Source organism: Leiobunum rupestre, chromosome 6 (assembly GCF_980474605.1).
Source record: "Leiobunum rupestre chromosome 6, qqLeiRupe1.1.hap1, whole genome shotgun sequence".
Lineage (NCBI taxonomy): Eukaryota > Metazoa > Arthropoda > Arachnida > Opiliones > Sclerosomatidae > Leiobunum > Leiobunum rupestre.
Window position 1 is genome coordinate 28456139 of NC_143389.1, and position 72089 is coordinate 28528227.

At 34.2% G+C, this 72089-nt stretch overlaps 3 protein-coding genes across 4 annotated transcripts in view; all 3 read right to left on the minus strand.

Moving 5' to 3' along the window:
• The window catches only part of LOC149940582 (fatty acyl-CoA reductase 1-like), a 3065-nt gene extending 693 nt beyond the window's left edge, over positions 1-2372 (minus strand). The window contains exons 1-3 of the mRNA XM_090179329.1: positions 2257-2372; positions 2060-2182; positions 747-869 (exon numbers count right to left, since the gene is read on the minus strand). Of these exons, the coding sequence (XP_090035455.1) occupies positions 747-869; positions 2060-2131 (195 nt within the window). The 5' untranslated portion in view covers positions 2132-2182; positions 2257-2372. The remainder of the gene's footprint in view (positions 1-746; positions 870-2059; positions 2183-2256) is intronic.
• A 6976-nt stretch (positions 2373-9348) lies between these two features.
• LOC149940583 (putative fatty acyl-CoA reductase CG5065) lies at positions 9349-27123 on the minus strand. 2 transcript variants are annotated; one of them, XM_090179002.1, is made up of 12 exons: positions 26881-27123; positions 26687-26787; positions 16367-16489; positions 15351-15526; positions 15108-15287; positions 14817-14994; positions 12234-12278; positions 11542-11663; positions 11177-11416; positions 10967-11096; positions 10195-10322; positions 9349-9761 (listed from the first exon to the last, which is right to left on the minus strand). In XM_090179002.1, the coding sequence occupies exons 1-12, from the start codon at positions 26975-26977 to the stop codon at positions 9662-9664; spliced, it is 1620 nt and encodes a 539-aa protein (XP_090035128.1). In that variant the 5' UTR covers positions 26978-27123; the 3' UTR covers positions 9349-9661. The 2 variants fall into 2 exon arrangements, with proteins under 2 accessions (XP_090035128.1, XP_090035129.1); XM_090179003.1 differs by having other exon boundaries at positions 9350-9761; positions 26687-26807; positions 26881-27118.
• A 2554-nt stretch (positions 27124-29677) lies between these two features.
• Positions 29678-46798, minus strand: LOC149940584 (cytochrome P450 4V2-like). The gene is made up of 10 exons (XM_090179330.1): positions 46702-46798; positions 46090-46280; positions 45852-45921; positions 40276-40402; positions 34438-34611; positions 34191-34364; positions 32758-32824; positions 32467-32646; positions 31516-31629; positions 29678-29811 (listed from the first exon to the last, which is right to left on the minus strand). The coding sequence occupies exons 1-10, from the start codon at positions 46752-46754 to the stop codon at positions 29678-29680; spliced, it is 1284 nt and encodes a 427-aa protein (XP_090035456.1). The 5' UTR covers positions 46755-46798.
• Positions 46799-72089: the final 25291 nt, after the last annotated feature.

Below are 72089 nucleotides of genomic sequence, written 5' to 3' on the forward strand. Positions count from 1 at the left end.
CACACTCTTCGTTCCAATTACATTAATAAGTAGAGCGGTTCTGAAATAAAACGAATTAGAATAACTTTTTCAAATTTTATTTCCTTGATCTTTTACTTGAAGGTTTCGTTGAATTTTACCGTTGCCGCTGAGTGGATAACTATCGATGTCGTTTCTATCAACGTCTGCGCGTCTTTCGAAGATATCCCCAATCCGGGCTTCGTGATGTCGCCGCACACTAGGACGACTTTGGACAAAGAGTCTGCGTTGCTTATTCTTAGTCGATTAAATGCCCGAAATGTAAAAGAATATGGGTCGCTTTATAGCTATACGAAGCAGGAACGTTACTGTTTCTATCTCATTGGTGTTCAGAAATATTCCAATGTTAATTATATTTACGTATGGCATAACGCTTCCCATTCGAAAATAAAACAGACCATTCCTCCAATTTTAACTTAACGACACTCATAATCGTTCTGAATATAAGATATAATTCTGAAAACAGCCCATTATTGTTTCTAATTTCCATTAATTGTAATTTAAATCAGAAAAACTCTTGGCTATAATTTAATTACATCGAAAAAATATCTTTGAATGGCACCAATTTTTTGGTTTTTTGATCCGCGACAGAAATCGACGTTAAATATAAGTAAAGCAGATCGCATGTGGTAGACAATTGTCGTCAACATTAATTACGCCAATGATTGGTATTATATTTGAAGAGTCGATCACATTCAATGCCAATTATAGTATTATTTGATACATACCTTCGATTGCAATAGCTTTTCAAATATAATGTTGCTTCCACTGTCTCCTTGTTCTTTGTTCCTGATGAGGACGTATATGTTCTTAATACCGTGGCAAGAAAACAGGAGTTTCTCTAGCACCACCTTAAAAGGACCAAAGAATGCATTATGTATTCACAAGTTAGCAGCGTACCTAACCGAGTGCCAACATAGACAGACTGGCCAGGTGTGGAGGTGTACCAAATCCCACAGAAAGGGGATACCCCCAAATTTTGCAAGTCCGGTCGTTCTTTTAATGGGTTGAGTAATGGTTTAGAAGCCAGTTGCGAATTCCTGGGGTGAGTAGGCAAAAACGAACTTTGAACAAGCTTTTTGGAGTCCCCTTGAGTTACTTCGAAAAGATCCCGAGCAACCCTCTTCGGCGTCATTTTACTTGGGGGCCCACAAATCGATTTTAATGGGCCCCAGAATCACTTCCTCAATTTAAGCTGTAAGGCCCTAAGCAGGGCTATTTACTTTCTGTACAATTTGTAAAAGTCGAATCGTGGGCCCACATTTGAGAACAATAATAGCCTACACCTATTAAAATACGGCACTGTTAGTACGCTACTGCTTGCCACCCTAGCTCCTAGTGAAATAAACTTTTCTAACAATAACGTCTACTTAAATTTTGTGCTACAGAGGGAGTAATTCATGACGTGTTATGGCGCTTAAGTAGTAACGATTCGGCTTAAGGGGGAAGAATATAGTAAAAGCCTCTTTTTCGTTCAAGCTGAACGTTTCTGTTTTAACAATTACATAATTGAATTATATTTTTCTTATTAGGCTGAACCTTCCTCTAATGCTTAAAATAATTTTTATATTTCTAATATTAATAGTTAACGAGATATAAGGTCCTAGCTAAAGGGTAGTTTGGGCGCTTGCCCAACTTGTTTAGCTCCGGGGGTCCGAATTAAAACGTAATAACATAATTACTTTTAAATTTAAAATTGTAAAAATTATTACAAGAGGCTGTTCTACACTTAAATATTAATTTTATAAGTTAAAATACAAAATTAAAAGAGTTCAGCTTGAAATAGCGCAAAACTAGACAATGATCACTGTAGTCTTCCCCCTTAAGGTAAGAATATACCTGTTTTCATTCCATAAAAACATAAACTTTGCTAGGCTATTTATACCAGATTTTTTACTTTAATTAGACATCTTTAAATTTGCTTATTTTTATTTTATACTTCTATATGGTGTATCACATGTGTAAAAAATTATTTTTTCCTGAATATTTAATTAATTTTACATCACTTGTAAAAATTGTATTTAAAAAATATGTGCCTTACCTTTCCAACAAATCCGGTGGCTCCGGTGATAAAAACACTACGGCCCTCAAAAAACGTCGGAATATCTGACATAGTTTTCTTTGTTTAACTACAAATTATGGCAGTGTTTTCGCGAGCGTCAAACTGTTAAAAGATAGATGAAAGCAGGTTTAACAATTTTATTTCGATTATATATTCAAAGTTCAAAAAGCGCGTACTTTAAATCATTTGAATGGAATTAAAAATTCACTAAATTGATTTTTCTGTAAAGCGTTTTCTTCTTCCACGTTCCTTTATGAGATGATACAAAGGGCAACAGTTATATCACAGTTATATTAATTGAGGGATGAATCGGCGGTTATTCGAGGGATTAAGCCATATAAAATAAAACGTGTAGAGAAAACGTATGTGGCAGGTACTCCCTCTATTAGCGTAAGCCTACAATTAAGATGGGTTTCCGGAAGTGGAGTAAGTGGAATTGCTCCTGCAGATGCGTAAATACACCAAATAAGACGGAATAAAATTAGGGGTTAGGACGATAACTGGAAAACATACCAACTCTAAACCAGTTTATAAATATTGGATTTACCTAAATACCAATTCAAGTAACTCAAAAAAAATAATATTTGATAATGGTGAACCTTTTTCATTGGGTTACAAAATTTTTAAGTTCGAAACCCCCTCCATAATATCTTGGGACACGGCCTTACTGTGAAGCCAATGTCTATCCTGACCCCCAAATAAAAGTTAAACATTTCTCAAAAAGCCGGTTCAAAACTTCTGCTGGATTGTAATTTTGGTCGAAATATAATAAAATTTACTAATTTCATTATTACAAATCTGCGCTCATCACGTCTTGTAAGTATTTGGTTAAATTTATTTAAAAATGTTCTTTCAGGGCGTTTAGGTATGTTGCCAATCATCGTTTACATAAAACGTTATACCAACTATCTCGATTTTCTTGTTACTCTATTTTAATCCAAAGGGTTTATCTCTTCTACTTTTCCAGGCTCCAAGCCAGAGACCCTGATGTTTATTAATTTTAGCGTTGCTTACTGTACTAACACGTTTTACATTCCCTGTCCAAAATGACTAAGCCCTCGTCAGAAGTAATAAAATTTGTTACGTCATCAGCGAATATGCTATTTGCAAGAAGTGACTGAAAAAAAGCGTCACCTACTACAATGTTTTTATAGTTAAGATCTTAAATAACAGATAAGTTGAAAAGAAAATTTGAAATCTGATCACCTATTTGGGTTTATTTGGGCGCCATTTCACTTAAATTGAAAAGCAAAGCTCGTTGAAATGTGACGATGATTCCAGTAAAAGTGAACGTAAATTTTCTTAAATGTGAACGCAAACTCGTTGAAATATGAAAGCAGTTTAGCTTAAATGTGAACGATTATTCGCGTAAATTCGGATCTGATTAAAATAAATGGTATTGCCACCTGAAAAGTACGTGTCCCATGCATAGTCCAATCTTAAATTTCCTAAATCTGATGTATTTGGCGTACGCTTTTAGTATATCGGAAATTAAATCACATATCGTTCAGTATCTTGAGATGTGACGTGAGCACTTTATACATGTAGTTTGCAAAGAAGTAGCTCTTTCTACAGGGAGTCTGATTTTGTTTTCTAAATTTCTAAGTAGAATTTTGAAATTTTCAGGGTATACGTATGACGTAGGGAACATTATAATTTCTAATTATATGCATATTCGAAAATGATTTTAACGTAAACTTCTCAAAAATGATTTTGTTTTCTAAATTTCTAAGTAGAATTTTGAAATTTTCAGGGTATACGTATGACGTAGGGAACATTATAATTTCTAATTATATGCATATTCGAAAATGATTTTAACGTAAACTTCTCAAAAATGTATTTATTGATCGGTAGGTGATAGACGAAAACTTTCAATGCGAAACTTGTAGCGCATACGTGTAAACGTACAAATAGTGTTGACCGATATTTCATAAAGATATGAAGTCATGAAGAAGAACAAGTTCGTCATAGGGCAATAGCATTTATCGGACACTGTATGAAAACACATTTTAAGCATAACACCAAAGATTGATCTTTTTATTTAATCAAAACCAAAAAATAAATAAACCAACAAATTACAGGTGTTTTAGACCTACTAGGAGATTCTAGCACGGATTGTCGTATTTTGGTCAACGTTCAGTTTATTAAGTATTTAAAGCGACAACTTCCTAATGTAAAATTATTATCCCTAGTTACAGGAGTCAATGAAAAGTTGGCCAAATGAGGAGTCGGCCAAATGAGGAGTCAGCCAAATGCACCCCACCCCATTGGAGTACATGTAGGTCGTCAAAACATCGACATGTGATGAGCCGTTTGAAGTATAATAAACCTTGGTTTGGGAGAGCTTAATTTGTATGTTAACAAAACCGCCTGAATAATCTTGAAAACATAACGGTTTATTTAATACTGAAATTACAACTAACTTAAAATTGTACCGCTTATGACGGCGACCGATTTAACTAAATTGTTACTTCCTCTGGTGATTTTGTTCAAACGATACGCTTCTGCTTCTAGAACTTTTGTTGTAACGGACTTTCCCACGCCTGGGAAATGTAGAGATTTATCTTTGGGTAGAGTTAATTTTATATAAACCAATAGGGGTGTTCTTTCCCTAATTTTACCACACTAATTATACAGTTGATTTTTTATACACTTACAATTGTTAGATTTGCGTTTATAGTACGAATAAAATGTTGGTAAGTTTATATTATGCTATTTTTTATAACTTTATTTATCTTTTGATTTTTAAATTAAACTTTAAGCTATAATCTCCTAGTGGCGTAGCTAGCACGAGTGGCACCCGGTGCGGATAACATGGTGTTAACACAAGAATGAAAACAGTTAAAATTAATAAAAATCTGATAAACGTAAAGAATTATTTTATTTTATTAATATCAATGAGTGTCATTAATAATCAAGTTACAAAATTATGATACTAATAGTACTGTTGGGTAAGTCAAAAGAAGAATGAGAGTAGAATTAATATACTCTCATATACATATTATCATAAGTAACATATTAACAATAAGTATGACACTTCCTATTGCTTTAATGCTAATTTTCCAACCGAACCTTTTTTCGGCACTGATACTCTTTTCAAGCTGTGACTTGGACTCGCGACTTACCGTTTTGGATGACTACTGTTTGATAAAAATTTAGGCTTAATATCGGAGTGCACGTTCTGGAGTCGCGAGGGGCTTTGGCATTTGCTTAGAAACCCGTGTGCGAATCACGCGCGATAAAAAAAACATGAGCTCGTGGCACCGAGAAATTTATTTTTAATTTTTATCATTTTAGCCTTATATTCCGCCTATCTATCGGAAACTAGATATTTCGGCTTAGCGGGAGTCTCGCATATTTTAGATACTAGAGGGCTCTGTGCTGAGAAACATGTTGATTACGCAATAACTATGAAAATCAGTTTGTTTGTAAATCTCGTTAATTGTCATACTTATTGTTATTATGTTACTTATGATATTATGTACAACCACTTAAAATCTCTTCTTTCTAGCTTTAACAGCTGCAAACTCGGAAATCACACCTTAAAAATTTATATTTTGTGTTGCCTCGTGTTCTATTGTAAGATTGTTAAGTCTCGTTTGGGTCATTGTTGCCCGCAAGTAATTTTTAATTAATTTTAATTTGCTGAAACTCCTCTCACACGAAGAAACTGATACGCAAATTGTCATAAATCCCATTCCACGATGAATTTCAAAAGGTCTAGAGACACCCAATTAGAAACTGTAACATTGGCCGCTTTTAAATGTGTCTGATACCTCATCATAAAAACCACAAAATTTTGATATATATAATTTTAACTCTTCAATGTTCACCAAAAGCAAAGAATTTGTCTGCACAACTGAACAATGAAGCTACATCTTGAACTGACTTCGATCTAGTTCAGAGTTTAATACTGAATCGGTCAAGACATTCCAACATATCCTTTTGAAGTGCAGCTCTCAGTGCATCGGTGGCCAACTCACTGGTCATTCGTTTTTTTACGAGGAATTCGTCTTTCTATTGGAATGTCGTAGTTCTCCGATTTTTTCACAGCCTATTCTACAATATAACTACGTTTTTCTTCAATATAAAGATGAAGTGCCCTCTATTTTTACAGCTAACTGATCAACACTCAAGCTTTTACTTTGCAATACAATCTGAGCACAATTTATTTCCCTTATTACATCATTCCAAAAGAAAAGATAGCAAAGGAATGTGAAATCACACACAGCAGGCATAAGGTTCTGTGCTGCACCTCTGGTGTCGATCACATAATTTCTCAATTGCAGCCACAATCCCATCACAATATTCAGCCAATACTTTTACTGCAGCATAATGATCACTCCAACGCGTTGTTGAGTCTTTAAACAGATGCGTTGCTGTGTGTTTAAGAAGCACTTCCGAGCGGTTAGTGGAAGCAGAAACAAATGTAAAAATTGCCTCTACTGTTCGGGAAAATGTTACACAAGATACATTTTGTGCAAATAAGTGTTGGCCACATAAATTAATTGAATGATCTATACATCCAACAAAAATGTATTTGTTCTTTTTTGCTTTAATTAATAATAGTTTTCACTCCTCCATGTATGCCGCTCATAACAGCTGCATTATCATAACCTTAGGAATGACACATCATAACATCTAAACCGTAATTTTCAAGCTTCTTAAGTATTTCATAACTTAAATCATAGACTTTTTTTCGTTGTAAAGGAAAAAATCCCAGGAATACATCTTTGACTTCCACTTTTCTATCATCAATTTTCACACAACGAATCACTTCAGACATTTGATCAATATGTGAAATGTCAGGTGTGCTATCAAACAAAATTCCAAAATATTTAGACGATTTAATTTCGTTGACAAGCTAAATTTTACGTGGTTTGCTAAAACATTTTTGAAATAATTTTTTATATCTGGCGACAAATATGATACTTTTGGTGATTTGCCATGCTCCAAATTCAAGATGCGTTCTTTCTACACTACATCATACTTTGACAGTAGTTTGACTAGTTCTAAGAAATTGAATTTATTTGAAGAGCCTTGCCCTTCATCATGTCCACGAAATGCTAGGTTTTGTTTAACCAGAAACAAAGTTATATCCAATTATCTATTTAAAAAATTCTTCCGATTCTGTTTTCCAGTATCCATTAATTGTAACGATGCGTCATCTATTGTTCTTTGCAATTTGAACCTCATTTCCAAAGTTTTCCACTTTTCAAAATTTTCCAGATGTTCACTTAAAGTTTCATGGTCAGCCACTTTGGGAGTTAGTTTCCACCACTTCTTAAATCCAGTCGTAAATGTTGCTTTCGTATTAGTACTATTGGTGACAGCCAATAAACAGGTTATTAGTTATAGCAGAATAAACCATCCATGACCGCAGAATTTTTTCACCATTAGGCATCACTTTATAAAACCATTATTTTGAAAGATCGCCTTTTATTTTTAACCCGTTTCTAGATACAGTGGTAAACGGCCCTTCTCGGTTTTGAAAATGTTAACTTTCTTTTTTTTTATCTCAATGCGAATATTATCAGGAACGGGTATACTCCAATGTGAGACCAGGGGACACTTAACTTAAGTGTTCTCTGGTGAGACATCTCCTAAGTCCTGAAGTAATTCATCCATGCAAATACTGTCTTCGATAGTAGAAGCATTATCAGTAATATCATTCCTAGCATCAACGTGAGAATCAGTTGTTTTGATGAACTTTGGCTGTTATCAGTTTTTGTAACATATTTAAAGATGGATCCAGACATGCTCTGAACTACATCCATTTTAGCCTGTTTGGCTTTTCTCTGCTGAAACCCACTTTTTCTTTCAGATGTATGAACTCCCCGAGGCATATTTCTCTTTTTGGGTATTTGATACACGTACTCTAAATAATATGGCACCCGGTTAAAAAGTTTCAAAATGGTGCCAAAAACTTTAAAATAGCTTTGTATTTTTTTTAATAACTGAAGCCGGTCTCGCCCCTGAGAACAGACCGTGATTTTCTTTCACCGTTAGTTTAGTATCGTCGTTGGTACGGTCTTACTTAAAATTATATATAACATACCGATTAATTTACCAACCACAGCTATAGTCCGTCCTTAGTAAGTTCATTTTTGTTATGTATACGAGATATTGTGATAATTTTGAAAAACCAGAAATTGTTTTAGATAGAAACATGAACAACTGCAAAATTCAAATTCTATTGAACGAAGAATCAGAATTATAGCTGTTTGAAGGAACAATTGGATATTAAAGATAGGAGTTTTCTGGCCCCCTACATGTTAGCCAGCTTAGCGCCCGGTTAAATATGAACCGCCTTAACCCGGTTCGGTACGCCTTAGGATTTGACCTTTTGTAAAGATTGTAGATTATAGATTTTATCTCTTTATTATTCAAGATTGTCTCAGTGGATTTAAAATCTTATGTTCAATAATCTATTTAACAAACTTACTTCTGCACTATTACCAACCTCGAAGAACTGAGCCCGATAATTATTGGTGCCTATATGATACAGCGTTCATTTCGAGACATACTTCATCGTGCAGAAACATGTAATTGTTTTGTGTTTCTTTTCTTATTTAGTTTTGATTGAGTAAAAAGTTCAATCTTTGGTACATTTGTGTTATACTTCAAATGTGTTTTCTTACAGTGCCCGAAAAAGCTACTGTCTCCTGTGGCCACCTTGTTATTTTCATAACCTCATATCTTTATGACAAATCGATCTTTTTCGACCGAACCAACTTTATTTGTACGTTTTCATGTAAGATCTACAACGTTTTCATTGAAAGTGTTCGTCTATCACCTACTGGTAAAAAAAAATTGGAATAAACTTGAAAATATATTTTTTGAATTTTCTGACAATTAAAACTTAGAATGTTTCCTAAGTCAAACGTCTACCCTAAAAGGCGATGTCCAAGAAAAATCAGACATGTTTAATGTAATACATAAAATATATGCAAATGGGAACATTAAATACGTTAATGGTAAAAGCGGAATTTGATTTTGTACTTTTGCATAGGAATAGACTAGCTCTTTACATTTTTCTTAGCCATATCTATTACCACTACTACGAGTTATAATACCCTAGTACTCCACTGCTCTCAGTATTAGGTAACGTGCTCTTTTAGTAGCCAATCTATTACCTCAAATATCTCAAGTCACAGATACAATTGTAAATTTCAGCCTTTTCATTAAATATTTCAACATTTAAGATAAGGAAGTTTCTTATATTTTCAGTAACAATTCATTATTCACAAATTCAAACAGTCAAATCGAGCTTGCGCATTTTCCAATCTCGTGTATATGGAATTTTAAATCTGAAACGAATTTTTATTTTTGTCTACTGCAGTTTCCTGACGGCTACTAAAAGTGGAAATTATTAAATAAAGCCCAATATAAAAGTGCTTATTACCAGTTTTTTAAGACAAAAATGGAAATTCATTGCAATTAAATAGAATCATTAAAATTATCGTTAATTATGACGAGAAACTTATGTAATTAATGAATTATAATATAGGTCTAAATAATATTTACAATTGAGCTACATATTTAATGACTTTAAAGTAAGTGAATACATTAATAACGAAATTAGCAAATAAAATTAACTGTTCTGTAAATCATAATGCCAATTGGCAGCAATGCCGCTACTCCCAACAACGAATTGACGAATGTTCTTCGCCAGTACAACCTGAAAACATAAAACAAAATATCAGCAACATTTCTTAGAATTTTTAATGGATAGGATATAAAGATTAGAGTTCATAAAGCCCTCCAGCCCAAAAGTATCCACTGCTCAGTTGCGATGAATAGTATTTTTATTTCTTAATGTATGTTATTGAAGTTCGGCCTACCACATCTAGGTGGCAACAGGCATCAGTAAGACTCTACACTACGAGTGGGGCAGTTGAAAGATGGCGTCCGTTATTAACGCACATTCTGATATTTCTCGTATTTACTAGACTGGGTCTAGTTAGTAATAAATTAGTTATTAGATTAAGAAATATGTCGATGATAAAAAGGGGGTTAAATATTGCCTTTATCCCCGTTTACGCTCGAAGATAATGACTGATATTATCATTGTGGAAATCAACGAAAGATGTCAATGTCAAAACTATACTCACATTTGAATTTTCCTCAGTGCTTCCTCTTTAGTGTTCTTTTCATTGGGATAAAGGAACCGCCTCATTCCCATGAACCACCGATTTGCATACTCAGGCCATGGAAAATTTTTCGTTTCGAAATTGAATATCTGTGACAATTTTAATGAAAAAATAATTGAAATCTGATCACCTTTTTGGGTTTATTTGAGTGGCATTTCATTTAAATTTGAAAGTAAAGCTCGTTGAAATGTGACGATATTTCGCGTAAATGTGAACGTACATTTTCTTAAATGTAAAAGCAATTTCGTTGAAATATGAAAGCATTTTTGCTTAAATATGGAAGTAGTTTTGCTTAAATATGAACGGTAAATTCGGATCTGAATAAAATAAATGTTATTACCACCTGAAAAGTGCGTGTCCCATTGTGTTTGGAATAGACCACAAATCAAGAAATTCCCGTAAAATTTCCTACAATCTATTATTTCAAAAATATTGCTCGTCAGCTAGGGGCGCTTTCGGTGTAGTAGGAAAAGGTTTACTTATCAGTTATCACTTCCTTTTCACAATTTATCAAGACCGAAAACAATTGTTTTTATAAGGGAGCCAATAATCAATTATCGTTTTTTTTTAACAGAGATGAATTTAAATGGCTATTAACTACAACGTCAGATTTGTTGAATTATTTTTCATATATTTATTCAATTGTGGAGGTTAGTAGCGTGTACGTTTTGAAATAGGGGGAAAAATACATATACATAAACTACCAGCAAAAGGAGTTTAAACTCTTTCATACCTCTTTATCCTTTGGAGATAGCTTGTCGAACAGGGATTTTACATTTTCAGTTTGAAATTTGAAATCGCTTTGCATGAAAAATGTTTTCAATGGCAAAAGTGAAAAAAATTTCCTATACAAATTTAGGTATCTAAATTTCAGAAAGAAACCAATGAGTGGGGAGTAAAACAAGAGATTTCATATAATAAAATTTAATGATCTTTGACTGACTTGGGTCCTTTTCCTTTGGCCATCCTCAGAATGTCGAGGGCGATGGCAGGCAAATAGTGATTGAAATACATGCCGAATTTCAAGAGGAATGGATTATTCGTGAAACTGACGTGCGGATAACTGAGCGTTAAAGTACTTGGATTATCAAAGTAGTATTTTAAACCTATGGTTGTGAACTGATTGAAGTTAAGTATGTTTTCTGGTATGCAGTTGTAAACTTTCAATTTCTTTGATTGATATCTGAAAAAATATTTTAACGTTTCTGTCAACAATTAAAATTATACAAGAAAATCTTCTTATTATGGAATTTCCATATTCTTTTAATTTCGTTTAGAAGAAATAACAAAATCTTAATTCGGCCTTACTGTTTGTTCATTGCAGTAAACCAAGTCACTGCGATGATAATTCGTGAAACGATGTCGACTGGCAGTAAATTAAACCTCGCAGCGCCATTTACGGGAAGATTGTGAATTAGTCCCAAAGCAACCTGTTAATCGAAAATATTACATAACGTTACTATTATCTTTAAAGTAGGAGTGTAGAGAATGAAATTTTAAAAAAATAATTTTTAGTCGATTATTGAACGATTAAACAAGAGTCGAATAAAATATTCAACATGGGAATCATGTCCATTTGCTTTTAGACCAAATTTGGAATACATTCAGGGTTGGAATTTTCATAAAGCATATTCGGCATATGCCTAGAGTATAATTTATACTACAAACTGGATTTAAAACTTATAATTATAAATTATACCTAAAAAATTTAATCAGATTCAGATCTTAAAATAAAGCAACATAAAGGCCAAACGAAATAACTGTAAGGACCCAGTACCGAGCAGCAGATTCATGGTATCTCGATGATCATTTTTACCAAATTTGCTTATTGTTTCCTAGTTTTAATTAAATTGAACGGTGCAGCTTATAAGAATTTGGCCAGATCTACGAATCGTATTCGCTCTAGATGGAAATTTTTTATGATCGACCATAAAAGCTTTTCTCAATTAGCCCAAATTTGGAAAATCTACCCCGGAATTGATTATTTAATGAAAACTTACCGTGTGTAAAGTATTGGAAAGCAAACTTGTTGTGTCTCCCCATCCCTATAGACAAATAATAAATGATATTATTTTATAAAAGTTTAATGGATTTTTCGGTTAAAATTGTAGCTTTAAAGGCGCCAATAAAAATAGAATCCCGAGGGGCTAGTCACTCCACGTAATCGGTGTACAAGCCCGTACCTTTGATTGTACTAATGAGATTACGCGTAATCTTTATAGTCTGTATCTTTATCAGTGTTGAGTACGCGTTATCCCCTCGTAAAATCCATAGTGTTTCCCTCCAGTAAATAGGCTTTTGATAATTAGTTGTTAACGAAATTTGACTCAATGATGTCAACAAACGTGTTATACGGTGGACTGCTCTGTCTTAAGTCGCTTTAACTACTGGTAAAGAAGGACACGCATTAACTACTGGTAAAGAAGGACACGCATTAACTACTGGTAAAGAAGGACACGCATTAACTACTGGTAAAGAAGGACACGCATTAACTACTGGTAAAGAAGGACACGCATTAACTACTGGTAAAGAAGGACACGCATTAACTACTGGTAAAGAAGGACACGCATTAACTACTGGTAAAGAAGGACACGCATTAACTACTGGTAAAGAAGGACACGCATTAACTACTGGTAAAGAAGGACACGCATTAACTACTGGTAAAGAAGGACACGCATTAACTACTGGTAAAGAAGGACACGCATTAACTACTGGTAAAGAAGGACACGCATTAACTACTGGTAAAGAAGGACACGCATTAACTACTGGTAAAGAAGGACACGCATTAACTACTGGTAAATAAGGACACGCATTAACTACTGGTAAAGAAGGACACGCATTAACTACTGGTAAAGAAGGACACGCATTAACTACTGGTAAAGAAGGACACGCATTAACTACTGGTAAAGAAGGACACGCATTAACTACTGGTAAAGAAGGACACGCATTAACTACTGGTAAAGAAGGACACGCATTAACTACTGGTAAAGAAGGACACGCATTAACTACTGGTAAAGAAGGACACGCATTAACTACTGGTAAAGAAGGACACGCATTAACTACTGGTAAAGAAGGACACGCATTAACTACTGGTAAAGAAGGACACGCATTAACTACTGGTAAAGAAGGACACGCATTAACTACTGGTAAAGAAGGACACGCATTAACTACTGGTAAAGAAGGACACGCATTAACTACTGGTAAAGAAGGACACGCATTAACTACTGGTAAAGAAGGACACGCATTAACTACTGGTAAAGAAGGACACGCATTAACTACTGGTAAAGAAGGACACGCATTAACTACTGGTAAAGAAGGACACGCATTAACTACTGGTAAAGATGGACACGCATTAACTACTGGTAAAGAAGGACACGCATTAACTACTGGTAAAGAAGGACACGCATTAACTACTGGTAAAGAAGGACACGCATTAACTACTGGTAAAGAAGGACACGCATTAACTACTGGTAAAGAAGGACACGCATTAACTACTGGTAAAAAAGGACACGCATTAACTACTGGTAAAAAAGGACACGCATTAACTACTGGTAAATAAGGACACGCATTAACTACTGGTAAATAAGGACACGCATTAACTACTGGTAAATAAGGACACGCATTAACTACTGGTAAATAAGGACACGCATTAACTACTGGTAAATAAGGACACGCATTAACTACTGGTAAATAAGGACACGCATTAACTACTGGTAAATAAGGACACGCATTAACTACTGGTAAATAAGGACACGCATTAATTACTGGTAAATAAGGACACGCATTAATTACTGGTAAATAAGGACACGCATTAATTACTGGTAAATAAGGACACGCATTAATTACTGGTAAATAAGGACACGCATTAATTACTGGTAAATAAGGACACGCATTAATTACTGGTAAATAAGGACACGCATTAATTACTGGTAAATAAGGACACGCATTAATTACTGGTAAATAAGGACACGCATTAATTACTGGTAAATAAGGACACGCATTAATTACTGGTAAATAAGGACACGCATTAATTACTGGTAAATAGGGACACGCATTAATTACTGGTAAATAAGGACACGCATTAATTACTGGTAAATAAGGACACGCATTAATTACTGGTAAATAAGGACACGCATTAATTACTGGTAAATAGGGACACGCATTAATTACTGGTAAATAAGGACACGCATTAATTACTGGTAAATAAGGACACGCATTAATTACTGGTAAATAAGGACACGCATTAATTACTGGTAAATAAGGACACGCATTAATTACTGGTAAATAAGGACACGCATTAATTACTGGTAAAGAAGGACACGCATTAATTACTGGTAAAGAAGGACACGCATTAATTACTGGTAAAGAAGGACACGCATTAATTACTGGTAAAGAAGGACACGCATTAATTACTGGTAAAGATGGACACGCATTAATTACTGGTAAAGATGGACACGCATTAATTACTGGTAAAGATGGACACGCATTAATTACTGGTAAAGAAGGACACGCATTCCTCGAGCCTTGTAGGATTCTAACTCTTCGGAAAAAGTTACTATTATAGGAAACCAAGTCCAGCTTACCAAATCTGGCTCCTCCAATGCATTTCCTACAATGGGTGGGCGAACGATGGCTACGGGGAGGCTCTCCGCGTTTTGATCCAGGTATGATTCGGCGATTGCTTTCGTCAGCGTGTAAGTGTTTGGGCGTCCTTCTGACAGCGTCTCAAAGAGCTTATCAAATGATTCTGTATCCATTTTTCTACAATAACAAATATATCAAATTAGGCGCCAATATTTCTAAAAACTGAAACGCCCTTACCCGAGTGGGTGAAATGGTGCCCTAAGGCACGCCTAGTAGGAAAAAAATCTTACTCGTGAGCTTCGATGAGGGAGTCTGAACTAACCGAATGTGGATATATTCTTTCGTCAATATTCGTTACGTGACAGTTTGAAAACGCTGTAGAAACGTGAATGAAAGCATCTTTCTTGTGAAATTTTTTGAACAGCTCAAACACACTCTTTGTTCCAATTACGTTAATAAGTAACGCTTTTCTGAAAACCAAATAAATTAAAATCACTGATAAAAATTCTATTTTGGCTTTTATAAACTTTTACTTGAATGGTTCGTTGAATTTGACCGTGGCCGCTGAGTGGATGACTATCGATGTCGTTTCTATCAACGTCCGCGCGTCTTCCGATGAGATCCCCAATCCAGGCTTCGTGATGTCCCCGCACACTGGCACGACTTTAGACAGAGAGGCGGGGTTTGTTACCCTTAAACGATCGAACGCCTAAAATGAAATATGCTCTAATTGGAACTAAAATTAAAGTTATCAAGGGCAACAAAGGTCTACCATCCTAGCGTTCCGGAAAAAGTGGACAAAGTTGAAAAATCAATTACATCTACTGCCTGCTTATTTAAACAAGATTTCCAAAAAAATTCAGTTTTTAACGAAAGGGGAAACCGAAAACTCGGGGTAAAAATCCCTTAAACCATTGGGGAGAGAACTTTCAAACTCAATGTGAAAGGAGATGTTCCGAGTTTTCGCCCATTGTTGCAAGCTGGGCTTGAACCCTGCTGTGATAACCACTCCGCCACCCCAGTAGGCCCAAAGGTTGAAATAGAAATGTGTGTAAAATTGTAAATTTCACAATTCCTGAGTCACCGATTTCTATTTTTATCAATGAGATATCAAGAATTTAAAATTTAAATTAATTGCTGTATTTCTAAACATTATACTCGTAACGGTTCATGAGTTGATAAACGCTAGCTGACGTAATCGTTCTGTCGCCTCATTAACAAAACGCAAGCGACACTAATTTCAATTTACATTTAAAAACGTACCGGGAAATTGAAAATAAATGATAGTTAATTTAAAATTAAAATGTTAAAGAAATATTTGAAATTGAAAATATCAGATTTCAAGTAGAAAAATAAATTTATAATAACAAAATGGGGACCCAGGCTCGCGGATTAAACTTACAAAAAGACATTATCATTGAATAACTTAAAAATATAATTTTCAATGATATCCAGCTTTATATTAAAAAAAGGAAGTAAACAAAAACTTCATAAATCACACGTTCGATTGCCAAAATTTATATTGCGGCAGCGTTGATTTGAAACATACCTTTGATTGCAATAGCTTTTTAAATCTAATGTTGCTTCCACTGTGTCCTGGTTCTTGGTTCCTGATGAGGACGTACACGTTCTGAATACCGTGGCAAGAAAACAGGAGCTTTTCTAACACCACCTAGAAAGGATCGAACGATCGGTTTATGTTTCTCATTTTTTAAATAAGTTTAAGCCAAATTAAGTAATCGTTCAGAGTCTGTTATTATTTATGTTTATGTATGAGGCGTGACTATCCGATTGCCACTATTTGTGTGAAAAAATTAGTGTTACGCTTAAACAATTTCAGATTAATTTCAAATGAGGAGTATCTCAAATTATTTTCAGAAAATATCATTTAAAGTGCGGAAAAGGTTGTACTATTCTCAGCAGTATTTTACTCATATCCCTCCTAGGTGGAACCAACACGTAGATACTATGTGTTTTGTCGATGTTCTTAGTAAGTGTGAAAACACGTTCACCAAACGTTGATCATGTCACCACTCACAACGTCTTTTACCACATGTTTTTATAGGTTAATATACTTTTTTTTCGATTATGTGAGGCACTTTTAAAGTTACAGTAGCATCGATTTTACTAACGAATGCGGTGGTAATTTATTTAAAATATACCGTATTAATAAGCGATTTTGCGTGTATTAAGGAGTAATTTTTTGTGTATTTAGCGGGTAAATTTCGTGAATTCAGATATTATTTCGGGTACATTAATTTTATATTTTTCGTGGGTCAATCGCTTATTTGGCATGCATTAATTGGTTATTTTGTGTATTAATTGTTGGTTTTGGGTACATTAATTGGTTATTTTGCGTGCATTAATTGGTTATTTTGCGTGCATTAATTGGTTATTTTGCGTGCATTAATTGGTTATTTTGCGTGCATTAATTGGTTATTTTGCGTGCATTAATTGGTTATTTTGCGTGCATTAATTGGTTATTTTGCGTGCATTAATTGGTTATTTTGCGTGCATTAATTGGTTAGTTTGCGTGCATTAATTGGTTAGTTTGCGTGCATTAATTGGTTAGTTTGCGTGCATTAATTGGTTAGTTTGCGTGCATTAATTGGTTAGTTTGCGTGCATTAATTGGTTAGTTTGCGTGCATTAATTGGTTATTTTGCGTGCATTAATTGGTTATTTTGCGTGCATTAATTGGTTATTTTGCGTGCATTAATTGGTTATTTTGCGTGCATTAATTGGTTATTTTGCGTGCATTAATTGGTTATTTTGCGTGCATTAATTGGTTATTTTGCGTGCATTAATTGGTTATTTTGCGTGCATTAATTGGTTATTTTGCGTGCATTAATTGGTTATTTTGCGTGCATTAATTGGTTATTTTGCGTGCATTAATTGGTTATTTTGCGTGCATTAATTGGTTATTTTGCGTGCATTAATTGGTTATTTTGCGTGCATTAATTGGCTATTTTGGGTGCATTAGTTGGCTATTTTGGGTGCATTAGTTGGCTATTTTGGGTGCATTAGTTGGCTATTTTGGGTGCATTAGTTGGCTATTTTGGGTGCATTAGTTGGCTATTTTGGGTGCATTAGTTGGCTATTTTGGGTGCATTAGTTGGCTATTTTGGGTGCATTAGTTGGCTATTTTGGGTGCATTAGTTGGCTATTTTGGGTGCATTAGTTGGCTATTTTGGGTGCATTAGTTGGCTATTTTGGGTGCATTAGTTGGCTATTTTGGGTGCATTAGTTGGCTATTTTGGGTGCATTAGTTGGCTATTTTGGGTGCATTAGTTGGCTATTTTGGGTGCATTAGTTGGCTATTTTGGGTGCATTAGTTGGCTATTTTGGGTGCATTAATTGGCTATTTTGGGTGCATTAATTGGCTATTTTGGGTGCATTAATTGGCTATTTTGGGTGCATTAATTGGCTATTTTGGGTGCATTAATTGGCTATTTTGGGTGCATTAATTGGCTATTTTGGGTGCATTAATTGGCTATTTTGGGTGCATTAATTGGCTATTTTGGGTGCATTAATTGGCTATTTTGGGTGCATTAATTGGCTATTTTGGGTGCATTAGTTGGCTATTTTGGGTGCATTAGTTGGCTATTTTGGGTGCATTAGTTGGCTATTTTGGGTGCATTAGTTGGCTATTTTGGGTGCATTAGTTGGCTATTTTGGGTGCATTAGTTGGCTATTTTGGGTGCATTAGTTGGCTATTTTGGGTGCATTAGTTGGCTATTTTGGGTGCATTAGTTGGCTATTTTGGGTGCATTAGTTGGCTATTTTGGGTGCATTAGTTGGCTATTTTGGGTGCGTTAGTTGGCTATTTTGGGTGCGTTAATTGGCTATTTTGGGTGCGTTAATTGGCTATTTTGGGTGCGTTAATTGGCTATTTTGGGTGCGTTAATTGGCTATTTTGGGTGCGTTAATTGGCTATTTTGGGTGCGTTAATTGGCTATTTTGGGTGCGTTAATTGGCTATTTTGGGTGCGTTAATTGGCTATTTTGGGTGCGTTAGTTGGCTATTTTGGGTGCGTTAGTTGGCTATTTTGGGTGCGTTAGTTGGCTATTTTGGGTGCGTTAGTTGGCTATTTTGGGTGCGTTAGTTGGCTATTTTGGGTGCGTTAGTTGGCTATTTTGGGTGCGTTAGTTGGCTATTTTGGGTGCGTTAGTTGGCTATTTTGGGTGCGTTAGTTGGCTATTTTGGGTGCGTTAGTTGGCTATTTTGGGTGCGTTAGTTGGCTATTTTGGGTGCGTTAGTTGGCTATTTTGGGTGCGTTAGTTGGCTATTTTGGGTGCGTTAGTTGGCTATTTTGGGTGCGTTAGTTGGCTATTTTGGGTGCGTTAGTTGGCTATTTTGGGTGCGTTAGTTGGCTATTTTGGGTGCGTTAGTTGGCTATTTTGGGTGCGTTAGTTGGCTATTTTGGGTGCGTTAGTTGGCTATTTTGGGTGCGTTAGTTGGCTATTTTGGGTGCGTTAGTTGGCTATTTTGGGTGCGTTAGTTGGCTATTTTGGGTGCGTTAGTTGGCTATTTTGGGTGCGTTAGTTGGCTATTTTGGGTGCGTTAGTGGCTATTTTGGGTGCGTTAGTGGCTATTTTGGGTGCGTTAGTTGGCTATTTTGGGTGCGTTAGTTGGCTATTTTGGGTGCGTTAGTTGGCTATTTTGGGTGCGTTAGTTGGCTATTTTGGGTGCGTTAGTTGGCTATTTTGGGTGCGTTAGTTGGCTATTTTGGGTGCGTTAGTTGGCTATTTTGGGTGCGTTAGTTGGCTATTTTGGGTGCGTTAGTTGGCTATTTTGGGTGCGTTAGTTGGCTATTTTGGGTGCGTTAGTTGGCTATTTTGGGTGCGTTAGTTGGCTATTTTGGGTGCGTTAGTTGGCTATTTTGGGTGCGTTAGTTGGCTATTTTGGGTGCGTTAGTTGGCTATTTTGGGTACGTTAGTTGGCTATTTTGGGTGCGTTAGTTGGCTATTTTGGGTGCGTTAGTTGGCTATTTTGGGTGCGTTAGTTGGCTATTTTGGGTGCGTTAGTTGGCTATTTTGGGTGCATTAGTTGGCTATTTTGGGTGCATTTATCGTTTATTTTGGGTACATTTATTGGTTATTTTATGAATGATGCAATGAAGAGCTACACATTGCACGATGCGTTTTTGTCTAATACTAGATAGAATAAAGTTTTTGGGATAAATTTCGTTCATTGATTGTGTTTTACATCGATAAATAATTTGTTCAATAGATTTTAAAAGGAACCATTCCCTTGTCTACGCCACTGGTTATTTATCTCTTACAAATATATCCGGTAGCAGGAGCACGTGTAAATTAGGCATAAATCTACGTGAGCACAACGTAAAGCTTCACACTTTTCAAACCTAGTTATTTATCTACTATTTTATTCATTCTGAGATAAGATGTTGTAATTATATACGAAAAAACTACCTATCTGGCAATCTAATGATATATACGAAAAAACTACCTATCTGGAAATCTAATGATATATATGAAAAAACTACCTATCTGCCAATCTAATGATATATATACCATATCTATACGTAGGAAACACGTGTAGTGAAACAAATGACTGAATAAGTGTCTTATATACTAACATTACACGTTGAAACGACATATATATTTTACTAAACACGGAATATAAACGATGAATACTAAATATCAACTTAATATGCACGTGCTCGTGCTACCTGGGATTAAGCTAATATTCATCCAATATGAAATTATTACTCTTAAAAAAATATTTTTATGACTACACATAATTAAAACGTTCCATTGCTATTTTTAGCATGGATATGTATGGTGTAATACTGCAAATGGTGCAATTGAACCGGGTTACCCTTTTTGTGGCAACTGGTTCAGCTTCAGCATTTTGCTGTTGTGTATCATATGGTTCATGATAAATTGTAAGCTTCCATGTCACTACACGTCTCTTGGTGCAATAAGCACGCGCGAAATAGTTAATCCGCTCAGATATACGACCCAAAAAATAACGATTAGCACACCAACCAAATACACCACGATGTAGTTAAAATATCTGGAATTTAATCTTTTAAAAATAACAATAAAAAAACCAAGGCTAACAGCATATATATAAATTTATAAACAAACAATTATTCAAAAAACTAATTAGATCTCTAGTTAAAAAAATAATTTTAACGAAATAAAAACTAAGGTAAACATTTGATAAACAAATTGTCTTTGATCGGCAACAAAACTACTTAATTTTGAATTCTGAAAGTTCAGCGTTTGTTTATTAAAAAGGTAAGAAGGTGACATAAATACCGCGACCTCCAAAAATGCGCTAGGCGTAAAGAAAGTGAAAACGAAAAATTATTAAAAAATTACGTGGCTGGTTTAACTAAGTATAATTTTCAAATTACAAGGAAAACTGGAGGGCAGATATCATTAATGTTTTCACGTTTATAAATTAGAGATACCAGTATATAGCAGCTAAGAAAAGTATTGTCCTTCTGAAAAAATAAATTACCTGGCGAAAGCAACAAATTATCGTAAGTTTAGTTTCGCCGCCTTAAGCTGAAGGTCATACTATAACATTAAAAACTTACATATAATGAAAAATATAATTAGGTTTTCTGGCAAACAAATTAATTGAGTTGGTCCTTCAGCCCGTTAAAAAAACTTTAATGGTGCTTTTTGAAAGAGCTCAATATCACGAATAAAACTTATGGCAGAATTCGATTAATCGTTATTTTTCAGATGTACTTAATAATTTGCCCACTTATACACTGTTTTCAAAATATAAGATAGAATATTTATTTATTAATTGGTTTTTTATTAAATACATTTATTTTTTTTATTATTGCACAATTTATTGTTTTAATTTATTTATTGCGATATTTATTATTATTATTTTTGGAGTTATTATTTAATTTAATTTTTTTATTTTATTTTATTGAGAATCCATAAAGAGTTTAAAACAGATTTATTCATCATATATTTTTGAAAATCAGAACCTTTTGGAAGGGATACCGAATTTCTTATAATTAATTCCGTTTTAATTTTTCCTTTAGATATATTGAAAATGATATCTAGCACTAAAATAAAAAGTCAGAGAAATTTAAAAGATTCAAAAACAACAGATTTAAAATTAAAAAGTAAATTGTTAGCATTTTTGGTATAGAACTAAAAAAACTCCTATAATTGATATAAATTAAAGAGTAATGATAAAATAAAACGGGTGACAATTAAAATTATTTGAATTGAAATGACGTTAAGCATATTAATGAAGTATTGAAAACACTCCACAAGTTTATGGTCTATTTTCACATAAAGGACGAATAAATATTCAGAATATATGGTAAAACGTTAGAAGCTTTTTAAGTCTTAAGGGGGTGAGGCATGAAATATTGAACAACACCCGAAATAATATCCTGGAAACGCATTTGTTTTTTATATTCTAAGTTGCGGTAGATGTTGGACAATTAAAGTTGTAGTAAAATCTAGTAATGGTTAGTAATGGTTATTAGCCTTAATAAGTAAAAGTAATTAACATCTTTTATTTTATGTTAATCAAGAAATTAATTATAGTTCTATTCAATTATAGATTGTGAACTCTTTTATACTTTGCAAGAGTTCAAGAAATTTTGGCTTAAAGCGCACATTTATTTATAAAAACTACATACAAAAATGTGACCTAAAATTGACTACAAGAAGAATTTTGGTATGCACACTTATTTATACGTTATAACGAGAAGCTATATATTTATGCCTCAGGAGAATGACAACCAAATGAAATTTTCGTCAATAACGTTGATTTTATGACTATACCACCAAATATTAAAATAATGTTTGTAAAATTTCAACTAACGCAATTTGGTTCGTATAAGTAATCGTGTTCGAGCAAACTCAATATGAATGTATATATAGGGACAGGCGATTTCCGATTCAGTTCCTTTCAGAAAAACTCGCAGTCATGAATTTTTGTTTAAAAAAATATAACTTTCTGTTAGATGTTAATTTAATTTAATTATAATTAATGAATATCAGATCTTCCTAATGCTTTGCAATAGGCCTTTACATAAATTCCGCTACAACTGCATTACTTGTTCTAGAAATAGTGCGGTCAAGCCTATAGATGAATTAATTAGCTTTCTTTAGTGGGAGAACTGTGGAAGCGTTGTAGAAGTTAGGAAAAAAGAGTAAATAAGAAGGCCACGCTATTTTATGGAAAGACCTATTATAAGCGACCTTTATTTTACAAAGTAGTCATTTCATTTATATTTAAATAAAAATAAACGGAAAATAATATTAATAAAATAAAAAAAATTACTAAATATTCTTTTGGAAAAAAATGGTTTATCACAATCTACAACACTTCTAGTAGACGACCATATACTAAATTAGTTTCCATTATACAGTATAATACAGTAAATTACCTTTCCGCTATCGTAGTTTCAATTAACTTGTAAACTTATCATACAACTTATAACTAGCTTTGGTCTAGCGGTTAAAAAGTAAAAATATCGTATTAGGTATTTCTTTAGAAACAAAATCCTGATTTGACGAGAAAGTATTTTTCAAACATTAAACGATATTTATCGACTTTTCCTTAGACAGGGTTTTTTTTTCGGATGAAGACGATGCGACTTAACTTCATTGATCGTTCTTGAACTTAGATTTTATCAATGAAATTCTTTTACCGTTTCCATATAAAAATATCCAATTCGTCTTCAGCAAATGGGACTATCTCAGCGCGTAAGTTATAAAAGAATATCTACGGTAAAACCCGTGAATTTGCCCCATTAAATACAAATGGAGTCGCAAATAGGGTATATACCATATGCAACAAGCCGCTATCCAAGTTAACCCTATGATTTGGTCGACCTAACTTTTCCCTCTACTCTTACACAAACTACGATGGTTTTCTAATGCTACTGTCAATACTAATTCTTCTCAACAATCATTATACAGGGTGTTTCAAAAGGTGATGCAAAATTTTAAGGAGTTGTAGGGGATGGGTTGAGAAGTATGCCTATTTTTTCTCAATTTTCTTACGATGGATAAAAGAGCGCCAGAGAGCTTCAAAGTACGGCCTACTAGCCCCTGGAAGTAGGCTGCAACAATCGGAAACCAAGCAGCAGGGAAATACGAACATAAACGTTTAGGTTCGTGTGATAGATAAAGAAGGACTTCAAAAAAAAAATCGAGGTAACCAGCGTAAAAAAGTTAACTTAAACAGTATTTTAAGTCCCTGCTGCTTCGTCTTGCGCTTGTAGCAGCCTACTTCCAGGGGCTAGTAGGCCACAGTTTGAAGCTCTTTGACGCTCTTTTAACTCATCGTAGGATAATGCGAAAAAAACAGGTATACTTCTTAACTCACCCCATACAACTCCTTAATATTTTTGCACAAACCATTGAAATACCCTGTATAGTGAGTACTTCGTTGGTTTTTTTTTGCAGAGAGTTGGGGTAATTCCTTTGGTTTAACGTCAATAGATGTTTACATAAAACATAGATGTGTATATTATAGCGTAAGAGAACCTTCTATCTTAACCGAAGTTTTAAAGCTTTTAAACTATCTCTAAATAAAATTGAATAATTCTTCATTATTCAAGGCCAGAATACCGGTTGAAAATCCCTCCAAGAAAAAATATTATTGATATTACGAATCTAGCTCGTAAAACGAGAGTGAAACAGTTGAGACTTAACAGAGAGCCTGTCGGTAAATGTAAAAGACATTGAACTAGTTGGGTAGGGCTGCTATGCCTTTCTTAAGCTCAGAACGGGTTTAAATCATTTATACATTTGTAGGTAAAGAACATTATACAAACATTAATTATACAAACATTTATTATACAGCGATGTCTCAAATTAGTGGCTAAAAACGCCATCCCACAGTTAGGTAATTCCCTCTTGCGTAATAGGAATTTTCGTTCTGGGAAGCGTAATTAAAATAATCTCCGGAAATAATTTTAATGGATTGAATCATTAAAAAAATATTTTTTTTCCTACACTCGTTATTTAATTTCCCTTGATAACCTTACTACAAAAAATAATGAATCAAATAACGTATATTTATCCTAAAGGTTTACAGTGAACGCGTATAAGGCCCCTAATGTACGCGAAATTGCTTCCATCATGTTATAAAAATCGAAATAACTAAAATAGAGTTATTCGTGACGTGAATTTTATCCTAATTTTGTCGGTTTTCTGTGGAATTATAAAATTTCTTTTTTCCCCAGAAATTTAAAAACATATAACAGGAACCGTGATTTAGTAATACATTGAGTCATCGTATTATACCATATTTATCCAATTTTTCTTCTAAATTTTCAATTAAAACTGCTAAATTATCCCGAAAAAGTGGTTAGGAGACCGCTTTTAGCCAGCTTTTTAAATCGCTCCAATTTAAACTGGGCGAACTATATTTAGGAAATTACCAGTTAGGCTAATTGTTGTCGGTGGACGGTGGTGGTCGGGGGGGGGGGGAATCCTCTACTTACGTCTTACTCGCCTTTGAAATCATTGCGGGGTTTTACTTGTACCATATTGTTACAAAAGTGTAACACTACCTATTCTTCACATACAAACGTTTTACTGGGAGCTATTCACGAGAATGGCCGGGTTACAATGCGTAGGAGGGTGGTGGGTAGCCCTGCAAGCCACGCGAGCCAACAGCTCCCTACACTAACTATTGCCGTTAACCTCAACAAGTTTTTATGGAAGGGGAAACCGAAGAGCTCGGGGGAACACCCCTTAAACCAGTGGGGAGAGAACTTGCAAACTCAACGAAGAAGGAGTTGTTCCGAGTTTTCACCCAGTGCCACAAGCTGGGATCGAACCCGGCTCCTCTTGCTGCGAGGCGAAAGTGCTAACCACTCCACCACTCTCCCCCTATTCGTCTTTCCGTTGCTATGCAACTCGTTTTGAAATTTTTAATATTTAGGCTTAGCTTCTCTATTCGGTGTTATAGTCGCGAGCCAGATTTCCCGCACGGTACTGACGAATCCCAACTAGAGTGCTAGCAGTTGATGAGTTTTTAAAAGTTAGTGACGTCACAGCCGTAGCTTTCGTAATGGTTGTCATGAAAACTCGCGTTTTTTCTCAATAGACGTTGAACATTGGTGACGTCGCTGGGTTTCAAGCTGCTGGCACTCTAAAGGACGAAACCGGTGTACCGTTGGAATTTCTGGCTATTTAATTTAATTTAGTTTTTCACTCGAAGATCTCTTTTGTCCGAGTTTCGCGTCTTTTTGTTTGCTCGAAGACCTATCGGTACGAGTTATTAGTAAGTTTTTAAATTGCTTCAAATTTGTTTAGGGTTTAGCTTTATTATCCCTTTTTAATAATGGACTAATCTACTTATTCGCTTATTTTATCATCCTTTCTAATACCAAAGGCACCACCTTAGGCCCAAGTCATCTAGCGACTTACAATTCCTTTAAACAGGTGGCTTAGGAGGGTAGTGGCAAGCCCTTCATGGCACGCGAGCCAACCGCTCCCTACACTAACTATTTCCGTTAACCTCTACAAGCTTTTATGGAAAGGGGAACCTCTTTAACCAGTAGGGAGAAAACTTGTAAACTCTACGCGGAAGGAGTAGTTCCGAATTACGCACCCAATACCACAAGCTGGGTTCGAACCCGGCTCCTCTCGCTGCGAGGTGAAAGTGCTAACCACTCCGCCACCCCACCTTCAATGTTGTAGAATAAGATGATGTTAAGTATATACTCATATATTTTGTGGTTAAGGCTTGTTCTCACCATCCCAAATATTAATACAATGTTGCTAATTGGTGACAAAACGTTTCGTCTACATTATTTTTAAACTTTAAGGAAATGATATAAAATATTTGAATAATATTCATTTATTACAAAAATAAAAGATTCAAAATTGGTGTCCTACCTTCCCAACGAAACCTGTGGCTCCGGTGATGAAAACACTACGGCCCTCGAAGAACGCCGAAATATCCGTCATCGTCAGCCCACTACCAGAGAAATGTATTCCTAGTTCGAAGGGAGGATTTCTAATATATATCAGCACGCTATTAATCTAACCAAAGATCGAGTTTCTTTTAAGGTTGATTAAAACGTGCTTACCATGCGTGATTATAGAGTCAATTAAGGGTTCGGCAAAGTTCTTTGGGTTTAAATTAACGCCGCGTTTCTGCCTTGGATACTTTTCATAATGGCACATGAAGCGAAGGTCTGCGCTATCTCGCGGCTGTTTAGAAAATTGACTTACGTCTCTAGGATTTTCCGACCCTTGCCTTCCTAATTAAAGAAAACGCTTCTCTAGATATTTGTTTAAAAAAAATTTCATCGGAAGAATATTATGTCAAATTCCAATTATAATAGGTGTTTTATTTGTAAAACTGGGCATTTTTTCTTTCAGGTTGCGTGTGCGAAATTGATTCTATATTGAAATATTTTTTAGAAATTTGACCTTGACCTTAATTTGTGTACCCCGTTGTATCTCTCGAAGAAATGGACTTAGGTTACACGCCAGCCTAAGCCCACTAATTCAATAGTTTTAATCGATTTCTCTGATTGGAATAATTCGCGGTCGCTGGTTCGCTGAACAGCCTGAAAAAGGTTCGGCGGTAATTACGACGGATTAATTACAAGTCTGCTAGATTTCGCTTTAAATACCAGGATACACGAAGAATAAAAGTAACTTAGACGATATTATAGCGTAAGAAAAAAACTGCTCTTCGTGCCGATTGTGTAGACACAGGTTGCTTACGTCGTTGGGTAGCTATCTCATTACGCGGTAAATTATTTCAAATCGGTTAAACTTCGGAGATTATAGTTTGAATATTATGATTTGAGAACGTGATAAAATATGAGACTAAATGAAGCCTATTATTATTTATAGAAACTAGATTTAGAGAACCATCGCGTGATTTTTGTTAAACAGGTTTAATTTTTCTTTACTACTTTTCACAGTTTTTTTCCTTGATCGACTGTTTGAGTAATTTCATTCATTCCAGCATCTAGTTAGAGAGGAGCTGACCACTAACTGTAATCAGTGTACACCAGCCAATAACTTTGACTGCACTTAAATGATTTCGTAAGTGTTTACGCATTTAGCATGATCAAAGTCTATATTCAATTTAATAGTTTTCTAACCGGAATGAAATTCTTGTTCGAGCACTTTAGGAGCAGTGGCGCTGAGCCTTCTCGAATTTTGATTTCAATTTTCGAGTAGGTAATTTGTTTATAAGAAAAATTATCCGTAGGTAATTTGTTTATAAGAAAAATTATCCGTAGGTAATTTGTTTATAAGAAAAATTATCCGTAGGTAATTTGTTTATAAGAAAAATTATCCGTAGGTAATTTGTTTATAAGAAAAATTATCCGTAGGTAATTTGTTTATAAGAAAAATTATCCGTAGGTAATTTGTTTATAAGAAAAATTATCCGTAGGTAATTTGTTTATAAGAAAAATTATCCGTAGGTAATTTGTTTATAAGAAAAATTATCCGTAGGTAATTTGTTTATAAGAAAAATTATCCGTAGGTAATTTGTTTATAAGAAAAATTATCCGTAGGTAATTTGTTTATAAGAAAAATTATCCGTAGGTAATTTGTTTATAAGAAAAATTATCCGTAGGTAATTTGTTTATAAGAAAAATTATCCGTAGGTAATTTGTTTATAAGAAAAAAATGCAGTTACAATTTTCAATAGTCATTACATAGAAAACTGAAATTTAATAAACCTCAGGTATGTTTTGAGCCCCGCTGTTTATAAGTAAATTAACGATAAATTCAAAAATAAGATACCCATGATTTATTGAAATTTACTTCGTGTATTTCAAAAATTGCCCGTTACGCCACAATTTATTATCCTAATTCGAAACCACTTTCACTCATGAGTAAAATAGAAGTATAAAATAATAATTGATAATTAAAACACCTACAATTTTCTGCGCAGCGTTGTGCCATTGTCAAGGCTTAAAGAAAAGCGCCAACAATATTTACTATAGTATAAAAATCAATAGTTTAAACAGTAAATTGCTTGCCAAGTACGTTTTCATATTTAAAAGGCGATAACGTTGGTCCAAAATATTTTTAAAATTGTATTCTTGTTCCTAAATTCATATCCATTAATTTATTAAATTTATGGTTCTTCAATTATTTTTGCGTACACAAAATTTATATTTATATTTTTATTTAGTCTTAATATACTTTAATTAAATAAGTCTAATATTCAACAAGTGAAACGTTTTGTTGTCAAAACCACTAGTCTGATTTCAAAGATTTTCGACAATTCGGTTTCTACGATATTGATAACCCTATTCACCAAATTTGAACCAAATGAGCCGAGGTGGGGTTGAAAAGCTGTGCCCATTTGTCAGAGAACAGATGTCGCCAGGCAAAAATGACCATGAATCGAACGGCAGAACTTCATTCGCCTGGCCATCACTGATGACACCGAAATCTCCACATGTTTCTTACGTAAAGTGTAGCCGATGCCACAGAATTTATCATAACTCCCTATACGGTCTATGGTAAAAGGGTCTATGGTATGGCAATTGATAATCATGCTCTCCGTAGCCTATTAAGAATTTCGATGATCGGGAGCGCGAAATAATTTTTTTTAAATTTGGAAAGTAAGTGACTCGCTCTATTTATGTCCAATCACGCTTATGTAAATAGTACAGCATTGTGTCGAACTTGATCAGTGTTTTACATGATGCACAATTAATGAAAGTGCGATTGTGACCGTTAATATATTTAAACTAATTATTTGCAAATTAAATTTTATGGTAAGTAACAAGTACGTTATTTAGCATGAAAAAAAACTTTTATACTAATGGGAAATTTAGTGTTGTAATTTCAATAATTTAACATTATCTTACCAAAGTAAACGTTTTTTGTACCGTTGAAAGTGTTTTAATTTTCTAGATTCTTTGGCGATCCTTCAAATATTTCGACGGCGGCGATCGCTCTGGCGCCGTTACCTGACATTGCCAAAGTCCATTCACATTTTGCAGAGTTCTCAGTTAAATAGACAATCATTAAAAATACTGTTGGGAAAATAAGAAAAGGGATACTTATATGCTTACGTATGGATAATTAATAAAGCCATTAGAGTCCATTAGACGTTGTATTTTTTATAAGGTTACTTTATTCTTTAAATGGTTTCGGTACTTGCTCATTTGAAGAATTTCAGTACTCAATGCTACTTATATTTCTCTGAAATTTTGGCGCCCTTGAATAAGCTATTTTGGATTTGAAATTTGGTAGTAAAAATGATTTTATCCATATTAATCGAAAGAAGTACGAAAAAGTAGATTCATTTATACAATCCCAAATACATTTTCGTCCAGAGTTAGAGGTGATTTTGCTTTGGATATAGAACCAACCACTTAGTCAATGTCAGGTGAAACAATTATACATTTTCGGAGAGTGGCACTGAAAATTTAATTACAGACTGCGTTTCAAAAACGTCACGTCCAATATCAAAATAATTCACCTTGTGACCGTGTCACCCAAAGCTTAATTACTAACAGCAAATTGAATGTCTGTAATATTGATTAGACGCCAATTAAAAAATACTTTGACCTCTTCGCGAGGCATTTTTTTCATAAAAGGTATTGAAAGGCGGTAAAATGTAAACAAACAAATCAAAAAGTAGGAGTAATAACACCCCACAAACAAATAATCTTATGTGGGGATATCTAAATCAATGTATTATAGTGTGACATAATGAAACTAATAACTATAACTATTTAAGGTTCATGAATATTATTTAGTCAACAAGCTAAGTGATCTTTGGATAGTATAAATTACTATAATCAGTTTAGTTTTAAGCGTTTATTATCACTATCATTTGTATCACTACATATCTTTTACAAACGCAGTTACTCAAACAATCATTTTATATCATCGGATAAATATTTTCAATTCACATTGCGTAAATGAATCGCTCAAAATGGGTTTGTTCCATGTTAAATCTTTAAATCTTTAAACATCTTTTTAATTTATCTGTGAAATTTTTGCTCGCAAGTAGCTGAAATTATGTTTTGAAAATATCGGTCATAATTAGGTCATAAAGCGGCAAGAGCAAGTTTAAGAAAATATATTATTTCTTAATATTTTAATCACATATACCAAATAATACAAAATATATTGAAAATCATTGTACGTTATACAACTAAAGAAAAAATATTTATATAACATTAGACACTGCAAGTAAACTATCTATATTGGAAATGAGCACAACGCTATCAGTTCTAGCATAACTTGGAATAATTACGCGAACGTACATTTCAAGGTTACATCTTGGAAAAAATGGCTTTTTCTCGCTGCTTCCCGCCTCTTGCCTTAATGAGAAAGTAAGTGGAGAGAATATATTTTCATTGGCAGACCATCAACCATAACGAAAGAAACCAAACCCTTTAATTTATTTAAGGCTGGTTTTCACTTGGGCCAAAATATTAATTTAGTCCCACGAAGTTTCAAAGGTCGACCACCGCCGTCGTTGCATTTTGCCTTGGCAGAATCACGCGGTTAAAGCCCGAAAACAATTACCCCAAACCTTTTACCACTAATTTTTTGAGAAACCAGCCTCATCGTTTCATTAGATTGGTTCTGAAAATATATTACTCATTCCTAGTAGTAGATATGAGTTTCCGCTTCGAGTTTTTTCTGTGATAGAGTTTATTGATATTACGCAGCGGCTGATACGCGCGGTTGTAATTTAAAAAGGATATTGGTGTCAGGTTTACCAGTGATACCCCACTTCATGTGTATCTGATCCCTGTGTTGCACGGACACCACATTGAATTTTCTGAGGATGGAACTCAACATTATTAAGGCAGACTTCACAGCGAAAGAGTAACCTGAAATTTACAAATAATAAAGCGAAATATTCACAAATATAAATTAATTATTTAATTTTTTAAATTTTCATACTCAAAAGCTACCACTATAAATACACATAAACAAATAATTTAAAAGGTACATTTTAATTGCAAAAAATTTTGGGCAATAGCCGTCTGGTTTTAACTATACGTTTGTGCTTTTTATAACGTCATCTAACAGCGTAACCTAACAATGTAAGTTCCAATAAGTTGAAGCTAATTTATTTATTATTTGAAGTAATATTTAGCTAAATATTAAATACTTTGTGTTTCATTTCTATTTATTAATTGGGATATTATTGTAAACGTTGTTTTCGAAAGATTGTATAGGTACAGTGGAAATAAGGATCAAATTTCAAATACGTATATTGAATAATAATGACGGGAATCCCCGATAAAATATTTGCAAACCACTTTTATATTACGGGAAAAGACGTCGTTTGTCTGAGACAATTGAATTTCGCGAATCATTATGATAAGAACTCATAGTTGGGCGATAATTAGCTCCGCGCCGTATCACTAAAAACTACTTAGAGCCCGGAAAACCTGTGTGGTCACTTTGGATGAAAATGTTTAAAGTAGTAGTTTTCCTAAAGGTCGAGATCAATATTCTCAACGTCTTAATCCCCATGTTTATAGTAGTTATTTTTTGCTATAAGAATTTAGTATATTTTTGAGATAAACATTTTGAAGGTCGAGATCACCACTTACCAAAGAACACCCATTTGGGTACCCCTGAATTAACAAATACCCACAATCCCGCAGAGAGGGATGGAACACTGCCCATTGGCTTAATTGTTTCTTTAAAATACTTACCGATGCAATTTCTAATTCCACTTGAAAATGGAACGTAAGCGTATTGCGGAAGCTCTTTGATGTTCTCAGGAAAGAATCGTTCTGGTCGGAATTCCTCGGGATTGTCGAAGTACCTGGGATCTTGGTGCACTTCCTTGATGAAGCCGACCACTTCCGTTCCTTTCGGAATCACTCGTCCGGCTACAGAAATTAAATGACGGCACATTGAGATTAAAACCGAAATAATTCAGAAAATAAACTTAAAGCGGGACTAAATATTTAAGACCCTGTATTTAAAAAAATTGTAATGACCTATTTCAGCATCTTTATCCAGTTTTCTTCCAACCATTGGTACAGGGGGGCAAAGACGCAATGTTTCCTGCGATCGGAAAAATAATGACATTATAGATACAACTGAGCTGAATATTTTAGTAAACTACGTTTAAAATGCCGAAAATTTCATTTCACTCAACCACTCCACTTGGAATCAAGCTATATTGTTCATATTTAGTGATGAAACTACTCCTGTACGGATATGTGGATGGCATTACGTTATGCGCGAGGATGAGGAGAACCAAACTTTCTTCCACAAAATAGAGAGACCGTACCGGCTTTCACGTATTGTATGTGTGAGCTCCTAGTAAAATAGACTATAAACAATCTAATTTTGCACGCTTCTGAACGAAACTGCCAGGCTCACAAGATGACACGAGACTATATGCACGCTTCTTGACTTAAGTTAAATGGATCATGAAAAGAGCTGCCATAATACAATGTGGAGACATAACCTATGAGTTTATTTAATGTTCTAAGCTATTTCAACTTTTTACTTTTATGTGAACAAATATAACAAAAAAATATGGCAGCTATATTGAATATGAAAAAAAAAATATTTTAAAACCTAGCGCTAGGGACTATTTCATATAAGATAAAATAAATACCAAAAACTTCCCGGCCTCGGAAGATTATTTGAAGTTGGGGTACGATAAAAGGGGAACATTTCGTGACAACATGGCTACCACCCTCACCCCTTCGCGACTTCAATAGCCAATGAGTGTTTTATTTAGTCACTAAGCTAACTTCTACCATTTTCCATGTCTATGATGATTCATTCAATTAATAATTTGAATTTGAATTTAATGAGTAAAAAATTGTAGCTAAATTTATAGTTAATCGAGCATTTTGTCAAGGCTCTATATCCGAAATATAACAGTTGTTATAGTTAGATGGCACCGTGGGCTCCATGAAGCATTCTGACGTGAGTTACGTCTATACCATAGATATTTGTAAGCAATAAACGGTCCCCACGTATGATCAAATATCAACCGAGCCCATGATCAAATGTCAACCAAGCACATGCTCAAATATCAACCAATATGGTGTTTCTGCCCTAGCTAGCGCATTACCGATTAACTGTTTAAATATATTCTAGTCTTTAGGGACAATTCCATCACGAATTATTTTTTTAGGCATAGTCGTTTATATTTATAAATATACCCGCTTTATTGGTAAATAGGATACTTTCCGTTGAAATTTGTTAGCATTTATGATCAAAGTTGGTCGGTTATACATTCATAATTGCCGTGTTTAATGTTAAAATTTGGACATTAAAATTGATGAGCATGGAAGACATTTTACAGAACAAGTTGATAATTAAACTGCTCAGATTTTTTATATGTACATGGTATCCGTGAAGGTTAACATTATAAGGGAAAGTACGATCTGTTAAATAAAATCAATTGTACCTTAAACGCGTACGTCAGGTATTTCATTTGTGCCATATCTTGGGAAGTAATTTCCCTTTCAACCTCGTTTCCAAATATAGCGTCCAATTCCTCTTGCACCTTTTTTTGAACCTCCTTGTAGTATCCAATAAAATAGATGGCCCAGACTAAAGTCGTTGCTGATGTATCATACGACTTTTACGAGAAATTAACGTGCGTTAGTACGTTTAAAGTTAGAAATAATTATTTTGGGGCAAACCAGACTTACCGCTGCCACCAAAGTGGTCAATTCGTCAATTATTTCTACGTCCCTAAAACTCTTGTTCTTCAATTGTTCGTAAATGAACGAATCCATGATGGACATATCTTCAACTAATTCGACCTCGGAACCATCCTTCCTACTTAGTAAGTCCGTGATCACCGTTCGTCTTTCCTTCATTAGCTAAATAGCAAGAACAACAGAGGTCAGTAAGAACATTTCTAAGCGTCCATTTTAACGTAATGTTACAAAATCGATTTTGGAGTTTTCATATCGTTTAAAAATATCTGATTTTTCCCTTAAAAACTCATTTACATTTTTAGACAAATTAAATATAGCATCTGGAGGTTGACCTGAAAAAATTATATTAAACACATTGTTTCATAGTCGTATCGTAAAGGTTAACTTTCTTGACTTTGGTTAAATATAATAATTTAAATGAGTTTTAGTTAAATTGGTTAAAATAATTTAATTAAAAATTAACCACTTAATTTTTTCGCAAACTTTCGGGTTAGAGATCCCTTTTTTTAAGTCGTTTGAAATATGTAACGGATTCGTTCCGTTTTAAAAGGGGTCTCGAACCCGAAAGCTCGCGAAAAGGAAATTAATGGATTAAGTTTTTAATAAAATATTTTATTAAGTCTCATTTAATTTATAGTTCCATAGGATTAGCTCTTCGGTCTACACGACTTTTCACTAACGGCTTTGTCTTTAAGCCATTTATGCATTAAAAAAAGACAAAGGAAAATTAAAAAAGAGCCATCAAAATGGTTTGAAATTAACTATTTTTCGTCTCATATTAATTTTGTTTTATTTTCAAATGTGCTTTTCACTTGTTATTTAAAAAAGATAACAAAATATTACATTCAAAAGTGTCTTTACTTTAGTGTTATTTAACATTTAATTATCACGTCGAAGGTTGTAGCGTGGTAATGGCTACGGGTCAGCAGCAACGGCATTTCGCGCTTTAACTGCTTGGGGGGAATAAAAAACTTGTTGAGGTTAACGGTAATAGTTAGTGTAGGGAGCTGTTGGCACGCGTGGCATGCAGGGCTTGCCACCACCCTCCTACGCATTGTAACCCGGCCACCTGAATTAATGGCTTCAAAAGTCGCTTGACGACTTAGGCCTAAGGTGGTACCTTGGGTATTAGCCTAGCCGGGCTGACTTTTAATCCTTTCCATGGTACCGTTTGACGTAGGAAACATTTCGTGTTACGCGCTGAACTTTATTTTGGGCAGTGATCATTGTTCCTTTTAATTGGGTGACTTTCATCTGATTGTGACCAGACAGTTAATATCGTTATTGTTGTTTCATGAAGATTGCATCTCCAACCTTCAACAGTGATTGTTGAACCTGTCCCTTTTTATCGATATATAGCTAAGCTTTCATCTTTTTTATCTTGTACTTTTTTTAGACAGTTTCGCGATGTTGAACCGTGCATGTGTCAGGTAATTTGGAAAAGGACTGCTGGGCCAAAGAGTAATTCTGCCGACAAAATGTCTGTGGACAAAAAAAGGGTTGAACGATAGTGAAAAATGTCAATGTGAAGGTCGTTTTTAATATCGGTGCTACCCCACGTTGATCGTGAAACTTTCTACTATTCAATTGGCTTGGGTTTATCCTGGCGTTATTTTCCTAATCAGAAAACCTTGCTCTTTTACAAAGATTCAGAATTCAGGGTCATTGTGGGGTGGTCCGTTGTTAATCTTACGTAAAATCTGATATGGCAAAGGTCGTGAGGGTTTATAGCAGTGGGTAACGAGTAGTTGCGGAATATGTCGAGGGAACTCGTTGGATGAACAGGAATGTTAGTCAGTAATTAAGAGTAGATTGCTGTCATCGAGACATATACATATCGAAGCACATTGTGGCAGTTCAGAACCAACTAAAGGTGCAACAGGAGGTGAGATTGTTCTTGTGGCTTGACATGGCATACCATTTCGAATCATTTTCTCACTCTTCTTGTTTACATCGGGAAAGCAGATATTTTTTACGGACCCTCGACTTGCCTTTAACTATCCCTTTTTGCTCTTGGATCTTGAAGTACCAGATCAACGATGAATTTCGTTTTTTTGAGAAGAAATCCACCGTTCCCATTTAGTTGCTTTCTAAACTCGATTGAAGCTAAGAGGAAGTCTATCTTAATCCCAGGAGTCTTACGAGCAGTGATGCATCATGTGGTACATATTTATGTCACTAATACTCTTGATAATGTCTTGATTCTAGGCGTCGGCTTACTCTGTTCTCTTCTGTGCGTTCTTGTTTTTGCAATTTATTTTTACAAAGTTGAAAATATAATCAAATTATTCAGGCGTCAATCGACAAATCTTAAATGTATAAATAATCATAATGAAGTTCATTGCACAGTCTTAACTTAGGTTTTAAATTGTGATAATCATAAGATTTCTTTCTATCTGAAAATACTTATCTGATCCAAATTCTCTGCTATTTTTATTTTACAAAGATTGATTAGTAATAATGTGACAGTTATTTTATTATTAAATTCTTAACTTTTGAACTTACCACAAAACCGCGCCATATTTCATTAGAAAAATGTTTAGTGGTAAATTCCAAAAATTATAACGTCGTACATTAAGCGATGTGATTTTCTAATTGAGCGCGTACCATGCGAAAATGTTTGATCAGCCAAAGTGATCGATTGACACGCGTAATAGGCTAGAAAAATGCGCAAGCAAGCGAAGAACCGAATTTCCACACTATGGTAGGGCCTTGATACTACTTTTGCAAATGCTCATTTTTTTCGTTAATAATAAATAAATATTCCTTTAATTGGTTTAAAACCTGTCGTGATCTTCATCGTTTACGTTTCCAGTATTCTTGATATCGCAAATTACTTGTGCGATTTTATTTTGAAAAATTTCAAAAGTAGATCTTCAAAATACCGGTTTAAAATGTCGTAATTTATCAGCTCTAATCTTTATAATCTACTTAGAAAAAATATCTTCGAAAGTGAGGTGTATTTCTTTAGAAATTGCTTTGTTTGAACCGCGCGTGTCAACGCATAATCGGATTACTCAAGTCTTGTCCAACTAAGGGCGAAGTACAAGAACCAGTGGAGATATCCATAGTGTTGGTCCTGTAGATTTTTGCAATTTTACTTGGATCCCCGAGAGACTGTACCTCCTTTTCAAGCGCGTTTCTTGTGTGAAGCGGAATACGTGGATGAGTACAGTGGGACCCTTTGTCTAATCTTTCTTCCATCAGCTTATATCCGTTCTTGCGACAGCGCCCATTTCGGTGACGTTCTATATTGTTAGTCCGGTTTCAGCGATTATTACCAAAAGCATTCGTGTTCTTTTTCTTCTTACACGTTTTCCTTTAAGGCCCCAAAAATTGCAGGGTCGATATTTTGCTGGGCATTCCCCTTGATGATGGTTAGCATCACCACAGTTGGAGTAATTAAGTACGGGAAAAGATCACATGGCGTTTGTACTTTGTTCACAGTGGATTTCGAGACGGAATTGGATGCAACAGGAATAACAATTAGTATGTAGTGTCTGGAGGTTGTTTCCATCGAAGTGGCATGGGCATCCTCCAAACACGAAGATCGAGGAGACGAGTAGGGAGGATGATCATCAAGTTTTTATAAAATGTGCTTTAAATTCAGTATCTAAATAATTAAACTAGAAATCAGCGTAAACGTTATCAATAACCATATTTTGTCTTTTCTTCGTGGTACACTGCTTGGCGAAATTCGAATATGATTGAAATTCACCAAAGGTGTAAAATATTTGTTGAGGGCCGCTTGAGCCTTTATATAATTCACATCAGTTCAATTTTTAGAAAAATCCCGAGCAGAATGTGTACTGCAGCTAGGGCTTCTAACGATGATCTGAATAAGGCAATCTGATTACTATTTATCATATAAGATATATCGCCGATAAAAAACCTGAATTAACTGGCTACCTGTTCCTTTTTAATCTGACCTGCGGCAATCTAGTTTTGTTATCACGTTTCGGTAACCGACGAGGCCACAGATATAGAAAGCAGTTATTTTCTCTGATAAGCGCGTAGATATCTGTTTATATGATGTCTACTTTCCGACATCTAGTTGAATGTTTTTTATTCTTTTAAATTTTTGTATAGCAACAAAAAAAATGGCTTAGTTCCAAGAAGTCAATATAAAGATATACTAAAAAAGTATATCCGCCGTTATCGCGGGTTAAAGATACAATAGGTGTTTTCGTAAATCCGCCGCTTCACTTTTTACTGTTGGGAGTACTGCCAACCGAGGCATTTTTTAGTTGGCTGTAATAGCCGTTTTTGTTTTCGGTTTCGTCTAAAGTGTCGCCTGCTAAAGTTTATGTTTTTTTACCTAGACCATTTCGATCGTTTCGCCATATTTTTAGGTTAAATTGTTATTTAATAAACTAGAAAATTATTAGTTAAACATTTGAATCTTATTTTGAAGGGTTCAAGATAAGATAAATTGATTTTGTTGTATATCTAAAGGTATGTACCATATGCAAACTTTTGATAGTGCCATTATTTCCTACACGACCAAAAATATAAAATATATTAAAACCTACCTAGGAATATTTTCATTTATGGAGTCCATAACCCACCTAACACTTAGCCAACATATAAAATAAATACTAAAATACTAAATAGGACCACAATTGTTATTTTCTCAAAGGCCGCTGTTGTTTCACTATCACCCAGTGTACCTGAAGCAGACGCCAAATTCGAACAAAACAACGCGTAACTCGTTTCTATGACGTTTTTGTGACGTCGACCCCAACAGTAAAACAAGTTCGTCGGCAGGGAAAACAATTTGCTTATTCAGCTATTTAAAAAACAGATCAACCCCTGAAAGTCATATAGGCTTGTCAGACAAGCGCAAAAGCGTATCCGCGTACTGCCGTTAAAGTAAAAAATCTGTTATCCGCTAAAGGTATCGGATTAAAAATAATCCAGTTCATCTTTGAAAGCATCAGACACCAGATCAGCGTTAGAAGCCCTAACTGCAGCGTCGGTGAAAGCCCCCACGACAAGAATACAATGACTAGTAGCCATTTGCTAGATTGGAGACCAACTTTAAGTGGCTCCGTGCGTACCAAAAATGGGGGAAAGTCTGTACTCATTATAGTGAGGCTTAAGAGCGAAATAATAGAAATGCTGTTTGAGAAAAATGCCGCGTGAGAAACAATTTAAAAGTATTTTTCGTTGCCAGTACTATGTTCTAACTTGATTTTAAATAACTAAATACTTACAAACAACTATGAAACAAATTAAGACCCTGCCTAGAGAGATGATTCGTTGTCTGTATGCCAAAGTACCGCATATAAAGTTCCTGGAGCGTCTACTCGACTACCGCTACATTTTTATATATGCATATATCCAGTATTATGAACTTTGAGGCCAAAATGTTAAAGTTAACTACGCCATAATAATGACGGAGGAAGATGACCTTCAGCATGGCACTAAGCGGAAAGAGGATTTCAATTTCCTATACCTCTCGTGGGTGCGATTAGGCTGGCAGTAGAAAGAATGCTGCTAGATCTCAGTTTGGTCACGGTGAGCAATAGAAAATTAACGGAAACTTTATGATATACTTAGTTTGTTACCTTTAAAACCGACCATTATATACAGACTAACATAGAGCGACCTAGTGGACAACAAAAAACTGTATTTAGCTGACCCTTTGTGTTTTATAAAGAAACAGCGTCTGCTTATCAGACGAAAATCACGCAGCTAAGAAACTTCTCGCGTTGTCCGATATGTTAAATCGCAATGTAGCAAACGCTGCTGCCCAGAAATATGTACAAGGAATTTGGTTTAAGTCTTATGGTGTGTAATAAAAAGTCTTATAAAATAACTCACATTTTCAAAGAATTTCCGTAGTTCCCCTCCAATTTGGTGATATTGTTTTCCAGTAAATAGTTTGGTAACGAACACGTCTAAGCCGACCAAAGGATTTGCCATACTTGTAATATACAATTCCTCAAATCTGAAATGTTAATACTTTTACTTCACAAATACTAATGTATGCTAGATTCATTTAAAATTATATTAGATTAGATTATTTAGAGAATGAGTTTTCATTAAGATTGTAGACATTTTGCTGTTGACATATGCAGCGTTGTTGGAAGTGGGTGGAGCAGAAGGAGCCCCAGCAAGTCTGATTTTTATTAGATCACTGTGACGTCTATAATGCAACCATTAGCTGGACGAAAATGTTCGATAACGTGCCAGTGAAGGCTCTGTAAATGCAATGTATTATTTGTCACAGACAATTTATGGGTAACTCGGCCACGGTCTTTCCGTGAAACATACGGTGAAAGTATATAAAATGTGCCAATCTTGTTTGTCAGTCGCTCGTGAGTGAATAATTAGATAGAGGTTGATATGGCACATCGAAAACCACTTTAATTTACTTCTTCTTTTATGGTTGGTAAGCTCTTCGAAGAAAACATAGTGACCTTTTCAAAATCAATAGTGTTCGGTAGATCGTGCGTAGCAACAAGAATCCGTAGTTTAGCGAGTACAGTAGTGGAGGACATGGAAAACACCAGAAAGAATTTGAGTCCTTACGAATGGGAATGTTTGCTTCTGAAAGGGGCCAGCTAAACCTATATGCAACCGTGACTACATGTATAATTTTATTTACCGCCACTTAGTGGTAGAGTCTGGTAGTAGGGAAACAGAGAGCGTGCAGGTATTATGTTTGTTAATAAAAACCCTAGTTGTGATTACTTCTGAATTAGTCAGTTTATTAAGTATCAAAACTACATCACAACATTATGGCGACGGAGATAAACAGTTACTATCTCGACCTGTGAGTTTGTTACCGTTATAGCCTTTCTCTACCATCTTTTTTTCTACCCTTTTTGTCGCACCTCGTGTGGGAAAGACTTAACTTACCACCGCCGTTACTCCTATAATTTTTGCCGTATCAACCTCTATCTCTACCCCAGTACCCGCCGTTCATCATCGAGGGCACTACCGTTGAAACAGCATCTCGTCGGAAGACCTGGATCCAACGTTTTGAAAATCTTATGACAACAATGGGTGTCCTTTCCGATGCGAGGAAATAAGCCTTATTGTCGCACTATGCTGGCGAGGAGGTCGAAGACATTTTTCTTTCCCTGAATACCATCACACCTGCGCCAACCTATGACGAAGCAAATACTAAACTCACAGACCATTTTTCCCCGGTATGCACAGCTGATTACGAAACGGTGAAGGGGAAACTATCGATAGTTTTCATGACAGTCTTCGCCACCTCTCAGCTACCTGCAATTTTGCTGACGCCGAGAGATAAATAAAAATTCAGATCGTGCAGGGTTGTATATCCTCAACCTTAGCCGTCCAAATTTTACGCGAGCCAACCTTTGTCTTAGACGACGTATTAACATTAGCTCGCACCTTGGCATTATCAGACGCTCGGGTAAAAGGCATTGAAACCACCGCTCCCTTCCGTCACTATCCCCGTCTACCAAACCGGTATTTCAGATCGACTGCATCCAATCAGGCACCAATCATCGTAAAGACGCTCGAAGTAAAGCACCTCTAAAAACGCAAACTTGTGGTTTGTGTGGAAACTCATAGAGTCACAAGAATGGAAAACAGAGTTGTCCGACTTTCGGTAAAACCTCTGCAGTGCAGGTCCACGACCCCAGCGCCACCTCCCAGATGTTGCCCCCCCAATCCAACCTCACACCGGCGCCTCTAACCGACAATATACGCGTCCGAGGAATCTCACTCATCCTGTAAACACAGTTTCTTCAAGCTTCGTTCCATTATAATTGATCCAACGCCAACCGGTTGACTACCAAGAACTCGATTCCGATGATTCCAAATTTACCTGATCTGCCACTACCAGCGACGCGCCTCAATAACAAAAGTCAATTGGATTTCAGATAACGGCGCAACCATAAACGTTCGCTCTACTTTTGATACCTTAGTACCTATACCTACGTTGAGCCCATCGTAAGTTACTTTTTTTTCCTTTTGGGGAAGATCCCTTTTTACCAGTTCTTGGTAGCTTTACCAAAGAGGAACTACTCGACCCCTTTTGGGATGTCAATCCTGTTTTTACTTGGATCTTATCTACATCGTCATTTCCGTGGCTGACTCCACGAAAGCGATACTTAATCGATACCCTACCATTTTCGACGGGGTGGGAAGTTAAAATGTAAACAAGTGAAGCTCCACATAGATCCTTTCATCTATTCGACTGTTCGATGGGTTCCATTTCATATGATTGAGAAACTCGACCGTGAACTTGACAATTTGGTAGGATTTGAGATTATCGAAAAGGTCACCCGACCGACCCCTGGGTTTCACCTCTAGTCTTAATTCCAAAACCTTACGACCCTAAGGCTAGACGAGGATGTGTCGACATGCACGCTGCAAATACGACTATTCTCCCGAACAATACTGTCGACGATATCGTGGCGATTCTCAGCGCCTGCACTGTTTTCTCTAAGCTGGATCTCCGAAGCGGTTACCACCAGTTGGAATTGGAGGCTTCATCTCGGTACATTACTACTTTCTGTTGTCATGGTGGGCTATATTGGTACAAATGCCTCAATTTTTGGAATTTTCAAGACGCCATCCATACAGTAATTTAAGGTATTCCCCACGTCCTAAACTTAACTGACGATATTGTCCTTGGTGGCGTTAGTCAAACTACCCACGATGAAACTCTGAGCGCTACACTGCACGCTATAACGACTAACGGTTTAACTCTGAATCGCGACAAATGCGAATCCAGAAAAGATTAACTAAAGTTCTATGGAATGGTTAACAGCGCCAAAGTCTGCACATACACCCGGATAAGGTGAAGGCACACCAAGTAGCTTCCCCTCCTCGATCAGCCTAAGAGGTCCTGAGTTTCCTTGGTATGGTAACCTTCTGTTCCCTTTTTTTACCGCACTATTCCACCATCACAGAATCACTCCTCCGTCTGACCAAAACAACCGAAACATTTCAATTGAGTACCGCGCACACTTAAGTTTCCAACAAAATCAAAGAAGAACTTGCGTTCAATAGAAGCCTTGCTTTTTTCGACCCCAACCTTTGCTTTTCCATCTAAACCGATGACAGTCCGGTTGGACTTGCTGCAATTTTGGTTCTACTCGTCGTTGGGTAGTCGAGTATGCTAGTCGCGCTCTCACTCAGACAGAAACCCAGTATTCTCAGATCGAGAAAGAGGCGAAAAATTTCACATCTACATTTTCGGGAAACAGTTAACAATCGTCACCGACCGCAAGCCTCTCGAATTGGTTTTCAACAACACCAATCCGCACTCCTCCACTCACATCGAACGCTGGCGTTTGCGTCTTCAAAGGTACGACTATGTTACCCGTTATGAGAAAGGAATTCATAATCCAGCGGACATTATTTCAAGATCTCCGCTACCGAGACCGGATCCTTGTCCAGAATCTCTTCAGGCCGACACTTTGGCACTTTATGTACTCAAAGCTTTATCACTTTCGCAAGTACAAGAAGCAAGTCCACTTTGCAATAACTTATTAAACTTCTACCCTATCGTGATTGGCATATTCCGAAATGTGCCACCGACGCCAGTTCTCACACGGATCTTCAGGCTACGGATAAAATTAAGGCCGACCTTTCGGTGGTCTATGGTGTTTTAAAGAGAGGGTCTCTGTACGACGTATGGCTACTGACCTCGCCCACGAAGGACACCAGGGCATGGATCATATGGTTGACGACAGAGTAACTACTTGTTTCGCTTGCCAAGCTTCTAGTCAACCTCGCGACCCGGCTCCCATAATACCTTATCCTTTGTACGAATGGCCCAGGGAATGCATCTCTATCGATTTTGCAGGACCTCTTCCAAGCTCTGACTACTTACTACTCACCAATGATGACTACTTATGTTTCCCAGTTGTCGAGGTCGTTAAAACACCAGTTAGTCACGTGATCCTCCCGGTTTTAAATCACATCTTTCGCACCTTCGGCGTACCACGAACAGTCAAAAGTTACAAAGATCCTCCTTTTAACGGACAGGATTTCCAACATTTCGCGTTCTGGCTAGGTTTTCACCACAGCCGCGTGACTCCACTTTGGCCACAAGCCAATGGGCTTAAAATAACTCGGGAACTTTGACTGAGGTTATTTTAACTTAACTCTGGTTTGGAAGTTAAATAAAAAGTCGTTCTTATTTGAAAATATATAAAATAGTTTAATAGGTAATGGTTGATTTTATGGGAGCGCTTATTTTGTCGAACTTGGTTCTCTACGAAGTCTTACTACTAAAGTTTTTCTCCGAAAATCTCCTTCTTCAATTTCGAGCGTCTTCTCAGGCGCACCTGTATTTTTACCCTCCAGGCCTACTTCCCAATTTTTCCACTCTTATTGTTCGGGTCCGGTTAACGGGCTTTTCTGGGAATCGGGGCTCTGCTAGAAAGCTTATGCCTTCCTTCAACTCGTTTTTGGGGTTTTTACACTAACGCTTTGCTTCCGAACCAAATTCGACACGGTTACAACAAACAAAAAAAAACACTTGTTACAAAAATATATTTTTCCTTTTTTGGTTTCGACACATTGTGAAACACCTAAGTTCTAACAGGGCTAGTAGAACATACCGACTGACGTGAGACGGTTAATCAGTGCCTTCTGAACTATCGAGGCACACCCCATTCATCGACTCTCGTTGCTCCCGCCACCATCATGTTTGGTAGAGACATTTTGACAAAAATTCCCTCAAGTGCCCACTGCTCCCGACATTTCTTCGATTCTGGCTAATTTTCGCGTTTCGGACGCCGCGGCTATAGCGCCTATGACACGCTACGCCAAGGCTAAGGTGTCGCTCGGCTCACAAACCTTTTGATGGGGGATAGAGTAATTGTTAAAACCCGGAAGCAAAGGAAATTGGTACCCATGTTTGCGACGGATGCGCTAGTGGTAATCCAAGTTAAAGGGTCTATGATCACCCCGAAAATTTGGAAAGTAAAATAACACGAAACCAAAGCTTCTTCAAGCACTTCCGAGGTCAGTCAATTCAATACCCCCATGAAGTCGATCAGGGTGACGACCACAAACCACAGCAGCCTCAACAACAACAAAGAGTTCCGGTTATGTCACAAGAAGACATTCAACCCGGAAACATCCCAGAAGTCCCGAGGTACAACTATGGTCAAGATAGAAGACCTTGAAGATTTTTGATTGACGAGATTACTATTTAGTTGTAGTAATTTCGTTTTAAACGATTGAAGGTAATAAAGTTATAGAAAAAAAAGAAAAGAAATAAAAAGGGAAAAAAATCGAATACTGATTTGTAACCTTTAAACTTCTCATAAGTTACCTAACCCACCCATATCAAGGGAAGGATTGTAGTGTTTAGATTGTTAGTATTAATATACCTTACCAGTGTTTTTCACATTTATAAGCCAATTTTCAAGTGAGCTAAAGTAAGGAATAGTACTGACTTTTCAAATCTCCTTACAATTCCGTTGTCGTGAAGCATTTCGTTTTTTCCAATTTTTCCAATGACCCATTCTATAAAGAGAAATATTGAACAAAATACCACTGTTTATACTGGCGTTACTCGAAAAGTAATACAACTTTTAAACACCAAAAACAGCGAATTCGCGTTAAATTGGCTAATTTAAAATTGGGTTAGTACACTGGATAAATTATTTACTAAGGCTTATTCGGTTGACTTACCCATTGCAACATCAAAAGAGCCACGTACAATGTACTGATGCAGAGAAAAAGTAGTTCCATCTGAAATTCTAGATAAACTGGAGCACATAGCTAACGCTTGTTTATTTGTTAACATTAAGTATTTTTCCAATGATTTTATTCCCATGTTGGCATTGATGAATTTTCTATGGTGCTTCCACTGGTCGTTACCACTGAATAAACATTTCATTTTTTTTAAATAAATTTTTTTTTATCTTATTAGAAATAATATGCGTGTTTATGTTAAAATTGGTGACATGGCTAACTTGTAGATTTACTGAAAGATATTTTCAACATAGATTTTCAAAACAAATCTCCACTTATAACATTTAAATTACGTGAGAGATTGATAGGCATTAAATTTTATAAAAAGATCTTCCAAATTATTCGTAATTTAAAACTAGTTTCGCAGTTTGGTAGTTTGCTGTTTCGAAAGATTTTAGGGAGAAACGTTCTTCTCCTTAAATAATTTTTGAGTTACGGATAAGATTAAATGACCTAAAACGCTATTAAACTTGTATTTATTATGTAATTTTACTTTGCGAAGATTATATTAAAACAACATTTAGGAAATTAGTGAAATACACTACTTACTCTGCTGTTATAAGGCCATCACCTCCAAACACTTTCAATGCTTTCATGAACATTGACTTTGAACCGGCTTCTTTGTTTTTAAACAAATCCTTATAAATAAAAGTATATCGTTAACAGTCGTCTAATTTAAAGAAAAAAGGCAGGTTCTTAAAGCACCCCACTCCGAAAACGCCATAAATGCTCATCGCTCGGCTTGGAAGTGAAACGCGTTTATAATACTATAAAATTTAGTCAAAATATTTTTACATAAATTTAAAAATATAAATACCACTTATGATACAATAGATAGTTTTTTAAATAAAAACTATGTATTGTACAATAAAAGGTATTTATTTATTTTTATTTGGATTTGTAAAAGAAAGTTTTTGTAAAAACAGTTAGGGTTAAAATTTAAAAGTTTTACAGAGAGAAAATAGTTAGTTATTCGACTTTACCTTTCCCACAGGTAAACAATTTTACACATCTATGTATGGCGATTGTATGTTCAACCCGAAGGAGACATTTGGAAATAGGAATTGAAGTAGTCAGATTGGTCTAACTGAGCAAAGAACTCGCGTAAATTGGTTCCTCTTACAAATTGAAACAAAGGGCCTTGATTTCTACAGCCATATATATACGATTTTATAGACAGAAAAACACCATTTTGACAGTAAAATATATGAAATTTTTTTTTAGTATTGATAAAATGTGATATTTTGATAATTATTAAAAACATTACCTAAATTTTTTAAGATTATAATTTGATAAAAATATATTGAATAAAATAAAAGTATTCATTAAAGGGAGTATGCTCGTCCATATTAATGGTGGATCAATGAATATCGCATTTCTGCCAACATGTTTAACAGAAGCTAGCGATGATTGGCAAGATTATTATCTTAAAAATAAGCAGATGCTATTTCGATTTAGTTCCTACCGTCTTGAAGACCCATGAATAAAAAATAATAATAGCTGAAATGCACAGTATGAAAAGAGTGAATAAGATCGAATCATTAAGAATAATTCTTCCACACTGTCTACTATGACTATTATTCAATTTCCTAATCATCCACATTTTCTTACTTGAATAGTCTCAGCTGATGTCAGGAATACACAGTTTGCAGTGAAGATTCTTGAATAAAACATTCCGTCTTTTCGAAAAATTTTAGATGCTCCAGTAAAACTCTCGAGAACCTCTGAAAAAAAGTTATTTCATTAATATTTTGATATTTTGTTTTAACATGCCACATTATAAATCTAAAATATGAGAGATCCAAATTCGACTTTGAATGAAAATTGCAATGTTTGATTGGGATTTGATGAAAATTATTGGTTCGAAACAGAATTGTATTTAATCTAGATGTGTCTTGATTTAAAATTTCGACATTGAATCAACCCTTACCACAATCGATGCTGATTTTTTAAATCTAAAAAAGACAAGTTTTAAACTGCCACAGTTCCATATTTATCCTTATTTCAACCTTAATTCTTGCTTAATTTCGACCTTAATGAAGGTTTATTGTATAATGTAGATATGAACAAGATTTAAACACTCGCCATCATAATACACTCATAAGTCTTTTTTCTAAATTGTCTCAATCCCATCTCATCCTTATAACAGATCTAAAGCACGTAACAGCCTGATTTAAGACTCAAACTTACAGATTAAGGAAGTTAGTGATTCATCAACCAAAAAAAAGTCTCAAATAATTTGTAATTAATTGCTAGAATAATCAGCTTGAGTTTAAAACTTATTTAAAGTTGCATTAGAGATCCTTTTTAAGCCTACATTTAAGTAGAATATATTTATTCTTGTCTTAATCTAAAATGATAATAGGAGATTGGTTTTAGTCTACCTTGAAGTAGAATAAATCAGAGTTATATTAGTCTCAATCTAATCGGAAAATAGTAGATTTGATTTAGTCTCCATTTAATTTGAATTATTACTATAGTGTCAGTCGAAAAGTATAATACGAGATTTATTTTACACTAAAATTGGTTTTGACCAACAATATAAAATTTCAGTGACAGATTCCCGCAGTACACCTTTTGGGCCCTTTAGGGTTTATTAGTACTGTGCTGGAATTATGGGTATTATAGAAGATCGGCTAATATCACTAAAACTAATAAAACCAGCATGCCTTATTATGAGTTGTAAATTGCAATTAAAAGTAAAATTATTATCAGCTATTGCCGATATTCATAACTCATCTATTACGCACTGGCTTTCTTTGAGTTTCTGCGTTTGGTTTAATGTGCCAGGGATTGTTTCACTGAGAGATTCCGATATACAACTTCCCCGATGAATTTCAAAGGCCATATAATAATGACCATAAAGATCTAATTTGTGTGCTACAAAATCTTGCTTCATCATTTTACAATGAGACTAGATATAAAAAGTTGGATCCCTGATACAACTATTGGGTCGAGCGAGTATATATATCATCAAGAATATATTTAATTATAGTAAGAGAGAATGACTAGGTTCAATCAATCTAATCGGCACGATATCTCATTGGTTAACAGTATGTGAGGTGGCGAAAGCCCTCTCGCCTCGCAGCAAGAGGAGCCGGGTTCGAGCCCAGCTTGTGGCATTGGGTGAAAACTCGGAACCACTCCTTCTGAGTTTGTAAGTTCTCTCTATAGGGGTTTTCCCCTGACCTCTTTGGTTTCCCCTTTCCATAAAATTTTGTAGAGGTTAACGGTTATAGTAAGTGTAGGGAGTTGTTGGCTCGCGTGGCATGAAGCGCTTTCCACCACCCTCCTACGTGGCCACCTGAATTAATGGCCTAAGGTGGTGCCAAGGGTATTAGCCTAGCTGATTATTATTATTATTATTATTATTATTACTCGAGATCTTCGGTTTCTCGTTTCCATAAAAACTTACTGATGTAAACGGAAATGAAGAGCCTACTACCACCCTTCTACGGTTTCTAACCCTGCTACTGGTAATTGGCTTGACAAGTCGCTAGTTGACTTCGGCCAATGTTGGTGCCTTGGGTATTAGACTCGCTAATTAACATTATTATTATCTAATACTGACATCTTCCAACGGGATGATGCGATAGAAACAAACACCTACATGTATAACGTTTTCATCGCCCCCTTCCACAGTGTCCACTGCCTTAAAAACCTTTCCAAGGCCGGGTCAAGATACAGAGAGCGAGAGGCATGTAAGGGTCAGTGCCGGGGAGAACTAGATAATTGTTTTTCTGAATTGTTTAAGAGGGTTTTTGTAATTTGCAATCGATCGAATTTTATATGTTTTCTAGGAGTTTTTCAAGAAGGATGTTTCAGAATTACACCGAAGTTTCATCTAGTTTTGGTTATGGCGATTTTGCTTGTAAATCTCGCTCGCTTGGCCAGAATCCGATATTTAGTCATAACAAAAGTGACATAATTACCAAAAGTGTGACAATCACTGTACTTTCGTATGCTAAAGGTTTAATGAATGCTCGACTCGAGATCGACCACATAAAAGACTATTTATTGTCGCCTTTCTGGATCTTTTTTTAGTCCATGGTATTATATCTTAGGTAGATGGCGATAGCATCTCCACAGAACAACGAAAAATCAAAAAATACACTAATTTTGACCAGTGCTACTTAGTTCCTCCGTTCCTCACTACGAGGCGTTATTTGTTGGCGTACTTTCCCTTCTCCCCTCCCAACTTGTATTTCGCTCGTAACATTCATTAAGAAATAGGTCCGATTGTCACACTTTTGGTAATTATGTCAATTTTGGTCATAATAAATGTAGACTTAATCAAATTTTGGACTTCAATTTTTTAATTTTTTTACTTGAAACTCAATGACGTCTTATTACTATCTTAAATTAATATTTTTTACACTTAATCTAATCCTAATTATAGCTGAAAATATCAGCCATATTTAAGAGCGTCAAATTTGCTCCTAAAAAGCTGTATTGCCAATATTAGTTTTAAACTATTTTGAAGCTAAAATTATATTATTTCACACTGCGTTTTTTAATTTCATCTAGGTTAAATTTTATTATCAAATTCAAATCGTTTTTGGATCGTAATTTTAAAGATATATTTTGATCTTGATTTAAACGAAATATAGCTGCCATAGTTAAGAGAGAATTAAGGCTTATGGGTCATTCCATACGATTTCGACCAGTCATGTCACCATGGGTCAATCGATTTTTTTTATATTTTAAACACCGATAGATTTGTCTAAAAAACCGTGATATCCAAGGTTTTAGCTTAAAATATTAAGAAGTTTTTGAATAAACACAGTTTAACCGAAACCCCACATTTTTTGGTATATCGTACCTTGATTTCAGTACCCCTTCGCTTTAAGTTTAATAACTTTTTAGAAATATGTTTTATTTTAACAAAATAACACAATCTGACAGAGTTTGGCAAGGCCAATTCAATGGTGGAGTTTATATAGTCCTAACTGGAATTGATACCAGGTTATTGGATGACAAAGTGTACATTTTTATTTTTGGGGGGTCTCATTCGAGGGGTTAAAGGGTCATGTGGGCGAGTGAAAACACAAAATATAAAAACACTAATAGATAGCTCTAACAAAGAGCTTTAAAATAAGCTCTTAAAAAAAAGGGGTAATTTCCTTGTTTTTATTTGATAAATCAAAAACTATTTTCTTGAAATTCAACACTTCTGAAATTTTATATTTTGGATATCATACAAAAAATGGTTGAAATCTTTTAGAAATTATTGCTACGTATTTAACGATGTGTAATAAATAATGCTCGAATATTTTCTGAATTATAATCTTTAAGAATAAAGGATCAAGCTCTGGAAGCAGTCGCTGTAAGCGTTGATATCAGTCGCAAAACCAAGTTAAGAGCTACATGGCATTTGTGGTCCCGTTTAGGCCATGACAGACTGCTAACTTATGTATATATTTTCAACCCTTAATTTTGAGTAGTAAATTGATATAATATTAAATTGAAAATAATTACGTGTTAAATAGAGGCATTGAACTTTTTAGTTTCGCCTGTAATGTTTGTTAAATCTATAAAATAACTGGAAGAAACCTTATACCCTTCAGTATTAAAGTTTTGTAATCCACCATTCTTCGAAAATACATTAAGAGACACATGATACAATAAATGCTTCCGAATTTTATTTTTACCTTTTGTAATACCAAGCCCCCAAAAGTATCAACACTTGAAAAAGATTCATGTTATATCATCTATAATGTGTGCTAGGTTCAATTTAACCTTCATAGGGGGCATCCTCGGCTGTGACCAGTTCACCTTTTACTGAATCCTAGGCAGAATTCACAATTTAAAGAAAAAATAATAATTTATATGTATAGTCAGGAGTGGTTCTTTGAAAGATAATAACCCAAAAAATATTACTTGTATACAATCACAAAACTAAATATGTGTTGACATAATACTCAACTGCTCATGTTTCTCACTTCGTAAAACTCATTTTTATATCTGCTTATGGAAGAGATGATTTTATATAATGATTTTTGAGGCACCAGTTTAAAATCATTAACAATAAGGTCAACGTTAAAATAATTAGTAATAGACGAAATTTAATGAAATTAACATTACGCTATTTCTTAAGTACTAACAATTTTTAGAACTAAGGATGTTTTTAAATGATTGTGTACCTTCCTATAATTTGCACAACATAATAAGTTAAGGACAAGCAGTTAGGCTTACATTAAAAAGATTATTACAATTAAATTAATTAAAATAATTTAAAAAAATTCAGTCACGTAAAATAAACATTTATAAGAGGAATTGGTATTTATTGCATAAATTAACAAAGGCTGGTTGTGAGTAGATAAAAAAATCTAGTTTGAAGAAATATATAGTTCAGGTTGTTATTCCTCTTATAAATGATTATTTTCCGTGACTGGCACATGCACCGTTTACATACAAAAATGCAAATCCATAATGAATTATTTTTGATAATTAATTTAATTGTAATAAACTTTTTAATGTAAGCCTAACTGCTTGTTCTTATCTATTATGTTGTGCAAATTATAGGAAGGGACACAATCATTTAAAAACATCCTTATTTTAAAAAATTGTTAGTACTTAAGAAATAGCGTAATGTTAATATCATTAAATTTCGTCTATTAATTATTATTTTAACGTTGACCTTATTGTTAATGATATTAAACTGGTGCCTCAAAAATCATTATATAAAATCATCCCTTCCATAAGCAGATATAAAAATGTGAGTTTTACGAAGTGAGAAACATGAGCAGTTGAGTATTATTTCAACACATATTTAGTCTTGTGATTGTATACAAGTAATATTTTTTGGGTTATTATCTTTCAAAGAACCACTCCTGACTATACATGCTATATACTAGGTGAGGTGGCAGAGTGGTTAGCACTTTCGCCTCGCAGCAAGAGAAGCCGGGTTCGATCCCAGCTTGTGGCACTGGTTGAAAACTCGGAACCACTCCTTCTGCGTTGAGTTTGCAAGTTCTCTCCCCACTGGTTTAAGGGGTTTTCCCCCAAGCTCTTCGGTTTCCCCTTCCATAAAAACTTGTTGAGGTTAACGGTAATAGTTAGTATAGGGAACTGTTGGCTCGATCACGTGCAGGGCTTGCCACCACCCTCCTACGCATTGTGACCCGGCCACCTGAATTAAAGGCTTCAAAAGTCGCTTGATGACTTGGGCCGAAGGTGGTGCCTTGGGTATTAGTCTAGCTGATTATTATTATTCTTATTATTTTTTCTTTAAATTGTGAATTCTGCCTAGGATCCAGTAAAAGGTGAACTGGTCACAGCCGAGGATGCCCCCTATGAAGGTTAAATTGAACCTAGTACACATTATAGATGATATAACATGAATCTTTTGCAAGTGTTGATACTTTTGGGCTTGGTATTACAAAAGGTAAAAATAAAATTCGGAAGCATTTATTGAACCATGTGTCTCTTAATGTATTTTCCAAGAATGGTGGATTACAAAACTTCAATACTGAAGGGTATAAGGTTTCTTCCAGTTATTTTATAGATTTAACAAACATTACAGGCGAAACTAAAAAGTTCAATGCCTCTATTTACACGTAATTATTTTCAATTTAATATTATATCAATTTAATCGTATAAGTTCGGAAACATGTAAATTTTAACTGTTTTTAATAAAATTAAAAATACCATGAAGTATCAGTCATGCTTTAACCAACTATAAAATTATATCAATTTACTACTCAAAATTAAAAAAAAAAAAGGGTTGAAAATATATACATAAGTTAGCAGTCTGTCATGGCCTAAACGGGACCACAAATGCCATGTAGCTCTTAACTTGGTTTTGCGACTGATATCAACGCTTACAGCGACTGCTTCCAGAGCTAGGTCCTTTATTCTTAAAGATTATAATTCAGAAAATATTCGAGCATTATTTATCACACATCGTTAAATACGTAGCAATAATTTCTAAAAGATTTAAACCATTTTTTGTATGATATCAAAAATATAAAATTTCAAAAGTGTTGAATTTCAAGAAAATAGTTTTTGATTTATCAAATAAAAACAAGGAAATTACCCCTTTTTTTTAAGAGCTTATTTTAAAGCTCTTTGTTAGAGCTATCTATTAGTGTTTTTATATTTTGTGTTTTCACTCGCCCACATGACCCTTTAACCCCTCGAATGAGACCCCCCAAAAGTAAAAATGTACACTTTGTCATCCAATAACCTGGTATCAATTCCAGTTAGGACTATATAAACTCCACCATTGAATTGGCCTTGCCAAACTGTCAGATTTTGTTATTTTGTTAAAATAAAACATATTTCTAAAAAGTTATTAAACTTAAAGCGAAGGGGTACTGAAATCAAGGTACGATATACCAAAAAATGTGGGGTTTCGGTTAAACTGTGGTTATTCAAAAACTTCTTAATATTTTAAGCTAAAACCTTGGATATCACGGTTTTTTAGACAAATCTATCGGTGTTTAAAATTTAAAAAAAATCGATTGACCCATGGTGACATGACTGGTCGAAATCGTATGGAATGACCCTTATCCAAGTGTCAAATTTAGTAAAAATATGATCAATTTAAGCCAAATAAAACTAATTCAACTTTAGCTTGAAATTTTCTTTTCAGACTAATTCCGATCGAAAATACAATCTGATTACAACCAAAAAATTGTATTGACATAAATAAATAAAGAAAATTTGAATTTGAATATAATACCAAGAATGTATACTCAGGGAAAATGAATATGTCGAGACTATCGGCGGACACGTTGACTCCCTAACCCCGTCACGCTAAGGGGGGGGGGGAGAAAGGAGGCGGGCTTATTTTTTGCGTCCTCGCAGCAGCGTTAATCGCGTCGAAAAACGTATTATTTGATTTTATTAAAGCGAAGGCGCATACCGGGGGCCCCAACGGGTGGAATTGGAGAAACGCTAAAAACAATCTCGACATATTCATTCTCCCTGAGTATAAATAAATACATTCTTGCTTATACGAAATATATTATTAAATAAAGTTATATATTATACGAAATATATTATTAAATAAAGTTATATATTATACGAAATATATTATTAAATAAAGTTATAAATTATACGAAATATATTATTAAATAAAGTTATATATTATTGAATAAAGTAATATGTTATATATTATACGAAATATATTATTGAATAAAGTAATATGTTATATATTATACGAAATATATTATTGAATAAAGTAATATATTATACGCAATATATTATTGAGGCCCTAACCCCGTCACGCTAAGAGGGGGGGAGGAGGCGGTCTTATTTTTTGCGTCCTCGCAGCACCGTTAATCGCGTCGAAAAACGTAATTTTTAAGAACCAATGAGATTGCACTATTATTTGATTTTATTAAAGCGGAGGAGCATACCGGGGGGGGGGGGGGGGCCCAACGGGGGAATTGGAGAAACGCTAAAAATAATCTCGACATATTCATTATCCCCGAGTAAAAATAAATACATTCTTGATAATACTAATTAATCCTTACTTATATTAATCCATAATTGGAACTTGAAGTACTATTTATTTAGTATTTAAAATACATATTCGAATATACGTTTAATCTCTAATTTTTAACTGACTTGAGTAAAACAACGATTTTTAAATTTCAGGTATTTTTATCGACAGTTAATTTAGGATTTAATTTTAAACCTTGTTCAAGACTTTCAAATCTTCGATAAAATTAAAATTTGCAAACCTATTTTATCTTTATTTTAGTAAATTTTGAAACTTATTTAAGACTTTATATAAATCAAATAATAATAATAAGTGTAAGAAGCTGTGACAGAACGGCTTGTCCCCTCCCTCCTACGCGGTATAACTCAACCACCTGAATTAATGGCATTAAATGTCGCTCGAGGGCTTAAACCTAAGGTGGTACCTAGGGTTTATTATTATTTCATTATAATTATCAATCCATTATGTCATTACGCGTGTAATAATAAAATAATAATTACTATAATCTCCAATATTATAATAATGATAAACGCGGCAAATATTTATATAATATAATGTTATTAAGATATATCATTCGTTGGGGATCTAGACCACTTTCAACGGCACGGATAATTATGCTTCCAATTAATACACGGTAAATGATTATTAGTTAAAGTATATAGCCTTCAAAATAAATAACCTGTGGTTTTTATGTCCATTAAGTCGCACTAAGACTTGGCCCTCTAACTGCTTCATGTACAAAAAGGGAAATAAATTACTATTTGAATTTGAATTTGATTTTACATCAAATTAGGGCGTCATTATATCTTTGTATAGTGTTGTAAGTCAGAATATTTTTCCGAAAAAAATAAAAGAAAGTTTTCATTCCGTGATTAGTCTAATATATTGTTTGCAAATTTAAATAAAGCGGCATTTTCGCCTAATTTATTTGAATCTAAAAGTAAAACTAAACCTCTAGACTAGTTTAAACTGATTAACAATGTAACACTATTAATTTTTTGTAGTATGTTTACTGATTTTAGACATTTTATATCGATAAAAAATTAAAACCCCTTAAAAAGTAATTAATGTTTAAATTTTTTATTTTCCGATTTGCGGAAAATTCGGAAAATATTCCGGAAAATTTTCTAAAATATTTTCCGCATTTTATTTTTCCGGAAAATTAACAACAGTATCTTTGAAATTAGAAATTTTACCCTATATTATCACTAATCGATATTTCACTCATTAATGACTACTTTCCATAAAAAATAATACGTGCTTTTTCAGTTTATGTCCTCATATAGCGAGCGGTCACGTATTGAGGAAAACACTAGGCACTATAAATTAGACACCTACAAAATAAAAAGGCCAAATGTAATTTTATATTGTTCAATAAATTCGTTGTTACACACGGCCGGTTTCCGATTTTTAGTTCCACACGAGTGTAGCTTTTGCTAGAACCGAAATGTTGTAGTAGTAGTAGTTAGATGAAAGACTGAATCCAAAAACTGATTTTCTAAAATTTCTTGAAAAATCGAAAATCGGCAGCGCCAGAATTCGACCCAGGCCACTCTGCTTGCGACACAGAGAGCTTACGCTCACGGCCAAAGAGCCCTTATTTACTTTTGCTTAGTAACTTCCGATCTCTGCAGGTTCTCCTTTCATATCCATTGGCTTCTCAATGCGCTTGCGTGAAATTTCAATTAGAAATAAATAAATAAATACATTCTTGGTCTGATTCTATATGCGTGACCAAGTTTTACTTTTGAACTTCCATGTACAGTTGTAGCTTCCGTATTCCGATAACAATTATTCAGATGACTGTATAATTCAAATGCTTTCTACGCAATAAGTGTGAATTTGATATTCTATAATATAATAATAATTATGTGTGGGTAGCATTGCCTTTTGATGCACTCGTATACCGTATATTAAAAAAAATGTTTTTAACATTTCATTAAATAAAACGATTTTAAAATTAAATAAAGGAAAACCATAAGACGGTTAAACGTTAAAACTTATTTTCAGTCTTAACGCTCAAATTCCATCTTGAAAATTAACATATAAACACGTTGAAAACAGTATAAAGTTGCTGAAAACGTTTGCCTTTTCCCGGATTTTAGTTTAAAACATTAATTATAAAACTTGCCAAACCTGGTCTGTTTACCTGGCCTGCCATTAATACGGATTACTTGATAGTCTCAAACAATATATTCTTCAAAAAACCTCTTCTAACCAATTAAAAACAATCCACCGGTTTTTCTTTAATAGTTGTTTTCATAAAATACGGCTATGTTCAACCAACCCCCCCCCCCCCCCCGACAATTGAAAGAATATTATTATTATTTTACAACCCGAATGAATATCACATTTAAATTATTTCGTTAATATCCGCGCAAAATATTTAAGGTTACGCTACTTTCGCGTGAACCAGCTTTTTACGCTTCAGCGAGCACGCCGGGGAATGTTTTTAAAGAAGAATGTTTGAGTGTGTTATCTGGGTAAATAGATCGAACTTTCCTTTGAAAATGATTGGCTTTCTAAAATTCGAAAAGGTAAGTCGCTGTGTAGTGAATTAATCGAGTGTTACATTGTCGTAACAAAAAGGAAATACAAAATAATTTTTTACACTGTTTTAAGAGGGTCGTATTTCATTTTGAACTCTTTGAGTGCATTCTTTTACCGGTACGGTATGTCAACAACATCGCGGCTCTGTTTACCTCTTCGAGGGGACAGGAGGGGTTTTACAATCGTCGTGTCTGTCTGTCTGTCTGTCTGTGTGTGCTGCGAACGCGTTACCGGGACAAAGTCGAAAAACCGTGGTTGCGTTTTAAAGCGTGGCAAAACCACCGTGTGACGGTGAGCGTTAACTGATGAATTTGCGGTTGGGTTGGGTGCGGTTGTTTTTTTCGTTGACGCTCACCGTCGCGACGGTTTCAATTCAGTTTTATTGGAAAGTTTGTTATTGTAATGTTTATGTGTAGTGTGGGAATGTTGAGTTTGTGTTATGGCGGTTGTGGGTGATAAGTTTGTTTGTATATATGGGTGTCTTCTCTCCAACTTCTTCTTATTGACTTTTGGGACGGCCCGTGTGCTGAGGGTTACGGTAAACGTCTCCACGTCCAAATGGCAGGGTTTCCACCAATTGTTCACGGTATTCGTCTTAGTATCTAATTGCGATTGCATCGAGCGGGATTTGAACCAAAGTCCTCCTGTATGACAGGCAGACGTTCGACCACGGAACCACCGATACACGTTACGCTTCATTGAAAATTATAAACTCAGCTTAGCGGAAGAGTATATTAATACTTTTTAAAGTCTACATTTCTTACGTATGAAATTTTAAAGGTCAAATATTGTTTTAGCGCAGTCAACAGAGATAAGATGGGTAAAGGGTAGAACCCGTGGGTGGTCCACTTAGTTAGTTTTTGTAATTTATTTACGGGTATTCTTATGGACTTAGATATAGTTGTATTAATGTGGTGTCGTTAGTTTAACGTTTATTGATATACGAGCTGTCGTTTAGTCAAGTGGCTTTCTGTGCTTTGTTAATGGTAAGGTTTTTGCTTCTTGTTTTGTTTTGCTTACTTAACTCGTAACTTCGTAATTTATTTTACGTGTTTTTTATCGGCTTTAAATGTGTGATACATTTTCATTAATGTCGTTACGTTGGTTTTATTTATTTTACGTGTTTTTTATCGGCTTTAAATGTGTGATACATTTTCATTAATGTGGTTACGTTGGTTTTATTTATTTTACGTGTTTTTTATCGGCTTTAAATGTGTGATACATTTTCATTAATGTCGTTACGTTGGTTTTATTTATTTTACGTGTTTTTTATCGGCTTTAAATGTGTGATACATTTTCATTTTGTGGTTACGTTGGTTTTATTTATTTTACGTGTTTTTTATCGGCTTTAAATGTGTGATACATTTTCATTAATGTGGTTACGTTGGTTTTATTTATTTTACGTGTTTTTTATCGGCTTTAAATGTGTGATACATTTTCATTAATGTCGTTACGTTGGTTTTATTTATTTTACGTGTTTTTTATCGGCTTTAAATGTGTGATACATTTTCATTAATGTGGTTACGTTGGTTTTATTTATTTTACGTGTTTTTTATCGGCTTTAAATGTGTGATACATTTTCATTAATGTGGTTACGTTGGTTTTATTTATTTTGAGGCAAATTATTCCGAGGAGAGGTAAATTTTGGCAAGCTTGCCAAACTTGTTTGATTATGGCTTTCTTAGATTTCTACTCCGTCGTTGTCTCCTTTACGCTCGTAGGTATATTTCTGCTCAACCCTATTATTGAGAGTTTGCAAATATATCATACACGTTCGAAGATATTAAACTATCAGATAAAAAATAAAACGATAATGCTAACTTTCACAAACGAAAAGAAAAGAGTATATCAATAATATCCTTGTACATCCGAATACCGATATTCAACAATAGCTTTAAGTTATTTATATTCTAAGGTGTGATTCAAGTTGCATAAATTAAAGGAAACTTTCGAGAAAAAAAACCCGCAGAATTAAGATTTTTTATTTCGCCAGCGCAACGTGACATAGTCGGGTTGAAAATATTAAAATTTTGTTTCCTTGATTGAAGCTTTCCAACTCAGATATTTTTTATTGAATAAATTAAGACCGTACCTGCGCAAAATTACGAGGGATTCAAAATCAGTTAACTTAAATTTCGGTTAATTTAAATTTTCTATTATTTCGTAGAAGATTGTTCAGGTTAATTAGTTTGGGCGACGCGGGTCAAATTCAGAAAACGAAATAACTAATATTCAATTACAGTCTCTTTTGACAAATTTGACTAAGGAAAACAAATAAAAAATAACCGATTCTGGATAGGTATTTTTTTTAAATGCCTCTGCGATCAAGTAGGACTAGCGACTATCGAAATATAAATTAAGACTACACTACATTATTTTTAAATAGAAATAAGATAACATTTCACCGGGCCATCAGACATATTGAGGGCACAATTTAATAATTAATTTCATTTTTACCTAAAATGCTTCTGATGACCCTCATAGCCGATATATCGAATATTCGGCGTTAATATCGGATGATAAAATCATTTTAAAAGACACTTCAGTACACTGTCATACCATTTTATTCTAATTTTTGATGAAAAAAGTTTGCTAGGGCATATCCGAATATGTTTCTTTTCATTTTACGTGATACATATTTTCTATCACAAATCGAATATCATTGTTTTTTTTAATTATCGTTGTTATTTATTTGATTAAACTCGTAACCCCCTGTATAAAAAAGGTGTAATCTAGGTTCTGAAGTCTGGCATCCGTACATACAATCCAATAAAATATTATCATTAGTGAGTTAATCGAGAATTTTCCAATTTTTAAATGCTTTTCTTAAAATATTTTTCTAATACCGGTATCAGCCAATATCAGCTTCGCTTAGTCCGATATTGGACGATACCGATAATAGAAAAATAGGCCGATATATCGGCGGATATGTTGGTGCATTCCTAATATTATACGAAATATATTATTTAGTATACAAAATATATTATATAGTATTCCAAAATTAAATAATAATAATAATCAGCTAGGCTAATACCCTTGGCACCACCTCAGGCCTAAGTAATCAAGCGACTTTTGAAACCTTTATTTCAGGTGGCCGGGTTACAATGCGTAGGAGGGTGGTGGCAAGCCCTGCATGCCACGCGAGCCAAAAGCTCCCTACACTAACTATTATTAACCTCTATTACATATTATACGAAATATGTTATATATTATATGAAATATGTTATATATTATACGAAATATGTTATTGAATAAAGTTGTATATTACATATTGGTGTATTTAAAATGAGCCGTGTAACTATTGGACACAGAAAGGAATTCCTGGAAGTGGTTGGATTCGCTTCACTAATTTAACGGCAACATTTTCCGGCACCCGATACTCAAAGTTTATTACTGCTGACTAATTTATATTGGCTTGTTGGTTTAAAATAAATTAAATTCAAATTATTTATTTAAATGTCTATGAAAAAATACTTAAATATTGGATTAAGACTATTTATACAATTCTTTTCACAGAATAATATATTTTACATTTCATAAGATCGAGACTAACTATATACCGTTATTCCATGATGTGTCTGTGACAGGTAATTGTTGATTTTTGACACTTATATTCAAATAAAACTAGTCATAACTTTCCTTTTACGTCAAGTAGATCGATATATCACAATAGCGTTACTCCTTTAATTTCCTTTTAACGTTATTTATATTCCGAAGTCGTTATTAGGATCGTGTTAATTCCCGGGAAAACTACTTTTAAAAAAGAATACAAAATATATATTTGCTTGCGATAGTAATCAGTCTATTTTCTATAAAAGACGATCTATTTATAATCATAACGTTGCTTAAAATTTCCGTTCTGTCTACGTAAGGAGTGTTGTATCTAATTCATATGCAAACCTCGTTTTTCAAATTAAGTATTCTGGATAAAAACCGACTTTCTCGTAATCGCGCAAACGAGAGTTTTATAAAGGCAGCATAGCTATCTTGATCTACGTTGTTTTTAACATTTAAATTTTCAAACAAAAATCGTGTGGTCAATATAATTGGTGGTCGAGCGGGGCAAGTTTCACGAAGTAGGGCGATGAAATTTTTGGATTCCAAAAATATCTATTGGCTCAAAACCTTTTAAAGAAATATGACAAATTTCGGTGTTTTTAAAGGATTATTATCATAATTGAGGAAATGTTTTTTAGTATAGCCAAAAAGTACATTCTTTCTACTTTTAAAAAGCGAATTAAATGAAAACGTGCAAAAAACGACTTAAAAATAAAACAATTATGTATTTTTTATTAATTTCCATTAATTAAGGAAGATAAAATTACTTCGATGATTCTAGTTTTTAATTTTATCCTTTCAACAGTGGTGTCGGTAATAATTTAATTTTGTGGGCTAATTTGGGTTTTCACGACTAAAAGGAGTAACCCTTGAAGATTTATCGAATATTATATATTTTATATAATAATTTTATTTATTTTATAATATGTCAATTTTATATATAAGTCCAATATACTAAATGATTATTTGATGATCATCAGAGGGTTACAAAATTGTTTAAACTTCTGATGATGATAGGCCAAGCCTATTGAAACTGGTCAGGTCACGATTAATAAAAATAAATATGCAAATTTAACGTAGTTTTATTCATCATAAAATAATTATTTTATAATATGTCAATTTTATATATTTTATAACATATTAATTTTATTTATTTTATAATATGTCAATTTTATATATTTTATAACATATTAATTTTATTTATTTTATAATTTGTCAATTTTATATATTTTATAACATATTAATTTTATTTATCTTATTTTATATATTTTATAACATTAATTTTATTTATGTTATTTTATATATTTTATAACTTTAATTTTATTTATCTTATTTTATATATTTTATAACATTAATTTTATTTATGTTATTTTATATATTTTATAACTTTAATTTTATTTATTTTATATATTTTATAATATAATATAATAATTTTATATATTTTATAATATAATATAATAATTTTATATATTTTATAATATAATATAATAATTTTATATATTTTATAATTTTATATAATAATTTTATATTCTATATTATATAATAATTTTATATATTTATAAAATATTAATTTTATATATTTTATATATTAATTTTATATATTTTATAATATATTAATTTCATATATTTTATAATATAATATATTAATTTCATATTTTTATAATATAATATAATATAATATATTAATTTCATATATTTTATAATATAATATATTAATTTCATATTTTTATAATATAATATAATATAATATATTAATTTCATATTTTTATAATATAATATAATATAATATATTAATTTCATATTTTTATAATATAATATAATATAATATATTAATTTCATATTTTTATAATATAATATATAATAATATATTAATTTCATATTTTTATAATATAATATATAATAATATATTAATTTCATATTTTTATAATATAATATATATTAATTTTATATATTTTATAATATGTCAATTTTATATATTTTATAATATATTAATTTTATATAGTTTTTAATCTGTTACTTTATATATTTTATAATATATTAATTTTATATAGTTTTTAATCTGTTACTTTATATATTTTATAATATATTAATTTTATATAGTTTTTAATCTGTTACTTTATATATTTTATAATTAATTAATTGTAAATATTTTTTAATATATTAATTTATATATTTTTTAATATATTAATTTATATATTTTTTAATATATTAATTTATATATTTTATAATTTATTAATTGTAAATATTTTTTATAATTTAAATTTTATATATTTTATAATTTATTAATTGTAAATATTTTTTAATATATTAATTTATATATTTTATAATTTATTAATTGTAAATATTTTTTATAATATAAATTTTATATATTTTATAATTTATTAATTGTAAATATTTTTTATAATATAAATTTTATATATTTTATAATTTATTAATTGTAAATATTTTTTAGCATATTAATTTTATATATTTTATAATATATTTATATTTATGGGAATATTTCAAATTGGAGGGAAGGTTGTCTCAACAAGAGGACCTAGCGATGGCACTAATATTCGTCCTATGTTTTGCTTTAACTTTTAAAGCAGTTGAGCGATGCTTAATAAAGAATTACGATATGCTGTAACGGTCAGTAAATACCTCATTAAGTTCGTTTGTTGTGTTTCAAGTAAGGTAATTGCTCTCCGGAAGAGAAATTCTTGTTGTTTAAAATGGTATTAGACAAGCGAATCCGATTCTGAATTATTTGAAGAGGTTAGAAGAAATATTTATGCGCCGTTCGATGACGTAATGATATTTTTCATTTCTATTACGTCCACGAATGCTTGAACGTTAGAAATAGAACGGCACACGCGTCTAACGACTCGCAAAATGTCGGTCTGTGGGCGTCAAATGATACGCACTATGGGTTTTTTATTCGATCTTAAAAATTTGAAACTTTATACTTCTTCATAATGAATGTGTGGAGTTATGGTTGAAAAAATTGGGTTTAAAATTATACATAATTAGTGAATTAGGACTCACTGAATGTTTACGGGACGCAGTCGAGGCATTAAAATACTACCGTTAATTATTCAACCGTACGTAGGAAAGGGGTGGTATACAAGAGGTTATAAAAATAACGGAATACGGCTTTGACTGCGGTTCCTACTTACAATTGCTGGAACTCATTGGTACGTCCAAGCTGTGAATATTGTTGTTATTGGTGCCTTGGGTATTAGCCTAGCTGATAATTGTTACGTTGGATCACCGCCTTAAGCTTAAATGGGCTCATATTGTTTTAGCATTAACTGTTTGCAAGAAATTGCTTAGAGAACTCCCATCAACTATTATTTATCAACAATTATATTCCTCAGGTCGATCCTGAAACCAAGTGGACAATACCCCCCAAAATGTAAAGTCTTCTTGAATATCCACCCAGTTTTTAGTCTGCTCTCGAGTTGGCCATCTCCTACTACATCAGCCATACTGACGCAAAACCAAACCGGAAGTGTTACCGCTTACAAAATCTAAAGTTTTTGTCACCAATATTACCACTACCAAATATCAGAATGATCATATTTATTTACCCGAATAAAAGTACATTTACGTATTCACTTCGGATTCACATTTATGAATTAATATAATTAATTAATATAACGAACTCACTGCTTGGCTTGGCTGCTATACTTTAAACATATGTTAGGTATTTAAATTATTGGTTGAATACCTTGTGCTTAGATTTACTGAAATAAAGCTAAGTTTTGGCTAAGCTGGGCTTCTTTTATGGAGATTTTCTATAGGGCTACCCACAAGCATCGGCATAAGCTTTATTTTATTGTACTTCAATTACCATTGCAAACCTAGCTTTAGAGTAGCGAAAAATTGAGATTTACAGACCAAATTTAGAAGCCAATTAAGGGTGCCTTAAAATTAACTAAACACCAAAACCCGGAACATGTAGAAAAATACTTTAATTACCCAATTATGTCGTTATGAGTGTAACCAAAACTTCACCGGACCAAACTTGAAGAATTTGATCGTAATAATAATAAAATTATTTTTTTATTTTTTATTGTAAGAGTAGTCATATTTGAATAAATATCGTAGTCTTATATTTCTAGTATCACTGAAAATAATTTTGAATTTTTATTAAGTACTTATCATAATAGTGGCTTTTGAATATTCAGTTTAAAGGTAGGCAGTATTCCCTACTTGCGTGAAATTTAATTAATTTTATGCAATAAAATAAAAATTTGATTATTTTTCATTAAATCCTAAGATACTGGAGAGTGTAAGAACTCCGCAAGAACGCTTACAGGTATGTTAGGATTAAAAATAATTCATAGTAAGTCTCAAATTACAAAATTTATCCTGTCAAAAATTTACATTATTTCTGTATCTATTCAATTGGGGTGATAATTGAGTTATTTAGATAATACTAATTAAAACAATATTAAAATTAACCACTTTTATTAAAAAAGTTTAGATAATTAATGACAACCTCTAGAGTATCTACCGAATTCAACGAAGGAACGCAATTGTAAATAAATAATCCTTAACATAAAAAATATAGATGATTTTAACTTACGTGTAGCAACGTTTACCCCCGATGAAAAATCGACCAAACGAAAGTGTCCGAGAGGAAAAAACATGCTCAAGCCTGGAACAGATTTGAGTATAGTAGATTTCCACCACAAATAGAAGCAAACGTTAATAAATATCACGATATAAATCAGCATTGTTCTGTTTCTAATGCTCAGTTATTTTTCTGTTAATTTACGAGCGTACAACTTATGAATATTTCGAGGAACTTCGGGTTGAAAGTGAGATTGAAAGAAAGTATATAGCCTGTCTGTCCTAACGGGAGAATGCGCGCGTAATAAGAGCGGTGAAAGGAGAAGAGCGAATACAGGAAAGTGGAGTTAAACTGTTCCGTCCGAGAAGGCGTCAGCTGTTCGCTTGGATACTCTTTCCGCGTTTCAAAGCTGAAATAATATTCATCGCTTATTATATAAGAGGGAAATTAGGTTTTTATGGCAAAAAAAAACAAAGGGTGAACCTATTAAAAAAATTGAGAGTTTTGTTTTATTAAGAAATATAATTCAAATAGGAAAACAAAATTATAAAAACCATAGCTGGGCTGCAGTATATACTTGGTATAAAAAAATATTTTTAAATTAGTTCGGAAAGCAATATTTTGGAAATATAAATAAAATATAAATATAAAAGAAAATATTATTTTTAAATTACCTACGGGTCATTCCATGTCAATTCGACTAGCAGAAAATTTGCCTAATTTCTAATTTTAATAATATTTATTCTACGAGTATAGTAGCTTAAGAAAAATCGTTTCTAAAAGTTTTAGACTTGTAATTAAATTATTTGCAAAATTATAATTTGTTTTTAATTTTGGGTTATTTTCGATTTTAAATATTTTAAAATGAGTTTTTCTCGAATATTTTGGTATCTAATAGACATATATCAAAGATAATATGCAAATAGGTAAACATATAGTGCGGAATCCGAATATGGGAGTCAAAAACATAACGAAACGAAATAATTGACTACTTGAGGGGTCCAATAGACTGCCAGACTTCGACTTGTACTCCACCTTAAAAAAATTAGAAAATTTTATATTTTAGGCCCAACAAGCTAGTTACTTTAAATTATAAATGGCATCAATGAGAAATTATTTTAAACCAGAAATAAAAATTATTATAATGTTAAAAAAAACACCAAATGAAATACTTTACTATTTGCGGGGTTCAATAGACTTGTACTCCACGTCAAATGTTTTTCAAAATTTTATATTTTGGGTCCAACAGGCTAGTTACTTTAAATTTAAAATGGCATCAGTCGAAATCTGGAAGTCTATTGGACCCCTCAAGTTGTCAATTATTTCGTTTCGTAATTTTTTTAGCGAAATTTGACTCCCATATTCAGCACTAAATTTACACTTAATTTGCATATTCTCTTTGGTATATGTCTATTAGATACCAAAATATTCGAGAAAAACTCATTTTAAAATATTTAAAATCGAAAATAAGCCAAAATTATAAAACAATTATAACTTTGCAAATAATTTAATTACAAGTCTAAAACTTTGGGAAACGAGGTTTCTTAAGCTACTATACTCGTAGAATAAAAATTATTAAAATTAGAAATTAGGCAAATTTTCCGCTAGTCGAATTGACATGGAATGACCCCTACGCCTTAATTTGCTTTTTGAAAACTTGAAGGAGTTGCTTGTTCACATCTCCATACGGAATATTCTACTTCCTTCGCGCTTTTCAAATGAGTGCCATTATTTCGGAACTTTTATAAATAATAGCAACTATTAACGATTTTAATGGTGAATACCAATAGCGTTCTCAGATCGGTTTTCGAGGAGGCTATATTACTTATGTATAGGTTCAAAATCTACAAATAATCGGGATTTTGACTTTGCTTCTTTATCGCTTAAAAAATAATCAGCTAGGCTAATACCCAAGGCACCACCTTAGGCTTAAGTCATCAAGCGACTTATAAAGCCATTAATTCAGGTGGCCGGGTTACAATGCGTAGGAGGGTGGTGGCAAGCCCTTCATGCCACGCGAGCCAACAGCTCCCTACACTAACTATTACCGTTAACCTCAACAAGTCTTTATGGGAGGGGAACCAAAGAACTCGGGGGGAAAACCCTCTTACCAGTGGGGAGAGAACTTGCAAACTCAACGCAGAAGGAGTTGTTCCGAGTTGTACGGGCCTGTTGGAAAATTCTGCCAATTAATCGTTGATTTTGTAGCATGAACCACTTTTAAAGCCTCGTATTCCACGAGATGCTTACATTGACTGTGAACGGTAAGCCCTTGTAAGGAATTAAGGGTCTCCGGTAATGAAGAAAAGTCTAGGTTAAAGTTCTGTAAGCATTATACATGTAGAGTTAGAATTATTCCTGCAATGCACGACGTCAGATGAATTGGATTAACGCCCTGTCGGTCACAAAGCGGCAATGGTATTCAATAGTATGACGTCCATGGTTGGACATGTGTCTGTTAAACGTGGTATGGTCAAGGAGTCGTTGATCGATCAGAAATTCCTCTCGTCATTCTCCTTCATCGGATATCGATAAAATGCCTTCGTTGTTGCTACGCGACCTTTTGCGTTATAAATGGTGCATTTAAATTCACTAAAGTTTCCGAGAAACGGTTAGAATTAGCTGAATACGACCCGAAAGTTTGGTTGCCTCTTTGACAGGACGATAGTTTGCCTAGGATTTAAAGGGTGCTAATGTGAATTAGCTACTTGGTTTTGTAAGCCTATTTCCTTACCTTTAACAACGGCTCCTAGCCAAAAGGACGACAGCGCAAGAGACAATAGCCTACAGTAGAATAGTAGAATATAGTTGAATATTTAAGTTCCCACCAAAATAGGCCAAAATTAGATATATATTTCTGTGTTAATTCTAAGAAACCACTCTGGGGCTTCGGGGAATAGTAGCTGCTTCTGGGTCGCCGGTCGGTATCAAGCGCCACCTATTTTTTCCAGAATATTTTCTCTCGGACAATGGTCATACCCAGAGTTCGGGTCGGGAACTTTTAGGCCTCCCGCCCAATTATCCTGTCACCTTTGATGGCGCGGCTTAGTTTATTTTTACTTTATTTTTGGGGAATTGTGCATGCTTCATTTTTGCCACGCCGCTTTTATCATAGTTTTGGAATGCCAGGGACGACATATTATAAATCTATCATACCCAATGCCAGGGCAATAAAAACGAACTCTTTAGAAGTTTGTGGGAAACCGAATGTTTCGAACTTTCCAATTAATCTTAATTTTTGAGGGTCAGTGAAAACCCGTGAGCTTTTGAAAAATATTTATCACGGTGAACTTTGACATATCACCAAGGAAGGGTCATTTAGACCCTGGATGTAGTTCCTTCGTTGGATTGGATCCTTTTCGAAATTATGGGACGGCGTTAGGAAACCGCCCTCCAACGTGTCCGGTATATATACCGAGGCCTTGAAAATTAAAGTACGAAGAAAAGAGAGAGAACTGTTCTGCAATAAAGACGGGAACAACTTCTTCACCCAGTCGATGGTACCCTAATATAAAAAGAGAGACATAGTCTCCACTCTCGGTCTTAGTGAGTTCCGCCAGTCATGAATCGGTAAATTGTGACTTGGATGTACTCACCCATAACAAACAAGTCATCGTATTTATATAATAAAAAGCTGTTGGTTGGGTGGTAGGTAGGTAGGTTCGTCAACCGATTTTCGAGATTTAGTTTCTCGCTTTTCCGACGCTTTTCGCGCGCGCGTTACGGGCCCGAGGGTTGCGTGGCATTTTTTTACATACGCTACGATTCACGTTTTCGCATCGAGTCGGCTTTGATTTCCGATTTGGTTTTTAAATTCTTTATTACAAATTTTCAAAAGTGACGCAAATGTCAGTTTCTAAAAATGCTCAAAATCAGTCGCCCCTGAGAGTTGGGCCGTGTTTGTCCCAACACGCAATACACCCGAAATTTTATCTCTGTCTGCCGCTGATTTCGGAGGGTGACGGGAGGGGTGGGTCTTAAGGGGTAGTTTCAAAGGCCCGTGAGTTTCGGAAACGGGGAGGTGGGAGGTGGGGGAGAGGGTAGAGGGGGGGTTCGGGTTCGTTCCGATTTTAAAGTCCCGTGGCTTTCTCGGCGTACGTTAGTCCCGTGGCCTTTCTGCATCAGCCATTGGATACAGAGGGTTTAAAGGGGTACAGGGGGGTTTGGTACAACTGCGAGTTTGAATTATTTTTGCGGGGAAAAAGCTACCACGGAAATTCTCGCATTGGAAACGGGGAGGGGAGTACTACGGAAATTATCACATGGGAAAAGGGGGAAGGGTACCCCGGTAATTATCACATGGGAAAAAGGGGGAGGGGTACCCCGGTAATTATCACATGGGGAAAATTGGGAGGAAGGGCCTTACTGGGGTGGTTCTACTATGGGGAAAAGGGTACCACGGTAATTATGACATGGGGAAAAAGGGGTGGAACGGTTATTATCACATGGGAAAAATGGGGAGTACCCCGGTAATTATCACATGGGGAAAAGGGGGAGAAAGGGCCCGAGGAAGGGCCTTACTGGGGGTACCCCTGTAATTATCATATGGGAAAAAAGGGGAGAAAGGGCCTTACTTGGGTAGTTCTACATTTGGGGTAAAGGGTACCACAGAAATTATCGCATGGGAAAAAAGGGAGGGGGCCTTACTGCGGTGGTTCGACTATGGGGAAAAGGGTGCCACGGTAAATATCCCATGGGGAAAAGGGGTTGGGTGGGCGTACTGGGGTGGAGTGCCTCGAAACACACAACTAGCTGAGGGCCCGCCTGTAAGGCGGGCTTCTCGGCTAGTAGTTGAGTATGAAACCAAGAACGATATATCTCTAGTAGAACAATGGTTCGCCACTGACCGCAATCGTATTATAATCCCTGGCATCCATCCAATGTTTAGTACTAGTTTTGATTGTTTAATTAATTAGTAGTTGTGCATGCTGCATGTTTCATTTTGGGGAAATGTACGCGTAGAAATTTCCATTAGTAAAATTATTGTATAACCAAATTTAAAATTCTTAGTAATGATTGATAAATAATAATAAATCAATTTTAATTAAAGTAACTCTAGATATGACCAAATTCGTTCGCTCTAAACCCTATCCCTAGTTTTAGGTCTTGTAGTAATAATTTCATGTTAACACTTGGCATAGTAGGGCCGCCGAGGGCAGCTAGTAGGCCTACAGAAAAAGTTGTTATAATTTTTAAATAAAATGATACATAATATATGATTTCTGTAGTTGCTTGTTCGGCCGTTCCTTTTCGGGTTGTCTTATCCATTTTGGGCCCTTCCTTTGAAATCGGAAGCCACGGTACCTTGAGATAAACATAACATTCGTCCCATTTTCTTCCTAATGATTTGGAACTGGTACATGTTGTTAAGAATTTGATCAAAATACTAATTAAATTTATTTACCCCTAGTTTACAATAATTATTTAACATAACTGTAAAATTAAAATTCTGAATTTAAAAATAATTAATACCTAAAAATTAAAAATTGAATAAATTGATTTAAAATAATTTCGTATTTTTGTAACTTTTGGTGTTCGCTTAAAATTTAAACCATTGTAAATATCTATTGTACGAGAAAAGAATTTGGTAACGGGCGGGAGAGTGGGGGCTGCGGAGAGCTTCTAGAAAGGACCCAATTTCCTGTGTTTGTTCCGCAGCGTCCCTAAGCCCCGTACGTCACTGAGAACTTTCATTGCATTTGTTTTTGCAAAACTAAAATTTTCCACAACGTGGTGCAATACCGAGGGGCTGACCACTATCCGTATTCGGTGTATGTACTAAAGTGATTAAGTAATCGATTACAGATTTAGCACTACCAA

Bases quoted from the DNA above. Each gene is read 5' to 3' on its own strand.
- LOC149940583 (XM_090179002.1), bottom strand. From the start codon at position 26,977: ATGTGCCATTATGAAAAGTATCCAAGGCAGAAACGCGGCGTTAATTTA. The intron at 15,288-15,350 runs GTAAAAGTTTAT...TTTGGTTTTCAG, and splicing joins AAATTCAACGAACCATTCAA to AAAAGCGTTACTTATTAACG. The intron at 12,279-14,816 runs GTAAGCTGGACT...ATTTGTCTATAG, and splicing joins CATTGGAGGAGCCAGATTTG to GGATGGGGAGACACAACAAG.
- LOC149940584 (XM_090179330.1), bottom strand. From the start codon at position 46,754: ATGTTCATGAAAGCATTGAAAGTGTTTGGAGGTGATGGCCTTATAACA. The intron at 32,825-34,190 runs GTACAATTGATT...TTCCGATCGCAG, and splicing joins ACCTGACGTACGCGTTTAAG to GAAACATTGCGTCTTTGCCC. The intron at 31,630-32,466 runs GTAAGTATTTTA...TGTAAATTTCAG, and splicing joins TGGAATTAGAAATTGCATCG to GTTACTCTTTCGCTGTGAAG.